Below are 72089 nucleotides of genomic sequence, written 5' to 3' on the forward strand. Positions count from 1 at the left end.
ATATATTGGAGTTCATTCATGCATAAGAAGAAGTGGGATAATGTCTTAGATTTTGATTCAATTGACAGAAGCACAATATTTCCTTAGAGTACTAAAATAATGATTCTTACATGAACACTGTCAAATCCCAAGCACACATGATAGACCTTACAAACCTTCATCATTACTTTTGAGAAGCCCTCTGATGGGAATCTTTTGTATCTACTTCAGAGAGGTTTCCTGCTTTGCTTTGGTGTTTATGATTAACTTCCTGAGATATCAAGCAGTGCCACACTTTCCTTTCTTTATCTGTACCAAGCTGTCCATGCTTTTTATTTTAATTAGAGATGTTTCCAGATCCTCCATTTAATGACAAATCATGGTCTTTTATTTTTCTCTCCCTTGTTGGTTAGTTTCAATTATCTTTTTTTTATTTTTGGTGTGTCATGGGGCTTGAAGTATTTCCTTGGGCGCTGTCCTTGAGCTCCTCAGCTCAAGGCAAGCACTCTACCACTGGAACCACACTACCACGTTTAGTTGTCTAGTGCTTTATTGGAGATAAGTGTCTCACGGACTTTCCTGCCCAGGTTTGCCTTGAACCGTCATCCTCAGATCTCAGCCTCCTGAATAGCTAGGATTACAGGCATGAGCCACCAGTGTCTGTCCTTGTTTCAATTATCTTAAACCATTTTTTATATTTTTCTACCTATAGAAATACTGAAATGTTTCAGTTCCTCAGAATCATTAAACAGCTATTCAAGGGGCTGGGAAGGTGGCTTAGTGGTAGGGCGCTTGCCTTGCATGCTCGAGGCCCTGGGTTCGATTCCTCAGCACCACATAAGCAAAAAGAATAAAGCCGGAAGTGGCGCTGTGCCTCAAGTGGTAAAGCGCTAGCCTTGAGCTGAAGAGCTGAGGGACAGCTCCCAGACCCAGAGTTCAGGCCTCACGACCGGACCCAAAAAAAAAAAAAAAAAAAAAAAAAACAGCTATTCAAAACAGACAAATTTATAGACCAAAAACATCCTGGCCTCATTATTATATCATCAAATAGTTTAATTTACGCTAGTTTGTTCCTATACATACTTATTTTAGGATAGTGCACACTTGGGTTTTCTAAGCAATTGGAGTTGAATCGCTGGTTTTTCCTGCATTTTGGACTGCAATACAAATCTAGGATTAGAGTTGTAAGCCCCTGGCACCAATTGTCTACTTGTTAATGAAGATCTTTGGCAGTAGATATACAAAATGCTCAAAGTTTCCTTAGGGTATAACAAAAACTCTTTGGCATATTTTTAAATAAAATGACTTGGTGTTTATGAATAATGATGATACAAAATCTACATAATATGTGACCTATATGTTGTACCACCTTTTATATACCAGAAACGCTTCAATACACCTTTCCAAAACCTGGCATAATAACTTCCTATTTTATTAAAAACTAACTGACTTTATGTTGTTCTACATAAACCTGTCAATAGATTCTTGAGTTGCAAATTCTTTAATTGAAAGTTATAGTGCAGGAAATTTGCATGTAGTTTATGTTATTGGTGATTAAATAATGCAAAGGCATTCCTAAAGCCATACATTCACAAGGATTTTTGTATAGCTTTTATAGTTTATTGTATAGTATGTAGTAACATTAATATTTTTGTAAGTAAAATATATGGTATATAAATGAAGAAATTCATCTGGGAACTTGTTTTTCTCTTGCTGTTTTCATTTAATATTTGTGACTATTTGCTCTGTGAAATCCAAGAAAACATCATTGTTACTTTAAATTAATTTTAGTCAAAAATGTGAACTAAAAGAAATATGTACAAAGATCCATGTTCTCTACAAGGAAGGATAAGGAACGTTTTTGGCAGAAGGTGATTAATTTCTCTAAGAGTCTTTTTGTGAAACTGTCTCCTAATAAAAATATTGATTTGTAAAAAAACTAAACAAGGAAAGAATAATACATAAAGAATGACTTATTGTGGCTATATAAGCCATAGTAAGTTTACAGATGTGTGGGCAGGACAATTTACACAGAACCAGTAGTTGGTGTGTAGATAAAAATTGTGACATATCCGTTCACATTAGTGCTCTACTGAATACTCACACATTTCTATTATACTGAATTGGAGTACAACAATTCATACCAAAAAGTAATGGGACATTGTCTTCCGGGTTCAAGCCGGAGGTCAGCACTTCCGTTGTCATATGTGGAAGTATGGCTGAATTCTATCAGTTGGTAAAACGGAAGTGAGATTGAGGAACTACATCACAATAGCGTTGGCCCCATGTAGAGAAGTCATTATAGAGAAGTAGCTGTTGCTGTGGAAAACCTACTAGTGGGACATCGTCTGACCTGGGGAGGAGGACATCCTGACTGGTTTGGTGAATCCAGTTAACTGAAGGAGACAGGTAACAGTCCCTAGATTTCTTTTCCGACTTCTATGACATAGACATGTAAATCATCTTTTTGTATGTGACTGAGACATTTCTCACAGACATCCCAAATGTAGCTCTTATAGTTTTCTCCAACTAGGCAGTATTATTTCATTGGTAAAATAATGAAAATTCTTTACTTCCTTAGACTTAAGAAAACACATATTTCCATTTTGGGGTATTTAAAATTTACTTTTTTTACTGTCACTTTTATGTGAGTTAGTCATAGTGTAATGTCTTCTGGCTCTGCTTCATGGCCACTAGACACTGTACTACTAAAATTTACTACCTATTGAATGACAGCACCCATCTCAAACTTTGACTCTTACTAGTCTCAATTATTCCTTTGCTTTGTGATGCATATATTCTCTAAGAATCAGTTACCTGAATAATACTCCATACTGATCTTATAATCTGAATAGGAATCACGGTATATCTATGGAAAGGAAAATCCTCCTTCAGACAAGTGCCTATTTTCAATAGGTATTAGATGGTTGTAAAATGGAGTTTGGAATTTGTTAATTCAGACACCAATAACTTAGAAAAACTTTTCCCCATTCGCTTAAAAGTTGTCATGATGCATTATCCTCTGTTTTTGTATGTTGAAGAAAAATGTATGAAAAATATGAAATTAATTTTGAGTTCAAAGGTTATACATTTCTATAGCTTATTATAAGTGACCATAATTTGTGAAGTAAACAGTTATCAATATACTTCAATACAAGTGTGTCTAGCAAAAAAAAGTATTAGAGATGAATAGGTTCTACCCAGTTGTTTTTCATATCAACGGCAAAATCACAACATTTAAGACATGTGGTTTTGGAGTATTTAGTCTTGTTTTCTCTCAGAGAATTTTTTTTTTTTTTATCCGCAGGAATTGCTTATATATATCTGTCTGTCACAATGGAAAAAGGTAAACATGTTTAAGCATTTGTTTTGGAAAATTATTTTAAATGGTCTAGTTCATGCTATTTTTTTTTCTTGTTTGGAATCACAGAAAGTATATTGACAGGAACTGAGAGAATAGGATAGTAGGATTCGTCATGATATGAATCTGAAACTTTAGACATTTTGATAATTATAACTTTGACTTTTGATGTTCTAGATTGAAAGGTGAAAGAGAATATAAATTACGGGCACATTCTAGATTGAAATGTAAGAAAGTAATTAAATCAAGGGCGCTCAATGGATGTTTGCTTTCAGAAGATAAAACATGCTAAGAGCTCCATTTGACTCAAATTAATATTTTTTCAACTAGAATAAATATTTTTCATAATAAAAATTAAGAACTAACTAATAGGAACTGAGAATACATCAGAAGTTAAATTCCAGAGTAATACTCTTTGTCATATTTTAAATCTATATGCCCCAAATTAGGATTCCTGAGTTAAGGTATAGTTAATAATGGAAGCAACATTGAAGACTTGTATGTTCCCCAATATATTGATTTTCCCGAGGTATTTGTTCTCTTTCAGAGGAATCTGTGGATCCTGAGAGGTTGTTGCAGTGTCCCTATGATAAAAATCACAAAATCAGATCATGCAGGTTCCCATACCATCTTGTGAAATGCAAAGAGGTAATGTTTCACTGGAACATGTTGGTATTACATAATTTCTTTAGTTCATGGATAAATTGGAGTATTGTTTTTATAATAAATTGTAGGAAATATATGTGAAAATGTGAGAGAATGTAGGCATAAATACCATAGTGAGATTTTTGTATTTCTTCTGAAATCTCTGCAGCATGTAATGGAAAGTAAGACAATCCTAATCCAATTTATTTCTAGAGACATATTTCTAGATCTCTATTCAAAGCAGAACAAAGGCAAAATGTTTTGTGTCGGTAATTATGTCTAACTCTGTGTGCCATATTTCTTTTTTTCTGCCTTTTTATTGTGAAAATAACATACAGAGAACTTTACATACCTCACAAATATTAGAGGTGGTTTCGTTTTCCTCCCCATTGCCTAATGTACAAAATGTAAATTAAGTTATTCTTAAATTATTTTCTTAAAACAACCGCCGTATTTTATGGTCTAGAATTCAGTTTGAGTACTTGACTTTTCATGCCATGTTTATAACCATAAAATGGGAGATGCATTTTGTCTATTTTCTATATTGGAGGTATTTATTACAAACTTGCTCTTATTTTCTCCAAAAATTACACAATATTTGAAGGTTCACTGAACTGTGGGTAGAAACTTACTTTTTTCTTCATGTAGCACTGCTACAATAAGTTTCAGAGCTGTAGGAAATTCATAGTTTCTGCTATTTTGTTTGTAAAGAAGACACATGTGATGACCCTCCATTTTGGGTATTTTCAAATATGTTTTCAATCACCCTTACTATGCATTTGTAAATTTTATATAAATAACCCATATTTTAGTAAACATAGGCCAAAATTGAACACTTATGTGCATTTCTAAAGTTCCATATAGAATTTATGGGTGTCTTGGCCCTATTTCCTCATTAAAGAAATAATAACAACCTGAGAGTTTGATATCACTGTATCATTTTTTTAATGCCAGCCCATGCAGGAGAGTCATAAACCTTCTTATCTCCCCTATCAAATGAGAATAGAAGAAGTTCTTTGAAAATTGTAGAAGTCTAGCCCTTTGCAAAGGGATGCACTAGTTTTTTTTTTTTTTACCTTCCTCTTCCCAAATTAGATAAATATATACACAATGCAGTGCACTAGAATCAAATACAGTGAAAACAGGGGTTATACCATGGGGAGGAACACACCAAAGGGAAAAATATCAAATAGTTCATTAAAAATATGTTAAAAACAATAGCAAGAGGGGAAAAAAACCACTTGTATACCTATCTTATTTGATTTATCATCTTTTTTTAAATAAGTTTTTATTGTGAAAATACTTTACAGAGTGGTTACAGTTACAGGAGTAATATAATGAGTATTTTTCTTATCATTGTTGCCTCCTCCGTTGAGTTTCCACTGCCATCCCTTCCCCCATCTCCAGAATTACATTTACCCCCCTCCCACCCTGCTTAAATGATAACGTTCATTTTTGACATAGCATATTTTAAATAAATTTTTATTGTGAAAATACTGTACAGAGGGGTTACAATTAATGAGTGCATTTCTTATCCAAAATTGTTTCCTCCTCCTTTATTTTTCTGCTACTATCCTCTCCCTCCTAACTCTTCAACTACATCCCTTCAGTCCCATCTCCACCTCTGCCGAACTTGTAAAATTTGCATTTCAAAATAATGTCCTGTACATCTGATTGTGGCAATGGGTCAAGTTATATAAACATTTTGTTATTTCTCTAACCCTACTGCAATTAAACCAACATTCAATACAGTGAACACAGGGATTATACCATGGGGGAGGGACATACAAAACAACAAAAAAAAGCACATGGTCTCTTTTAAATAGGTTAGAAATAATACCAAGGAGGAAAATTAAAAACCTTTGTCCCTAACCTTGGGTCCATTTCGCTTAGTCATCTTATCTGATCTTTCCTGCTTATCGCAGATATATACTAATTATTCCAAATTGAGGAAACTATGGGGCCTATGTTTATTTGGGCCTGGCTTACTTCACTTAATATTTTTTCCAAGTCTTTCCATTTCCTAACAAATGGCGCAGTGTACTTCTTTCTGATGGAGGCATCAAACACTTTTGCTTCCTCCTTTAGTTTTCCCCTACCATGCCTTCATTCCAACCTCTCAACTATACTCTACCCTTGCCATAATCCTCTCTTTAATTGCAGAGTTCATTTTTTATAAGCCTCTGTACATCACTTTTGAACATTTCTGCTTATCCTAAATGTACACTAGTTTTTTCCAAATAAGGGAAACAATGGACCTATGTTTCTTTGAGCCTGGCTTACTTCAATTAATGTAATTTTTTCTGAGTCTTTCCATTTCCAACAAATTGAGCAATATCATTCTTTCTGATAGATAGAGGCATAGAATTCCATTTTGCATGTATCTACCACATTTACTTAATCCACTCATCTACTGGGGGGCTTCTGGATTGGTTCCATATCTTAGCTATGACAAATAATGGTGGTATTTTTAGTATGGTCTTGTATTCATTTGGGTAAATGAGCAAAAGAGGGATTGTTTGATCATAGAGAAGCTCAATGTGCAGTCTTTTGATGAACCTCCATACTGTTTGGGATACAGGTTGACCCATTGTAACAATGAAATATACAAGGCAACATGTTGAAAATGAACTTTGCAACTTTAGCTGTGTGGGTGAGGGGTAGAGGAGAGGAGTTGGGGAGATCAGGAGGGAAGAGATCTTAGGGGAAAAAAAGAGGAGGGAGTAACAATGCTCCATAGGAAATGTACTCATTACATTATTCATATAGCTGTAATCCCTCTCTACAGTATCTTTATAATAAAAAATGTTTATTAAAAAAAGAATGTACTAGCACAGTACCTATAGCATGGTGTCAAGCCTATGGTAGATATCCTGAACAAAGTAATCTAAAAAGTGAAAATTTGAAAATGTTTCTTCATATTTGAACTTTTGTTATACAGAATCATCCTGACATTGCTGCCAAATTGGCTACTTGTCCCTTTAATGCTCGTCACCTGGTTCCACGAGATCAACTCACTGAACATATTGCAACTTGTATGGACAAAACTTCCCTTGAAGATGATGTAGGTAAGCTTGATAATTAAAATACAATCCAAATCAGTGTAGGCCCTTTGCACCTGCATCCTATTGTGATGCTAGTTTTCTCTTTGTTTGTAGATAACATCATATGGAATGAGAAACAATCCAAGAGTTTTGAAAGTACATGGCAATGTGTGTCCTCTGAGGAAGACTGGGATAAAGGTAAAACGCTTGTTGAACTTCCTGCATTTTCCATTATTTACTCTCAACTTACTTTGTACTGTTGTATCCTTTCTTCCCTTACTAGTGAAATTAAAATTTCTTTGTTCAATTTTGATTGTCTTGTATGCTAATATCAATAACATATATGAAAATATGCAGTCTTAACTGATTAAAAACCATGTCAAACATTTAAATGATATGTTGTTGCACATGGGTAAGAATTCATACATTTCAATCTTTATTATCCAGCTAAAAGTTTCTTGGGAGTCTCTTAGGGACAACCACCTTGTTGTTCTTCTTCATCAATGTATAATGTTAGAGCCAATCTATTCTAGCACCTCAGTCAAGTATGTAATTCTCCCTTTCGCAGAATCCTTGGAAGATCCTAGCCCAAGTTTTGTTTGGGGCACAATCAAATCATCTGGCAACAACAGGTAAAGAAGATGGTTTTCTTGTGATGTACTATTGTCTTTTAAAATTCAAAGTAAAGAAATAGGATAAATGAATAAAAAACTTGGTCTTCTATAAAACCATATATTTTGCTCACTACAAAGGAAGTTTTGGATTGCTCTCTGAACTGGTGAACCTGTGATAGGTGGCAAAATCAAATACAGTTTCACTAGGACTGATACAAAATGCAATCACCCAAATACTTCAAATCAGATTACCTTATCTGAATATTCTTCTCATTCTCTTATAATAAATTTAAATCAGGGAAGCCATAGATAACAGTATTATGTTGGGCCAATCTTTTTATAACCATTTTCATGTTTTCAGGATTCACTCATCACATCAATTATGATAGTGTAAATGGCAGTATCTTCAATTGGTAATTGATAAAATTACGGACTTATGGGTGGGTTACTATGTCTTCCTTCTAAAATTCATTAATGAACATTATAGGAATGGCTATCTGATTTAAATTTTCTCCATAAATTAGTATAAGATATTTGAGGGATTCTTGAGATGATTTACAATTTTCACTTTACAAAGATACATATTAATAAAATGTATTTAGAGCTATTTTTAACAGCAATACATACATGGATTTCATATTTCACATTGCTGTTTAAAGTATAAATACACATTAGATATGGTATAGATTGGAATTTCAAAATTAGAGGTGTAACTACAAAAGTTATGCTATCTCAGGGAGTATTTATGAGATTGTTTAAAAAATTTTAATTACTAGAATGAACTTGTTCTTCTAGAGTCACAAAATAGGTTATATTCTTGATTTTATGGAATTTGAACACATCAAGTCTCTCTGACATGGTAAGATGGCAAATAGAGGAAAAAGTGAACAGTAATTGGGTTTTCTTGGAATTCTTCATAAGCATTTATTTAATTTGGAATCATGTCATTTGTCTTGCTTGCCAATATGAGACCTCTTCCTTTTTGTGAGACAATATATTCTAGATGTATGGATAATGTTAAGAATTTTCATCTCTGATCAGTCTAGAAAAAAAAAAAAAAACAATGGCTGGGAAGGTGGCTCAGTGGTAGAGAGCTTGCCTTGCATGCATGAGGCCTGGTTTTGATTCCCCAGCACCACATAAGCAAAAGGGAATAAAGCAAGAAGTGGTGCTGTGCCTCAAGTGGTAGAGTGCTAGCCTTAGGCGGAAGAGTTGAGGGACATCGTCCAGGCCCAGAATTCAGGCCCCATGACTGGACCTCCCCCCCAAAAGCTTATTCCACATAAGACCAAGGTGAATTTATGTGAGCCTGTCCTCACAGTCAGGCCTCATATATTCTTCCTGTGAAATGGTAGTAAGAATACTAATTATTTGTATGCAAATATCTGTTGTATGTCAAACATATTACAATATTAGGTGAAGGATGCATTGGCAGTTTATATAGTGAAAAAAGTGCTGAGTAGGAATAATAGTAATAGATAAATTCACCCTTGCATCTGGTGACAATTTGCTAATTCATAAAGATTATAGCAGAGACTAAAAATCCTGTTTACAAACTGAACAGATCAATTAGTATTTGATCAACCCAATACATTTATTCTTGGGGTTAAGGAGTTTCTCATCCTCTGTCACGCAGAGGAAAATGAAAATGTCGTGGAAAACAATTTTTGGGGTAGCAAACCATTCTTGAGGCAGGCCAGGTGATAATGTTAATTCTAGCATCTCACATGTTTGACCCAAAAGGATATAACTATAGATTAATGAAGGATATTTTGCAGATTCATTTCTGGCAATTAATCCCCTCAAAATTGAATACTATAGAATGTATTCTACTTAAGGAAAACTATGGTTACTCGTAGACAAGTAGTGTGCATAAATGTTGGGAACAGACAAGCTCAAAAATCATCAGCACACTCTGGATAACAGAGAAAAACAGCCTGGTACAGGTTGCTTAGGGACCTGTAGGAGGCTGAGATCTAGGATCAGATCTCAGGAATATTTGTGACACTCTCATTACCAATTAACCACCTCAAAACTGGAAGTGTCTCTGTAGCTCAAGTGGTAGAACAGTAGAGCTCTAAGGAGCTCAGGGACCTTGCCAAAGCCTAAAGTTCAAGCCCAATGACTAGCAAGAACAATAACCAAAGATAGGAATGTAATGCAATATTCATCAACAATGCCCCATACTCACTGGTATTTCCAAAAACTCTGAATTTTTTCCTTTGGAGCAAGTTAGATTTTATTCATTCCCTATGAATAATATCATTTATTTACCCTCTGAATTTCAGAGAGTAATGTTTGATGAGACAGTGGTATTTACTTCCTTCATTGGTTAGTAGAACACTTAATATGTTCTAATGGGATTACTCATTCTGTTCCCTTATGCTAATATGTCTTGCTTATGGAATCATAATGTTTCTAGCATGTAAAATGTAGATAATACTAAAGAACCTGTAAATTCTTGAATCTGTGAGTGTAGAACACCATGCTACTTGTTGATGTATCTCTTCAAGATTTATCCAACCATAGCTTTGCAATTATATATATGTGTGTGTGTAGGTGTGTGTGTAGGTGTGTGTGTGTGTGTGTGTGTGTGTGTGTGTGTGTGTGTGTGTGAGCTGTGTTTGTGATCAGATATGTCTGTTACCTGTCCATTTATGGGTGGAAATTTTGTGATGTGTATGTACTAACTGAAATGGTGTACATTTTTTCCTACTCTGTTTCAATACCCATAAGTAGATGCTGCACACATTATTTTGTTTTCTTGGAATTGAAAAGTGAGGGTATTTTTTCTGCCTTCAGTTTTTGATTTTACTTAATTACAGGTTATCATGGATTTTTTCATGTGTCTTTTTTGTCAATGAGTATTGAATCTTTGCTTGGGCCATTGATATTCAAGCTTCTTACCCTGGGCTTGATCCAAGTGATATTTTCCAAATGTTGATATGTTTCTGGCATATAATTCTCATAACCATACATATTTGAGAAAGCAGTGTTAATGTCGGAATGTTACCCTAAGTTAATGGAAATTTTCTATGTTCATTTCAAAGTCCAATATTTCTGAGACTCCAATATTACTGAGAGGTGACATGCATATGTGTCTTAAAGGTTAACTATTTTTCTGAACTGCTGAATATATTTAGCTGATATAACATCACAATGTACTTATGACTTCACAATAGAATTTGTTTTGTACACAAATAGGAATGGATAAGCCGTTTATTTGTTTGAGCTATGGAATATTTCTTGTAATTGTACTGAAGGTATTTGCATGGTATCCCTTCATATTTTACTTGCGTCCATAAAGCATGTATCCATTGGTAGGATATATCTCATAAAACAATCACTCCTTGTGATTTCTTTTTATGCATCTGTTCACAAATATTGAAATGGAGTGTTGGCTTAAGTTCATTGCATTAACATTATATAGTAAATCCACTCTGGATTTTCTTTTCTGTACAACCACGTGAAGTATTTCTTCCTATTTTCCTGGATGCATGATACATCCATGAATATATTGCAAAGGACCTTGTCAGAAACTGTGTCAAGGCCTGGCTGAGCCCGAATGGGTGATAGTAGAGTAAATTTTGAAGAATTGTAAAATAATCGCTGAATTAATAGATTGAGTAGTTTCACACTTCAAATGTTCAATGAAGTTTGAATGTGTTGAGGCAGAGAGGGTCCAAGTGTCATTATTTGTTAGGTTTGTATACAACGATCAAATTTAAATGGGAAGAGAAGTGGAAGTAAGCATGAAATTTATTGGAAATAACTGATGATGTGCTCTCATTAGTTTTTGAATATCTCTCAAACTGCTAGTTTAGTTCTTGTTCATATGCAGAATACAGAAATAAATATTCTAGTGTTTTCCATAGAAATTAAAATAATATTTTGTGTATTTCTTTGCAGGAATAATTCTATGAACAATCCATGAGATCAAATTATTTCTCATTGTTTCATCTACATCTTACATTCATTAATATATTGTTGATGCTCACTCAACCAAGTGAATTCGTTTTAATTTCTACGACCTTTTCAAACCCTATTCACATTTACCTTGAATTCAGAAGCAAAGCCGGGTGTTTATGTCCTCATTGGAAATCACTATGTCACTGTCCACATAGACGTGGCAAGTTTGGAATATAGAAACTTCAATAATCAATTCAAAAATCTACATTTGTTTGCCAGTAGAGAACAAATCATACTTCATTATTTATTCTCCTTCAGTTTGCCTGTGAATATCATCTTCCATTTCATATATTGATATAATTGCAGAGCCCAATAAATACATAACAAAACTGTAATGATATTAGACCTCTTATACAAATCTTACACCAATTATATATTCCCATATAGAAAAGCCATTAAAATTTCACAGGGATTTTTCAACCAAATTCTGAAGTATATTTCTTACTATACAAGCTTCTCATGCATCTCAATGATTTCCATGTATAATCTCATCTAAACAAGATTCTAGGAGTTCTTTCCCAAACATGTGGCAGAAAAAACCAGGTTAATGTATGTATACACAAAATAACATGAAAATCTTATTTTGTTGTGGGGGCAAATTGCAATTTGTGAGGATAGCATGATTGTGTGCTAAAAATGCGATATTTTTAGGGCAAGAGGATTCTAAAATGTTCCAAGAAAGAGTGGACTGTTATCTGTAGAGTATCAAAAGCACTTTTTTGGAACCATCTTCAATGACTATCTTCATATTCAATTTGTGTGTAATTTGCCCCACATATATATGCCCCCACATATTTATAGTTGATTTGGCACTGTAGCCCAAAACATTCCTGATGCAAAAGGGAATAATTTTTGAAGCATATTTTAGGAAGATCCACTTTGTGAAAATGGTTGGTAGGACTCCTATGCTATAAATAGAGTTGAATCTTTTGCATACAGATGAGGAAGTTAAATAGGTGAGAATGTGGCTCATATTTATTGTTGGTGTTGAAATGGGAGACTTTTTGATTATGGGCTTTTTTCTGCACCTAGTGTATAATTGCAAATATTTCTTAGTTTTCTTTCAGAAATTGTGAGCAGGAATGAATTCATCATTAATTTGTGAAGGACAGCTTGGAACTTTTAGACTCAGGGAAACCTGAGCCTTTTCCAGTAGGGATATGAAGAGAACAGATTTATCAACACATGTCTGTGTATAGACTGAAAACAAATCTACATACAAATCCGTGTGTAAACTTATGAATATTAAAATAAATGTATGTATCAATACTCTTCTTTTTCATTAAACTTATGGTCAGTGTTATGTACAGAGTTATTATAAGTATGTATGTGACACAGTGAATAGTTTTCTTGTTACACGTTACCTTATCCCCCATTTTTCTTACACTTTATTCTGCTTCAAAACTCCTGCTGCCCCTGTTGTAAATGCCATTTCCAACATATTGTCTTGTGAGGAATTTTATGGCACTGGTTCACCCATTGTCCTCTATCTCAAATGTTTTTGATTCCTCTTCTTTGCCCGATTCGGATTAAAGTTTACAGTCCACAGGCTATGAAATCAAATATAGTGACAAGAATGGAGAAACACTATGAAAAATAAAGGAAAAATAGCAAGAAAAAAGGAAGAGTTTTTCATAGTTTTTTTTTTTTTTAAAGTAAGTCACCAACTATTATAAACCTCATGTTTCTTGAAGTTGATTTTTCTTACCCTAATCTTTTGTTCATATATACATAGCAATTAAGCTCTTGCAATCCTCTTTGGCTGAAACTGGACATACACCAATTAAGGCAAAAAAATAAAAAAGAACATAGGGTGCATATATTTTAAATGACACTTCTAAAGAAAACATTATGACTCTTCATTAGGTAAGTTTAAATAGAAGCATGGTAAACGCAGTAAAATGGAAAAGCAATATTCAATAAATAGTGTTGTAATATTCGTTAACTTCCTATAGATGCTTAAAGTTAGATTATACATCACTGTGTCAAACCAATTTCCTAATGAATCAGACCTCGAGGTTAAACAAAATACTCAGAATGGAAGAAATAGAGAAATACTAGGTCTCATAGAACATTTTGAAACTTTCTCATTAGAGATGCACAAATACATCAAGTCAAAGAAACGTTGGACCAACTATATTGCTTGAACCTTCACAGGTTCTTTATAGTAAAGTACATAACTAAATAGGTAAATAAACAGCCAAAAGACTGGGAGAAGTTCTTCACTACCCAAAAAAGACAAAAGCGTCTTAGAGCTGAAATATAATCAAAATTCAACAAGTCAAATACCCCCCTAAAAGAAAAACCTGAACAATAACCCCACTCTATGAAAAGAAGTCTAAATATTTAAAGAGAGACTTCACTGAGGGCAAATTGAGAATAGCCAAAGGACATATGAAGAAATGCTCAATGTCTCTGACAATGAAAAGAAGCCGAATAGAGTCAATACTTACATTCTACCACATTACATTAGAATGACAAATTTATGTTCATTCCATAGGGAAAACCAGGAACCACTCCAGATGCCTGAGAGTAGATAAATGGATCAGAAAATGTGCGGTATAAACGCAATCGAATTCTATTTGCCATTAGAAATAATGACATAGAGCCATTGGTAACGAGATTGAAAAAGTTAAATATATAAAATGAATTAAAGGGGGCCAGACCCAAATAAACATAGGCTTCAGGGTTTCCTTTGTTTCTAAAAACTGGTATTTGTCCATTTTAGTCCTAGAAGAGGATCACAATAGCTTAATAGTAATGTACATATGACCATAGAATATTAGGCTAAACAAAATAAACTCTGAAATAAAAAATCATTTGGTTTTCTTTATTTTTAAAAATATACTGTGTGAAGGTATTTCTCTTTACTTGCCTTCTTCTTTTATTTTCCTATGTTTTGTACAATGTTGTCACTGTATTTGATTTTGGTACACACTGTAGTCCATGTAAGTTTATGAGAATTAGGTACGGGAAGGGCAACAACAAAATCTGAGACAAAGGATAATGGGCAAACCATACAAGAACAATCACAACAAAACTACATGTTAGTAATAAACATTACACCTGGTGGGAGAGGATAGAGATTTTAGGTAAAAAAAAAACAAGAAAAAACAATAAAAGTGAACAATGGGTGAAAACATATGACGAGAAAAGTAGTCATTCATTGCTTACGTATGTAATTCAAATTCCTCTGTACATCACCTTGACAATATTCCTTTAGAAAGAAGAGTATTGATACATACACTCTTCTCAATTCTCATAGGTTTACATGTAGATTCTTAAGTCACTGGGTTTGTATTACATATACATACACGTGAAAATTGTTTTGATTTCTTGAGGTTCCTAAAAATGCACAGGTATCCCTGGGTCACCAGGTTTCAAGCCAATATTGACAAATTAATGTTGAAATAATTTTTGGTCAAATATTTATATAGGAATCTAAATAGTCATTTGAAATTGCAAACCAGGAGATCCTGATGCTCAAATATGCTCCAAAGCAGAAACCTCACATTTTCACACCTATCATATATGTAAGCAAGACTGTCCCAAGTAAAATTTCATCTGTAGTCAAATACTTCAATTCTTTTGATTACATAGAAATCTAACCAGTAATAAATATTTTTTGGCAAGGGAGATCGTCCTAAAATATACTTGAAAATTTATTCCTTTTGGCCATAAGAACGTTGTGGATCAACACTGCTGGAGGAATATCAATACCAAATTTCAAACTCTACTATAAAGCCATAGTAATCAAAACAGCTTGGTATTGGCATAAGAACAGACCTCAGGACCAATGGAATAGAATTGAAAACCCAGAAATGAACCTACAGACCTATAGCCATCTAATCTTCCATAAGGGAGCTAAAACAATAGAATGGAAGACAGACAGCCTCTTCAGTAAATGGTGCTGGCAAAACTGGTTAACTACATGTAGAAAACTAAAGCTAGATCCTTATATATCACCCTGCACCAGAATCAACTCCAAATGGATCAAAGACCTTGAACTCAAAGCAGACACTCTGAAATCATTACAGGATGGAATAGGAGAAACCCTGGGTCTCCTTGGCTCAGGCCGAAATTTTCTGAATAGAGACTCGGAAACACAACAAATCAAAGAAAGGCTGGACAAATGGGATTGTATAAGGTTGCAGAGCTTCTGCAGGGCAAATGACATTGCTAGCAAGATCAATAGAAAGCCCACGGACTGGGAGAAGATCTTTACTAGCCATACCACGGACAAGGGTCTCATATCTAAAATATACTTGGAACTCAAAAAATTAAACCACCCAACAACAAATCCTCAAAGAAACAACTGCCCAATAAGTAAGTGGGCGAAAGACTTAAAGAGAAGCTTCTCTGAAGAAGAAAGAAGGATGGCCAATAGACACATGAAGAAATGTTCAACATCCCTAGCCATAAAAGAAATGCAAATCAAAACAACATTGAGATATCACCTCACTCCAGTTAGAACAGCAAAAATCAAGAACTCTAACAACAACAGATGCTGGAGGGGATGTGGACAGAAAGGAACCTTACTTCATTGTTGGTGGGAATGTAAACTTGTTCAACCACTTTGGAAAGCAGTATGGAGGTTCCTCAAAAGACTCCACATAGAGCTCCCCAATGACCCAGCAATCCCACTTTTGGGCATTTACCCAAATGATCACAAACAAGGCCACACTAAAGCTACCAGCACAACTATGTTTATTGCAGCATTATTTACCATAGCTAAGACATGGAACCAACCCAGATGCCCCTCAGTAGATGAATGGATCAAGAAGATGTGGTATATATACACAATGGAATTCTATGCCTCCATCAGAAAGAATGACATTCCCCCATTTGTTAGGAAATGGAAAGGCTTGGAAAAAATTATATTAAGTGAAGTAAGCCAGGCCCAAAGAAACATAGGTCCCATGGTTTCCCTTATTTGCAATATCTAGTATAGGTATGAGTCAAGCGGAAAAAGTCAGATAATGTGATGTTAGGAAAACGAAACCTCAAATATGTATTTTAATGTTTTTGTTTCTTTCATGCATGTGTTTCTAACGCATTTATAAGATTATTTCTTTGTTGCTTTGTATGTCCCTCCCCCACAGTGTAACCCCCGCTTTCACTATATTTGATGTCAGTATAACATGTGGAGGAGATGGGGACAAACAAGTCGTTTAAGGATTCAGGTGGTCCTGTTGCAACAATGAGAAGTACAAAAAGTCATGTCAAAACCAGCTTTACAATGTCGGTGGGGGGGGGGGAGGGGGGGTATGATTGGGTGGGAGGGAGGGGGGAGGCTGGGAAGGGAGGTGAAGGGTAAACAAAGGAGGAGGCTGCAATGCTTGGTAAGAAATGTATGCATTATCCTGCCCATGTAATTGTAACCCCTCTGTACAGTATGTTCTCAAATAAAATAAAAGAAAATTTAAAAAAAAAAAATAAAAAATAAACTTGATAAATTTTGCATGTGCTATTAAGTGAAAAAAAAAAAAAAAAAAAAAAAGAAATGTACTCATTATCTTGCCCATGTTATTGTAACCCTCTGTACAGTATTTCACAAAAAATAAAAATTAAAATTAAAAAAAAAAAATTTTAAATCCACAAAAAAAAAAAAAAAAAAAAAGAATGCCAAATGAACTAAAATATGGTGGGTGTGGGGTCCTTAAATATGACAGGCAATTTATACACAAGTCGAAAACAAATATTCATTAGATATGGCTTCATAAACTGATCTTGAATTACAATCCAAACTTACAGATTAATCTTTCCAGAATATTTTAGTAATAGCTAAAAATATCTCAAACGATGCACAAATTCTTCTCTGATAAATCACAAAATCTCTGTACAAAATATGGTAACTTCAAAGAGTGCACATTGTCCCCCAAAACTAATAAATGTCGATTGTTTATACTCTTGCAAAAAATCTATTTTTCCCTTTCACAGACAATGGGAAGAAGTCACATTTCTTCTGCAGTATAGATGACACATGAAAAATATTGACATTATTTAGAATCTTGTGTCTTGAGAACTACGTTGCAAAATTAGGTGATTTAAAAAATCTGTAAAATTTTCCTACCCATTCTTCTTTTTGGAACACATAAATTAATGGGAAATTTGTATTAGTAACCACATATTATTTTATTTATGTTATAATTATATATTATATTATAATCATAATATATATTATAAATATAATATTTTGATATTATATTTATTTATATATTTTTCTTCTATTTTTAATCATATTCTACATTATTAATTAGTGAAATTGAACGTATTATTCCCAGACAAACGTACCTATTGTGAGTGGTGAACCTACATTTAGAACTTAGGAAACAGTCCTTTCGTCGGATTTCTTTCTTCACCCAATATCCTAGGCATTCTAAGTAATGGACACTTGGTTAAACCCAAGGTGTCCCTGAAAGACTCGCTTTGGGCTTGTATGCACTTCAATCCCACATTTTGTTTGATTGAATATTCTTCAATTATGCACAATTATTCATTGTGTAAAATAGTCTAGACTCTTGAGTCCCCCTAAGATCATAAAAAGCTGATTCTTTTTATATCTCCCTTGACAATTCCCTGTAACTTATGTCTCTGTCATTGCAAGACAAAATAATCCTATAACTTTTGCATTGATTCCAATGCAATTCAATGTTCGTCTCTCAATATTCCCAAAAATTACTTTGTACATTTGTAAATATCTACTGTCAGTAAGACATTCATGGAAGACTATTGATAGTATATAACACATTATTAAGAACCAAGGTATATGTAGGAAAAGGCCATTAATATCACACATTCTCCCTCACATGGAAACCACTTTGTAATGAGATTGGGATGATTTTAATGGAAAATTTTGAATTGATAGATTCGGAGCTTGGTAAAGCTCTCTATACATTTCCTGCAAAAATGTTATATCATCATACGGCAGGGAGCAATTTGAAACACTTCTGTCAAACATTGTGCTTTTTAGTCCTTCAATGTTACACAGAAATATTGCAAATTCTTCTCTTCTGGCTTTATTTTTTTTTGTCTGTCTTGGAGTTTGTACTGTAAGCGTGGGCTTTGTCTCTGCATACTTTAGCTCAAGGCTTGAGCTTTGCCCCTTGAGAAAGTTCGCCACTTTCAATTTTCTGATGGAAATTTGGAGTAAAATATCTCATGGACTTTCCTGCCTGTGCTGTCTTTGAATCTTATCCTCAGATCTCACCTTCCTGAGTACTTACTATTATAGGTTTTAGCCAATGTAGCTCAGCTGTTCTTACTCTTATCTAATAAAATACCAAAGTAGCAACTTAAAAATTATCCACAGGTATTTAAACAACATCGACGAAATTTCACAGCATCTCTGAAGAGAAAATTTGCAGTGAAGTGTTCCAATTCACTTTATTTTGCTTCCTCTAGAGGAAACCCAGATATTAATGGAGAAGGAAAAGAAAATTATCAGACATGTAGATCTAAAATCTCTAACCACATTTACAAATCATTGAAGATATTGTAGGAAAAATAATCTTTCATTTGGACAGAATTCATTTAAGTGAGATTACATTAATAGCCAGTGGTTTTTTTATTTTTAATCATTGTATTATGATCAAAGATATACCTCAAAAAGGGTGCTAATATTTACCTATTTGTTAGAAGATTCGACACAGTTTCTACAATCTATTTACTATCTAAAAGTGAAATATATTTCTTTTCTAATATTCCCTTTTTGAAGACAATTACTTTGTAAACAATTAATTTTATTCAAGGCTGGACAAAACTCGTTAATTCACAACATTCACTGTTCCCCACCTTCCCCATATTTATCCTTCTAATCCGCAGTTAAGAATGAATTAAATGCCTCCATCAGAAGGAATGATATCTCCCCATTTGTTAGGAAATGGAAAGTCTTGGAAAAAATTATATTGTGAAATAAGCCAGCGCAAAGAAACATGGGTCTCATGATTTCCCTCATTTACAGTAAATAGTATAAATCGAGGAGAAGCAGAAAGGTCCAAAAGTTATGTATATATGACTATACAAGAAGAGGATAAATGAAATGAATAGATAGGGACACAAGTTGTTCCTACTTTCTTGCTATTATTTTTAATGATTCTAAACTCTTCTATGAGATTTATTTATTTTTCTTGTATGTTCTTCCCCAAATTATAACCCATATTTTCACTGTATTTGATGACAGTGTCCTGTGTCTTTTTTATACATTTTTCTAATTTGTGGAGGGAAGGGAAATAACAAATGCTGAAATAGGATACTGGTTGACGAGTTGTAACAATAATATGTATGAGACATTATATTGAAAACTACCTTTAAAATTTGGGAGTGTGGGGTAATTGAGGAGGTGGGGTGGCAAGGGATTGTAGGGGAAAATCAAAGGAGAAGGTGATAATGCTCGATAGGAAATGTATTCATTACCTTACTCATGTAATTTTAACCCCTCTGTACACTATTTTTACACTATCTTTTGAAGGAACTGAAGTAGTTCCTGCTGCCTCATAGTCCAGGTAGAAGAACATGGTAAGTATTGGATATATGATATGTTAGTGATTAAACCTTCTTCACATGAGTACATATGTGTTAGAAAGGATAGGAAAGCCAACAAGTGTTCAATTCTACTGAACAACAGCAGAGTTCTCAGAAAGCTTAAAAGGGAAAAAAATAGAGCATGCTGTGCAACCTTTGCTGTTATCATTTTTACCTACGGGGAAGCATTGACTTGCCATAAGGTGGGATGATGTTCAATAAACTGATTTATCATGACAAAGAAATTACGGTTCTATCAATGATAGAATAACTGCAGCCTCATCTTGAAGGCACATGGTAAGCACGTGACCTCTGCTGTTGAGACAGCTACTTGATGTTAGTCCTTATCTATCGAGAGGGTAAGGTTTCCTGCTCTGCTTGGTGGTTTACTTTGACAAACATCAGAAAGATGCAGTTTATCTTCACTCTCCTTGCATGTACAATCATATTTTTAACGACCCTGTCATAAATAAAAACCATACTTTGTTCTTAGTTTCTGTAATGTCAGCGGTTTGGCTTCTCACAGGTTCAGTGTCCTATTCCTTTTCCTATATTTTTCTGTAAGTCCAAGCAACTAAGTACCAAATTAAAATGTTTTCTCCCTGTGGAAGTACATTTGAAATCTCTGAAAGTGAGTCTAAATATTTCCTCACTTTCCTCACAGTTATACATTAAATCTTTCATAAGAACTTGGTAAGTCAGACTTCTTGCTGTTAATCAAGTTACAAGACTGTGCTACAGTTTGGGTAAATGACATGACACTGGTAAAGGGACCTGCTTAAGTCTACTGATGAACAGTGTGTGATTCATAATTTTGTTGAGTAATTTTAAATTATTTAATGCTGTAATCCATAATCTTAAACGAATTTCATCAAAATATAAAATGTTCAATTTCTGTATGAGAAAATTGGTTGCATAGAATCATGTTGACATTTCTGCAAATATGCCTGTGTGTCCTCTCAATGTTCACCATTGAGTTCCATGGAATCAAACCAATAAGTATATACTATGCTCAATGGAAGAAAAGTTTGAAAGGAAAGTATATTTGTTTCATTTCTAGCACAAGTCCTACAATAACGTCGCCCCTTTAGACCATTGCAATGCTTGATGATTATTTCCCTGTTTGTGTAATCAACTCTTGGTAACATGGCAATATCCATTCTCTTAGGATGATTGAGTTTAGTATAAAGAGCTCCTTTAGTTTTCCATATTTTTAACTGAGAAAAACTATAGAGAGGGGTTACTATTACATGAGAAAGTTAATGAGTACATTTCTTATCAAGCATTGTTTCTTTCTCCTTTGTTTCACATTATCAAACCTTCTCATATCCCCTCCTTCCACTTCCCCACCCAAAACAACCACCCCACACCCCGGAGGCCAAAGTTGTAATGTTTGTTTTCTGATATAACATCTTGTAGGACAATCTCATTTTTGCAATGGGCCCACCTGTATCACTATCTAAACAATTTGTTTCATGCATAAATCTCCCTTTAAATAATGATGACACCTTTATCTGTCATGGTCACTCATTGAATATTTTGCTCAATAATTTCATCCTTACTAGTGCAATTCTTTAAATCCTATCATCCTATTACTTGAAGTCTGGCAATTCTAACCAAAGTGAACAAAACATGTCTTAAAGAGGCATTTTTAAATTTTCTTCTTGAAGCTTTACAACTATTTCTAATTATTTTTGAGTCACTGTTTCATGGTACTAGTTTAATTTCTTCAATACACCTGTTTATATCTTGCTCAGCAAAGTGCCTGAACTCAGACATCATCTAGCACCTAAAATGAGTATCTGTATCATACATTACAATTATGTTTGGATATACCTTAGCCCCAAAATTTAGGAACACAATGAAATACTTTCACAACTGGCAACTGAAATGCATTTTTCATCTGGATCTCATGTTCCTGGGTAAGAAGAAAATAAACAAACTATATAAAATGACTAAAAAGTGTACTGTTCTCAATAAAATTCTTTCTTCCTAACAATCAATACTTTTTGGATTGAACACTGATTCTCTAATTAAAGAAAAATAATCTATATGAGGTGATGATCACTATCACCATTTTAAACATTTTAAACTCTTTTAAACGTTTTAAACATTTAAAACTCTTTATACTTTTTAAATTTACTCATCAACTCAATAGGAATATCCAAGTAAACATGGAAATATTTTTCTGGTTTTCTCTGATCAATTCTTTTATCATATTAGAATCAATGAAATATTGTTCATGTATTTTTGAAAAAAAATTACTCTATTTTAAATAAATGTCTATGCTTTGCTATATAAAAGATAAAAGAATTGTATGGAATGAAAAATATTCATATGAACATGATCACCTTACCGAAGTATACTATTTTGAATTTTGTAACGTGAGGAAAATATTCTAAGTGGAACTCTTATCATAGAAACAATTGAAGGAACGTCCTGGTGAGTTGTTTAGGGAGACAATGTCTGAGGATTTCTCTTCATTTTCTCATTGGGAAATTATCAACTTTTCATGGATTAATAAGTTGAACAGAGCACATAATTATTTGAGTATATTTGTCATTGTCATTTTCTAATTTCATGTACCTTTAGATCTCCCCATGAATATTCAGGTTATTTATTTCCAAACTAGAGAAATACATTTGACATTATTTTATTTTAAAAAACTAAATATATAAATAGAACTTAATTGAATTCTTTTGTCAAAATGCCTCGATTTGAACATTTAACCCATGATTTTAACCTGATTTTCATTGACTCAACTGCAATTTAAATAACTATATGGTGAATGGAATCAGAGGATTTTTTTTGTTTTTTTTTTCTTTTCTCTGCTAACTCTATCCAATTTACTATGAATATATATGATTTTATATGTAAGTATATAGATAATTATTCTTAAATAGTTTTGAAGACACAAACACCTGCAGATATTTCTGACTTGGTTTAAATCATGTATTTCAAATTTGCAAGAATATTTTACTATGTTAGGAATTGTTATGAAAATCATGAAAATGTATCCATGATTTGCTATATCGTAAACATTCCATTCATTTTATTAAGTTTTGTCTGTAATGAGGATGCTTCATTTTCTGTATACATCTTATACTATGAAATACCAAATTAGGATATTTTATACCTCATTGGAATTTCACATGTCTATACAGAGAGATGCACAGGGTTGTGGTATGATAATTTTCATACCAAGTTCTTTTGTACAAAGTAATCTAATGTTCAAAATGATGAGAGCAATCAAGTATTTTTTCCAATGGTTGTGTATACACTATCCAGTTAGACAATGAACTACTGTGAAACCCAGCCACAACCTAAATCCAAATTCTTTTTTTGGGGGGAGGGGGCGGTCCGGTCATGGGGCCTGAACTCTGGGTCTGGGTGCTCTCCCTCAGTTCTTCAGTTCAAGGCTAGCGTTCTACCACTTGAGCCACAGTGCCACTTTCGTTTTTTTTCCTTTTTGCTTTAGTGGAGCTGAGGAATCTAACGCAGGGCCTCAGGCATGAACGGCAAGCGCTCTACCACTGAGCCAACTTCCCAGCCCCCTCCAAATTCTTTCAACATGAAAAATTTTAAAAATCCGAATCAGTGTTCATTGGATTGGAAGTACATAAAAATTGTGCTGTTTCCCCGAGGAGGCTACAATGCTTGATAAAAATGTATTCTTTATCACACCCATGTAATTGAAACCCTCTGTACAGTATTTTCACAATAACAAATAAAAATAAGTAAAAATAAATCAAAGAGCACCTGCCTCTGGAAATAGGTAGGGAAAGCTGGTCTGGATTTGACTGTTAGCACCATTTAAAAAAATAAAAAAAATTGTGTTGCATCAAGTAAATGCACAAATCTATTAGGTCTAAATTTTATAATATATTATATGTAATTAAAATGTAACTTGTTTTGTTATTTTTTCAGTTTTCATACATGTTAACTGTTTTTGTATAGTTGAATAAGTTTAATATAAATTATTCAAGGAACAGGAAGATGTGAGGGAATGAATGAAAAACTTTCAAGCTGGAATTCCTTTCTGGAGCAACTTGGTTTGTAAAATGCTGCATATTCTATTCATTTTTTCAGTGTGAATTTTTGGTGGGACAATGTGAGTGTGTGTCTGTGTTTGTGTGTGTGTGTGTGAATGTGCGTGTGTATGGCTAAATTGTTCTAATCGGATACTAGGTTGTGAAACCAAACTAAAATGTGTGAACAGCATAATTGATCAGTTGATATAAAATTATTATATGTTGGACTCAAGAATAATTTTTTTAGGCTGGGAAAGTGGCTTACTATTAGAGTTCTTGACAAGTATGCATGAGTTTCTGGGTTTGAATGTGTAGCACCACAAAACATGAAAATCAGGAAGTGGTGCTGTGGCTCAAGTAGTAGAGAGCTATCCTTGAGTTGAAGTACTGAAAGACAGTGCCGAGGCCCGAGCTCAGGCTCAATGACAGACAAAATAATTAGACTTCTATAAGAAGGAAAAAGCTGACAAATTCAAGCAATAAGTACCATTCTTCTTTAACATCTTCCTCATTACCATTATCTACTCCAACCCATTCATTCTCTATTAGCTTTATGCAATTTACAGGATGTAAACATTTCAACAAATGGTTATATGCAGTATGCCAAAGGGGACTGATCTACCAGTATTTGTTCCATACCTTAGCTATATTAAGTAATTATAATAATATTCATAGTCATGTTATTATGTTTACTGTGTCCTTGTAAGTGATCCTTTTGGTCAATGCAAAGGAATAGGATTGCAGATTGATAGAGGAGCTCTGTTTTCAATATATGAGGAACAGCATTCCCATTTGGTCACATATGTGATAGATTCAGATATGATTTTTTTTTTTAACAGGAGTCAGTAGGAATTTCAGTGTAGTTTTCATTTGCATTTTTTTATTCCTGGAAGTTGTTCAGATTTGCAGTCAAACGATGTTAATGCAAGGAAGTTACTGTGCTTTATATTATCAACTTTGTAGGATAAAAAGGATGCATTTGCTATCTGAGCAAGCTAATATGTAAAAATTTTTATTAGCAACATCGATTCTTTTTTCCTTAGTAGGCATTTGTATATTACTAGCCACATTCAAGGATAACAGACAATATCAAGAGGTAGAATAATAGAGTAAAATCTTAAAAGAGACATCATTAATATAAAACATATTAAATTCTATACAAAGTGCGTCAAAGAGAATAAACAAATTAATGTTTCATTCACAAAAATCAACTGTGAGAATAGAATAATTATCACTCGTTGTACTCAAAACGGTTCCCTTGAATTTTGGGTTTAACAAATATCTTACCAAAATTAAAATAAAATTATCCAAAGAGACTTGAAGATGTGTCACTATAGTAATGTGTCTTACAGCCATAAAACAGACTCATATTTCTTTTCAGATTTCATGTATAGAAATTCATGGTGATTGAAACATGGCAAAGGTCATAGAGCAAGATCAATAGAAATCTCACAGATTGGGAGAAGATCTTTACTAGCCATTCAATGGACAAGAGTTTCATATCTAAAATATACTTTGAACTCAAAAAACTAAATCCTCCAACAAGTCCTTAAAGAAACAACTACATTTCCAAAGTGCTTGAACAAGGTTACATTCCCACTAATAATGCAGTAGAGGGTTCCCTTCTGTCCACATCCCCTTCAGCATCTGTTGTTATTAGAGGTCTTGATTATAGCCATACTAACTGGGGTGAGATGGAATCTCAACCTTTTATTTTTTTTTTTTTTTGCACTTATTTTATGGCTAGAGAAGTTGAGCATTTCTTCATGTGTATATTGGCCTTTCCAATTTCCTATTCAATGAAGTTTCTCTTTAAGTGCATGGCCTACTTATTGACCAGGCAGTTGTTTCTTTTTTGTTTTTATTTATTTTTTATTGTGAAAATACCATACAAAAGGGTAATGAGTATATTTCTTATCAAGCATTGTTGCCTCCTCCTTTGTTTCCCCTTCCCATCCCTTCCCGTCTCCCACCCCTTTCCCCCCTGGCCAAAGCTTTAAAGTTCATTTTTTCCACTTAACAACTTGTACATTTTATTGTTGCAATGGATCCACCTGTATTCCTATTTAAACGTTTGTTTTTGCCCTTTCCTTCACAAATTATACCAATATCAAATACAATAATAGCAGGGGCTATACCATGGGGGAAGGACACACAAAGCATCAAAGAAATCATCTTATAAATATGTTAGAAACTTGAAAGAAAGAAAAAAATTGAATACTTATCTTGTTCGCAAATGTCCAGTACTTTGACAATGTTAAGCAATAGGTTAGCATTCACTATCTGACAAGGAAAGTTCCACAGCATATCCTTAGACCCACATTAGAGGATTCAGAATTTAAAGCATTTTAGAAACAATTGCAAGGAAGAATAACACAAATGAATACCTATTTTTTTAATTTTTTTAATTTTAATTTTTTGTGAACATACTGTACAGAGGGGTTACAATTACTTGGGAAAGATAATGTGTACATTTCTTATCAAGCTTTGCAGCCTCCTCCTTTGTTTACCCTTCACATCCCTTCCCAGCGTCCTCTCCCCACCGCCCTCCCACCCAATCCTCCCGCCCCACCAACGTTGTAAAGTTTCTTTTCGACATGACAACTTGTACTTTTCATAGTTGCATCGGGTCCACCTGTATCCTTAAAAGACTTGTTTTTTCCCATCTCCTCTACAAATTATACCGACATCAAATATAGTGAAAGCAGGGGTTATATTGTTGGGGAGGGACATACAAAGCAACAAAGAAATAAACTTATAAATGTGTTAGAAACAAATGCATGAAAGAAAAAAAAACAGTAAAATACATATCTAAGGGTTTATTTTCCTAACATCACATTATCTGACCTTTTTTGCTTGACTCATACATATACTAGATATTGCAAATAAGGGAAACCATGGGACCTATGTTTCTTTGGGCTTGGCTTATTTCACTTAATATAATTTTTTGCAAGTCTTTCCATTTCCTAACAAATGGGGCAATGTCTGAATACCTATTTCTTTGTTGCTTTGTATGTCCCTTCCCCATGGTATAACCCCTGCTTTCATTGTATTTGATGTTTGTATAATTTGTGGTGGGGAAGGTAAAAAACAAATCATTTAAATAGGGATACAGGTGGGCCCATCGCAAAAATGATATGTACAAGTCGTTATGTTGAAAAACGATCTTTACAATTTTGGCCGGGCTGAGGGGGAGGGGCGCGAAGAGGTGAAAGGATGAGAAGTGGAAACTCTACCTTGCCCATGTAATTGTATCAATTCTGTACTGTATTTTCACAATTTAAAAAAAAAAGAAAGGAAGAAAATAGAAAAAAATAAGGCATTTTGAGACAAACAGTGATATTAGAATCGAAAAGCTTCTTCAGAGTTTTTCTTGGAGTTTATTAGTTTACCCAGGAGAAATATAAATATCCACAAATTTTGGAGCTAAGTAGTAACAGAATTAATATTGGATCCTAGATGTCGTGTTATTCCAAGTCACTACTGTATTATTATTACATCAGAATCCTTCCCTTGAAAATATGTATGAGAAAATGAAAGATAGGCATTAAAGCAAAATGTCTTATCTTTTTAGGTATTTAATCCAACAGATGGGGATAATGTCTCAAGACATTCAATATAAGCTTGATGTTTATAAGAGCACTTCCTACATATAAGAAATGAAGCCAGGTTGATTGTAAGGGTTATTATAGCATAGAGTTATCCCTGCAAGGACTACATTTAAATAAAATATAATGCAATCATATATATTAATGACTAATAAGACATTTCTATTCTAAAACAAAAATCAATTCTGGTAGTATTCAGTAATATCAGTATAGCTGTATGTTCAACCTAATACTTGGTGTTACTTGTCCTACATTTATAATTGATAGGCTGATAAGATATTCAACCATATCTAATGATATTTCATTAAAATCCCAAACTGATGTGAATACATTGGACACTCTTTGGAACTGTAGGATAAATTAGTCTTGTCTCTGCTGCAATTTAATCTATAATCTCTTGGTTAAACAAAGTCTTCAGAAAATTCACAGAATAACTGTAAATAAAGTTCATGACAATTATATTTGTATAATGGCTCTAAGGTCAAGATAAAAGCATTTGTTCCCAACATTTATAATCAACAGGCATGTTGAATGCATGAATCCAGAATTTTATGGCTTCATTTTCACATCTCAAAATTTTATCAATGTAACATATCTCTACTAGTTCGACAAAACACTGTTCTTATTGACCTTGTCTATGTCCTTTTAGTTTTCAAACCCAAATAACAGTTCCTTCACTATCGCTGTAACAGCTTTGATCTTCACTTTCTTCAAATTCTTTCCTTTCTTTCCTTCTCTAAATTTGTTTTTATTTTTTCCAGTTTCCATATATACATCTTTCTGCCAATCATGTCCACACAGGTGCTCATCGTGCTCACCCTGACTTCAGAACTTCGCTTTTCCTTTACCGTTTAATAATGCCCCTATTTAATTATGTTTTCATATTCACGGTCTTGGATATTTTAATGATGTCTGTACACACTAATCTTTGCATCTGTTTAGTATAAACTTTAGAACTATAAGAGAGTTTCCCCCCTAAATCCATGATTTCCACCTGTAATCCTTACCGCCAAGAATCTCACTAACACAGTTGCCTGGCCAGAAATGTAGAAGCACTTTAAATTTCTTCTTACCCGGATATCCTGCTATTTGTGCCCATTAGATAAGATGAATGATCAAGATATTCTCAGTTTCTGTCACAAATAGGATTTGTATGTTGTACTCCTTTCCATTCTACTAACAGCAACCTCTTTTAAGTACTCATCAATGGTCATGTAGTTCAAAAAAACCTTTTACAAATTATGTTTTTTATTTTCCCCTGTAGTGTTTTCATATTGGTCCTATCACCAAATTACTCTGATTTTAAGCACAAAGAGTGAAGAACTCATACACAAATTCTAGTATTATTATTTATTAACTACATTAACCATTGACCTTACATTTCTCATTTATAAATGTATGTAAGGTACCAGAAATATTGAAGAATATATTTGTTGACTTCTAGAGCAAGAAAAAGAAAAGTGAAGAGTCCTTACATTTTCCACCTTAACTCACAAATAAGAGTCAAATTCAGTTTGTTTTATACAATATCACAGATGGTTTCATGCAGAAATAAAAATAAATTTTACTTCTTGGATCTAAGGCTCTTTTCCTTTAAGGCAACTACAGATATTTAAGTGGCATTTTGTAAATTGTATCATGTGTTTACAGTTTATAGAACTTACTCTTAATATATCATTGGAAAATATTGGTTAGTGAATAGTATCTATATGATAGTATTATTTGAATTAATGATATTTAATTGAAAACTAAATCTTTGTCCTTCAAAATTTTTCTTATTGCTCTATATGTTGCCAACTGTTCTTCATAAACTTATACATAGATTTTTTATACATAGGTTTTCTGCATTAGGTTTTATACATTAATTTCTGGATAGAAACTAATACTGACAAGGATTTCTGCCTAATGAATGAAGCATGCATGAGGCATGTGTGGTTACCATCTTGGGATATATAACGAAGGCACTGGCTGTGTGCTTGTTGAAAGCCTTTCTCCTAAGTTCCAAAGCTAGAACAAATAAGATCATTTGACAAGAGAAGCATTCAGCTTATTACATATTATTATATATCTAATATATTATATAAATAATATATATTATTTATGTGGGATAGTCAACATGTGGAAATAAACCATTTTATTTATGAGGAAACAATACCACTAAGAAGAGTATACGTTAGAGAAATTACAGGAATAGCAGTAGAGTTTCCACAATCTCTACCATCTGATGTGAATATATTTCTTGATGTTGAAACTCTAATCTTAATTTTATTTTATGCAATCTGAGTTGTTTAGTCCCATGTATTCAATGTGGGAAATCTAGCTTCAAAGATGTCTAAAAGTTTTTCATTTTCAGTCACAATATTTACATTGTCAAGATAGTCACTGTGGTCATAATCATATTCATCATAATTATTATTAGCGTCATAAGTGCCATTTATTGAAAGTCTAGTATGTGTCCATAATTTTGCTATTATTATATTTTAATTATTAATTTTAATGTTACCACCATGAATGCAGTCATGTTAAAATTTTGAATAAACAAGGAAACAAAAAAACTAAACCATATCAAGTAGCTTGACTGTATGCAAATAACAAATTATTGAACAGATTTTTTGAAGCATTGAAAATTCCTAACCAGTATGAATTAACTTCCTCTCTTTCTGTCACTACACACAGATATTTGAGTTAAACAGTTTTTTTTTCATGTAATATACTATAAATGTTACTACAACATCATGTGTATATCTAAAATTCTCTTGAAAGTAACAAAATCTAATTTCTATTGAACTCTATGAAACTTTTAGAAACATAGATTTTATGTCTGAAATGAAAAAGTTAGCATAAAAGTTTTAGAGGGAGTTTGTCTTCAGAAATACATACATACATATATATATATATATATATATATATATACATATATATAATTTTATGTGTAGAAAAACATACATTTTCAGAGAGAATTTGTCATCAGTAATATGTACACATATCTAGTTTTATGTGTAGAAAGATATACTTTATAGTGAAGCAAAATCTTTAAACATAAATAAAATTTTAAAAAGTACATCAAACCAAGTGCCAATGATTCAGGGACTGTGCCCAGGCCCTTCAACCCAAAACAACAACATCTCAATAACAACAGAATGTATCTCCTTAATTTCACAAAAGTATCTTTTAACTGCTGTAAACAATTCTTAGAAACATGAATATATGTCTCGGGAAAATGTTACAGAAAAACTATAGCTTATTTACGTCTATGTTAAAAACATGACTATGTAGATTGTTTAAGATATTTAGGTAATGATTAGGACCTAAGAATAATGATATGTAGGTAATACATTAGGACTGGTCTTTTATTCTAGTTTATGGTAGTATGAAAATGTTTGTAATGATTATATAATAATTTTATATTGATTGGTATTTGAATTACTATAGATAATAAACATTTTTAAATGATTTCCAAAGGAAATCGCTTTTTTTTATAATTTCAAAACAATTAAGGAAATGATTCCAAGGCTGGTTCACTCTAAGACTGTATTTCTATATTTGTTCTAGTTTTCATATGTTCATAGAAATTAAAGTTCTAAAATATCAGTGGATGTTGGCATGCAGGATCATTTTCATATATATTAGTACTGGAGTCCCTTAAGTGGAATTATTTTTTTTATTTCTTGTTTTCATGAATAAATCAATGTTATTGTGTATTTTTTTTCAATGCTATTGGCTCTTATATTTTTTAAACTTTTATTTAACAAATTTTTTAAATTGTGAGAATACAGTACAGAAGGGTTAAATTTCATGAGAAAAACAATAAGTACATTTCTTATCAAGTATTGTTGCCTCTTCCTTTGTTTTTCCCCTAAGATCCCTACCCTCCCATCTCCACGACTACAATTGCCTCTCCTCTCCCCGCCCCAATTGCTTTTCTCTACTTTGCTTGAAAAACAAGGGGACCTTGCAATAATAAGATGTACAATGCACTTTACAATTTAAGCGGGGCAGCATTTAAGATGCTATTTTTATTTTAAAGTCATGACATTCTTTTCAAAGTCTATTGACCAAAAATCCAAGAATTTATTTTATTTATTTATTATTGTGAAAATACCGTACAGAAGGGTTACAATTATATGGGCATGGTAATGAGTACATTTCTTATCAAGCATGTTGCCTCCCCCTTTGTTTCCCCTTCACATCCCTTCCCATCTCTGCCCCGACCACTACCCCACCCCCCCCCTCCCCTTCCTCACAACCATCCCCCTTACCCCATCCCCAGCCTAAGTTATAAAGATAGTTTTTCAACATAACATCTTGTACATCTCATTGCTGCAATGACTTCGCCTGAATCTCTATTAAACATTTTTTTTTCTCTTCCTCTCCACAAATTATACCAACATTAAATACAGTGAAAACAGGGGTTATACCGTCGAGGAGGGACATACAAAGCAACAAAGAAATCATCTTATAAATATGTTAGAAACAATCGCAAGAAGGAAAAAAAATGAATCCTTTTCTTGGGGCTCATTTTCCTAACGTCATCTTATTGGACCATTTGTGCTTGTCTCACACATATACTAGTAATTGCAAACAAGGGAAATCATGGAATCTGTTTCTTTGCAAGAATTTATTTTTGACAAATCTGTTACATTCTTCTCTTTGTCTGTTCTTATATTAGAGATATGCTGTCTTCACTCCTAAACATGGTAAAAAGATTTGAATCTAGTATGAGTGTTCATGCTACATCATTTCACAAGACTTGTGACAGTCCTGTATTCCTAGAATTTACATATGAGTTTATAGAGCACGTGGACCAATATTTTACAGAGATATCTGGATGTTTGATAGTAACTCATATTTTGCACCTTGTGAAAACACAAGGCCCCAGATATTATATATAGAAAAATGTATTTAGACAATGCTTTAAATAACTAAAATTAATTTAGGAATGGTTAAGATTTAGATAATGCTATAGCATAATAAAGCTGAATGATAACAGATTTGAGCAGTACAACAGAGGAGAGTCAGAGGGGATAGAATAATGGACCACATGGGAGCTATATGTCATCGGTATGTTTTTCAACAAACAGAAGGACTTCAGAGAAGTGAAGCAGGAAAATAATCAAAGTGACCTGAATCGTTTCTTTTTATTCCACCTAATAGTTTGGACTGAGAGTCAGATAAATTATAAAATGAAACCGAAAATGAAGCATTTTTACAGTTCTTTACCTGTTACAGTGTAAAGAAATTGTAATTGGAATATGATAATTTCCAAAGAAATTAGAGGAAGAATAAGTAAAGTCTAAAAAAAAAATGAAGAGAGAAAAAAAGCAAAATAAAACCTTTATCTATAACAAACACAAGAGTAAGGCAGTGAAAATATTCTAAATAACAATAAAAATTGCTAATGTAGATAGAATTTGGACCACATTTTATCATAATTTTGACAAAAAACACACTTGGAATGAAAAAATTTAAAGTCATAATTTAAACACAAATTAGATAATAACTAGACATGATTGCTCAGTGGTAAAGCATTGGCCAAGCATATAGGAAACAATGGTTTGATCTCCAAGTACACACAAAAAAAGACCACATATACACACCCATAAACGACATACACACATTTGGAATACTAATATTATCATATTTAAGCAGAGAAAATTATCACAAATAGTACAAGTACGTTAATATATGAAATCATAATATCGCTTGTACTATTTAAAAGTTTAGTAGCTAGAAAATGTAAGCCACACATCACCATGCTCAACCCAATTTTTTTTATTATATTTTATTTTGAAAATACTGTACAGAGAGGTTACAATTACATGGGCAAGATAATGAGTACATTTCTTTTTTTTTTTTGTCAGTCGTGGGGCTTGAACTCTGGGCCTGGGAGCTGTCCCTCAGCTCTTCAGCTCAAGGCGAGCGCTCTACCACTTGAGCTACAGCGCCAATTCCGGTTTTCTGGTGGTTTATTGGAGATAGGAGTCTCACGGTCTCACCTGCCCAGGCTGGCTTTGAACCGCGATCCTCAGATCTCAGCCTCCTGAGTAGATAGGATTACAGGCGTGAGCCACGAGCGCCCGGCAATGAGTACATTTCTTATCAGGAATTGTAGCCTACTTCTTTGTTTCCTCTTCCCATCCCTTCATCCTCCCTCCGTACCCCCCCAATCCTCCCCAACCTCTACACCAAAGTTGTGAAGTTCATTTTCAACATAACGACTTGTACATCTAATTGTTGCAATAGGTCCACCTGTATCTCTATTTAAACTATTTGATTTTCCCTTTCCCCTCAACAAATTATACCAACATGAAATACAGTGAAAGCAGCGGTTATACTGTGAGGGAGGGACATAGAAAGCAATAAAGCAATCATCTTATAAATGTGTTAGAAACAATCGCATGGAAGAAAAAAAAAACATTTGAATACATATCTTAGGGTTCATTTTCCTAACATCATCTTACCTGACCTTTTTTGCTTGACTCAGACATATAATAGATTAGTGCAAATAAGGGAAACCATGGGACCTGTGTTACTATGGGACTGGCTTACTTCACTTAATATAATTTTTTCCAAGTCTTTCCATTTCCTAACAAATGGGGCAATGTCATTCTTTCTGATGGAGGCATAGAATTCCATTGTGTATTATATACAACATTTTCTTGATCCATTCATCTATGGAGGGGCATCTGGGTTTGTTCCATATCCTAGCTATAGTAAATAATGTTGCAATAAATATAGTCGTGCTGGTAGCTTTAGTGTGGTCTTGTTTGTAATCATTTGGGTAAATGCCCAAAAGTGGGATTGCTGGGTCACAGGAAAGCTCTATGTGGAGTCTTTTGAGGAATCTCCATACTACTCTCCAAAGTGGTTGAACAAGTTTACACTCCCACCAACAATGCAGTAAGTTTCCCTTCTGTCCACATGCCCTCCAGCATCTGTTGTTATTAGAGTTCTTGATTTTAGCCATTCTAACTTGGATGAGGTGATATCTCAATGTTGTTTTGATTTGCATTTCTTTTATGGCTAGGGAGGTTGAGCATTTCTTCATGTGTCTATTGGCCATCCTTCTTTCCCCTTCGGAGAAGTTTCTCTTTTCTTATATATTTTTTTTAATTTTAATTTTAATTTTTTGTGAACATACTATACAGAGGGGTTACAATTACATGGGCAAGATAATGAGTATATTTCTTATCAAGCATTGCAGCCTCCTCCTTTGTTTACCATTCACATCCCTTCCTGGCTCCTTCCGCCCCCTCACCAAACCTACCCCCCCCCCCACACCAAAGTTGTAAAGTTCGTTTTTGACATGACTAGGTGTACTTCTCATAGTTGCATCGGGTCCACCTGTATCCATAAATGACTTGGTTTTCCCCATCTCCTCCACAAATTATACTGACATCAAATTTAGTGAAAGCAGGGGTTATACTGTGGGGGAGGGACATACCAAGCTACAAGGAAATGATCTTGTAAGTGAGTTAAATACAAAAGCATGAAAGAAAGAAAAAAGAATTAAATACTTATCTAAGGGTTCATTTTCCTAACATCAACTTATCTGATCTTTCCTGCTTGACTCATACATATACTAGATATTGCAAGTAAGGGAAACCATGGGATCATTGTTTCTTTGGGCTTGGCTTACTTCACTTAATATAATTTTTTCCAAGTCTTTCCATGTCCTAACAAATGGGGAAATGTCATTCTTTCTGATGGAGGCATAGAATTCCATTGTGTATATATACCACATTTATTTGATCCATTCATCTACTGAGGGGCATCTGGGTAGGTTAGAAATGTGAATTCAGAAGAAGGTCAACATATATGGTGGTTTTGAAACCAGGTTGTATCTGACGATGTGCATATTTAGACAGCAGTAATTTTGGTAATGAATGATGTAAAACATTATGTGCAATCTTTGCAGAAACATTTGAATGTAAATACAATTCTTGTGATTGATTCAACATGAATATTGACTTGATCTCCTGGTGAAGAGAGTCTATGTGTGAATCTCAATATTTTCTATTCATATTGGATTTAGTAGAGACTGTAAAAGTCTCAAGGAATCAATGTAGGAAGGAGCAAAGTGTCACAAGGCATATTATAGTGAAAATTTCTGAAAATAGAGGAGACTATTTCTGCCCTTTCATACAGTAATAAATGTAAATAAGGAAACAAATCCTTGCTTGTAAATTTCTCCATTTTCCAAAAGGGATCATTGCAGGAAAATAGGAGCCTATGTTTCATCAGTAGAGGAACCATCAATGACTATATTTTGTGAGTATGTGCAATACTATTGTCCAGGCACAAAACTTCCTCACAAGAAACTGAATGTCAGTATATTCATTGAGAATCATTTGCATGTCTCCATTTTAGAGGGAACATAATTTCTCTAACATAAATCAGTTCATGGATGTTTTCCTCAGAAAATTGTGATTGTTGAGGATCGAGTTTGGGACAATGTATCACATAGCTCCCTGTAATTCTGAGTCTACTATTGCCACAAAGGAAATGGTTCATTAATTCATTTTCCCTTTTGGTAAGGCTGTGTGCACTTTTGGTCCAAATGTTTTAATTTAAATTGAAAACTTTCATAAATGCTTGAATGTCAATTACTAGAAAACAAATTCAGTGAGTTTTTACTATTTCTTCAGTAGAAATAATATCTAGTTATATACATAGTTATATCATTACAATATATATCTAGTTACATTCATAGAATTTGCCTAATGATAATGACAATTAAAAATGGTACACTATCATTAGGCAAATTCTATCAATAAAACCAGTCAAAGTCTACTCCATCTGTAAAATGTGCTTAATTCTTTCAGACCTTATGTCTAAATTTTTTCTATTACTTGCACTTAAACAAGTTTTCAATAAAAGTATCTTGTGCATTGTAGCCTACTGGAATATATGGAAGGCAGAGAAAACCCTGCTGGCTTAACAGAAAGCATGCCAATGAGCATCAGGGTGGGTGTTGGCCAATACCAGGAAGAATTCTATGTAGAAACCAAATTTACTGAATTTTAATACAATTGAAATATATTGGAGTTCATTCATGCATAAGAAGAAGTGGGATAATGTCTTAGAATTTGATTCAATTGACAGAAGCACAAGATTTCCTTAGAGTACTAAAATAATGATTCTTACATGAACACTGTCAAATCCCAAGCACACATGATAGACCTTACAAACCTTCATCATTACTTTTGAGAAGCCCTCTGATGGGAATCCTTTGTATCTACTTCAGAGAGGTTTCCTGCTTTGCTTTGGTGTTTATGATTAACTTCCTGAGATATCAAGCAGTGCCACACTTTCCTTTCCTTATCTGTCCATGTTTTTTATTTTATTTAGAGATGTTTCCAGATCCTCCATTTAATGACAAATCATGGTCTTTTATTTTTCTCTCCCATGTCGGTTAGTTTCAATTATCTTTTTTTTTTTTTTTTGGTGTGTCATGGGGCTTGAAGTATTTCCTTGGGTGCTGTCCTTGAGCTCCTCAGCTCAAGGCAAGCACTCTACCACTGGAACCACAGTACCACATCTAGTTTTCTAGTGCTTTATTGGAGATAAGTGTCTCATGGACTTTCCTGCCCAGGTTTGCCTTGAACCGTCACCCTCAGATCTCAGCCTCCTGAATAGCTAGGATTAGAGGCATGAGCCACCAGTTTCTGTCCTTGTTTCAATTATCTTAAACCATTTTTTATATTTTTCTACCGATAGAAATACTGAAATGTTTCAGTTCCTCAGAATCATTAAACAGCTATTCAAGGGGCTGGGAAGGTGGCTCAGTGGTAGAGCGCTTGCCTTGCATGCTCGAGGCCCTGGGTTCGATTCCTCAGCACCACATAAGCAAAAAGAATAAAGCCGGAAGTGGTGCTGTGCCTCAAGTGGTAGAGCGCTAGCCTTGAGCTGAAGAACTGAGGGACAACTCCCAGTCCCAGAGTTCAGGCCTCACGACCGGACCCAAAAAAAAAAAATGATAATAACAGCTATTCAAAACAGACAAATTTATAGACCAAAAACATCCTGGCCTCATTATTATATCATCAAATAGTTTAATTTACGCTAGTTTGTTCCTATACATACTTATTTTAGGATAGTGCACTCTTGGGTTTTCTAAGCATTTGGAGTTGAATCACTGGGTTTTCCTGCATTTTGGACTGCAATACAAATCTAGGATTAGAGTTGTAAGCCCCTGGCACCAATTGTTTACTTGTTAATGAAGATCCTTGCCAGTACGATATACAAAATGCTCAAAGTTTCCTTAGGGTATAACAAAAACTCTTTGGCATATTTTTAAATAAAATGACTTGGTGTTTATGAAAAATGATGATACAAAATCTACATAATATGTGACCTATATGTTGTACCACCTTTTATATATCAGAAACGCTTCAACACACCTTTCCAAAACCTGGCATAATAACTTCCTATTTTATTAAAATCTAAATGAATTTATGTTGTTCTACATAAACCTGTCAATAGATTCTTGAGTTGCAAATTCTGTAATTGAAAGTTATAGTGCAGGAAATTTGCATGTAGTTTATGTTATTGGTGATTAAATAATGCAAAGGCATTCCTAAAGCCATACATTCACAAGGATTTTGTATAGCTTTTATAGTTTATTGTATAGTATGTAGTAACATTAATATTTTTGTAAGTGAAATATATGGTATATAAATGAAGAAATTCATCTGGGAACTTATTTTTCTCTTGCTGTTTTCATTTAATGTTTGTGACTATTTGCTTTGTGAAATCCGAGAAAACATCAATGTTACTTTAAATTAATTTTAATCAAAAAGGTGAACTAAAAGAAATATGTACAAAGATCCATGTTATCTACAAGGAAGGCTAAGGAATGTTTTTGGCAGAAGGTGATTAATTTCTCTAAGAGTCTTTTTGTGAAACTGTCTCCTAATAAAAATATTGATTTGTAAAGAAACTAAACAAGGAAAGAATAATACATAAAGAATGACTTATTGTGGCTATATAAGCCATAGTAAGTTTACAGATGTGTGGGCAGGACAATTTACACAGAACCAGTAGTTGGTGTGTAGATAAAAATTGCGACATATCCGTTCACCTTAGTGCTCTACTGAATACTCACACATTTCTATTATACTGAATTGGAGTACAACAATTCATACCAAAAAGAAATGGGACATAGTCTTCCGGGTTCAAGCCGGAAGTCAGCACTTGCGTTGTCATATGCGGAAGTATGGCTGAATTCTATCAGTTGGTAAAACGGAAGTGAGATTGAGGAACTACATCACAATAGCGTTGGCCCCATGTAGAGAAGTCATTATAGAGAAGTAGCTGTTGCTGTGGAAAACCTACTACTGGGACATCGTCTGACCTGGGGAGATAGACATCCTGATTGGTTTGGTGAATCCAGTTAACTGAAGGAGACAGGTAACAGTCCCTAGATTTCTTTTCCGACTTCTATGACATAGACATGTAAATCATCTTTTTGTTTGTGACTGAGACATTTCTCGCTGACATCCCAAATGTAGTTCTTATAGATTTCTCCAACTAGGCAGTATTATTTCATTGGTAAAATAATGAAAATTCTTTACTTCCTTAGACTTAAGAAAACACATGTTTCCATTTTGGGGTATTTAAATTTTACTTTTATTACTGTCACTTTTATGTGTTAGTCATAGTGTAATGTCTTCTGGCTCTGCTTCACGGCTACTATACACTGTACTACTAAAATTTACTACCTATTGAATGACAGCACCCATCTCAAACTTTGACTCTTACTAGTCTCAATTATTCCTTTACTTTGTGATGCATATATTCTCTAAGAATCAGTTACCTGAATAATACTCCATACTGATCTTATAATCTGAATAGGAATCACGATATATCTATGAAAAAGGAAAATCCTCCTTCAGACAAGTGCTTATTTTCAATAGGTATTAGATGGTTGTAAAATGGAATTTGGAATTTGTTAATTCAGACACCAATAACTTAGAAAACCGTTTCCTCATTTGCGTAAAAGTTGTCATGATGCATTATCCTCTGTTTTTGTATGTTGAAGAAAAATGTATGAAAAATATGAAATTAATTTTGACTTCAAAGGTTATACATTTCTATAGCTTATTATAAGTGACCATAATTTGTGAAGTAAACAGTTATCAATATACTTCAATACAAGTGTTTCTAGCAAAAAAAAGTATTAGAGATGAATAGGTTTTACCCAGCTGTTTTTCATATCAACGGCAAAATCACAACATTTAAGACATGTGGTTTTGGAGTATTTAGTCTTGTTTTCTCTCAGAGAATTGTTTTTTTTTATCCGCAGGAGTTGCTTATATATATCTGTCTGTCACAATGGAAAAAGGTAAACATGTTTAAGCATTTGTTTTGAAAATTATTTTAAATGGTCTAGTTCATGCTATTTTTTTTTCTTGTTTGGAATCACAGAAAGTATATTGACAGGAACTGAGAGAATAGGATAGTAGGATTCGTCATGATATGAATCTGAAACTTTAGACATTTTGATAATTATAACTTTGACTTTTGATGTTCTAGATTGAAAGGTGAAAAAGAAAATAAATTATGGGCACATTCTAGATTGAAATTTAAGAAAGTAATTAAATCAAGGGCGCTCAATGGATGTTTGCTTTCAGAAGATAAAACATGCTAAGAGCTCCATTTGACTCAAATTAATATTTTTTCAACTAGAATAAATATTTTTCATAATAAAAATTAAGAACTAACTAATAGGAACTGAGAATACATCAGAAGTTAAATTCCAGAGTAATACTCTTTGTCATATTTTGAATCTATATTCCCCAAATTAGGATTCCTGAGTTAAGGTATAGTTAATAATGGAAGCAACATTGAAGGCTTGTATGTTCCCCAATATATTGATTTTCCCGAGGTATTTGTTCTCTTTCAGAGGAATCTGTGGATCCTGAGAGGTTGTTGCAGTGTCCCTATGATAAAAATCACAAAATCAGATCATGCAGGTTCCCATACCATCTTGTGAAATGCAAAGAGGTAATGTTTCACTGGAACATGTTGGTATTACATAATTTCTTTAGTTCATGGATAAATTGGAGTATTGTTTTTATAATAAATTGTAGGAAATATATGTGAAAATGTGAGAGAATGTAGGCATAAATACCATAGTGAGATTTTTGTATTTCTTCTGAAATCTCTGCAGCATGTAATGGAAAGTAAGACAATCCTAATCCAATTTATTTCTAGAGACATATTTCTAGATCTCTATTCAAAGCAGAACAAAGGCAAAATGTTTTGTGTCGGTAATTATGTCTAACTCTGTGTGCCATATTTCTTTTTTTCTGTCTTTTTGTGAAAATAACATACAGAGAACTTTACATACCTCACAAATATTAGAGGTGGTTTCGTTTTCCTCCCCATTGCCTAATGTACAAAATGTAAATTAAGTTATTCTTAAACTATTTTCTTAAAACAACCACTGTATTTTATGGTCTAGAATTCAGTTTGAGTACTTGACTTTTCATGCCATGTTTATAACCATAAAATGGGAGATGCATTGTGTCTATTTTCTATATTGAAGGTATTTATTACAAACTTGCTCTTATTTTCATCAAAAATAACACAATATTTGAAGGTTCACTGAACTGTGGGTAGAAAATTACTTTTTTTCTTCATGTAGCACTGCTACAATAAGTTTCAGAGTTTAGGAAATTCATAGTTTCTGCTATTTTGTTTGTAAAGAAGACACATGTTATGACCCTCCATTTTGGATATTTTCAAATATGTTTTCAATCACCCTATCTATGCATTTGTAAATTTTTTAATAAATAACCCATATTTGAGTAAACATAGGCCAAAATTGAGCACTTATGTGCATTTCTAAAGTTCCATATAGAATTTATGGGTGTCTTGGCCCTATTTCCTCATTAAAGAAATAATATCAACCTGAGAGTTTGATATCACTGTATCATTTTTTTAATGCCAGTCCATGCAGGAGAGTCATAAACCTTCTTATCTCCCCTATCAAATGAGAATAGAAGAAGTTCTATGAAAATTGTAGAAGTCTAGCCCTTTGCAAACAGATGCACTACTTTTTTTTTTAACCTTCCCCTCCCCAAATTAGATAAATATATACACAATGCAGTGCACTAGAATCAAATACAGTGAAAACAGGGGTTCTACCATGGGGAGGAACACACCAAAGGGAAAAATATCAAAGAGTTCATTAAAAATATGTTAAAAAAAATACCAAGAAGGGAAAAATAACCACTTCTATACCTATCTTATTTGATTTATCATCTTTTTTTAAATAAGTTTTTATTGTGAAAATAATTTACAGAGTCGTCACAGTTACAGGAGTAAGATAATGAGTATTTTTCTTATCAAACATTGTTGCCTCCTTCGATGAGTTTCCACTGCCATCACTTCCCCCATCTCCAGAATTACGTTTACCCCCCTCCCACCCTGCTTAAATGATAAAGTTCATTTTTGACATAGCATATTTTAAATAAATTTTTACTGTGAAAATACTGTACAGAGGGGTTACAATTAATGAGTGCATTTCTTATCTAAAATTGTTTCCTCCTCCTTTATTTTTCTGCTACTATCCTCTCCCTCCCAACTCGTCAACTACATCCCCTCAGTCCCATCTCCACCTCTGCCAAAATTGTAAAGTTTGCATTTCAAAATAACGTCCTGTACATCTGATTGTGGCAATAGGTCAAGTTATATAAACATTTTGTTATTTCTCTAACCCCACTGAAATTAAACCAACATTCAATACAGTGAACACAGGGATTATACCATGGGGGAGGGACATACAAAACAACAAAAAAAAGCACATGGTCTCTTTTAAATAGGCTAGAAACAATACCAAGGAGGAAAATTAAAAACCTTTGTCCCTAACCTTGGGTCCATTTCGCTTAATATCAACTTATCTGATCTTTGCTGCTTATCGCAGATATATACTAATAATTGCATATTGAGGAAACTATGGGGCCTATGTTTATTTGGGCCTGGCTTACTTCACTTAATATTTTTTCCAAGTCTTTCCATTTCCTAACAAATGGCACAACGTACTTCTTTCTGACCTTCATTCCAACCTCTCAACTATATTCTAACCCTGCCTGAACCCTCTCTTTAATTGCAGAGTTCATTTTTTATAAGCCTCTGTACATCACTTTTGAACATTTCTGCTTATCCTAAATGTACACTAGTTTTTTCCAAATAAGGGAAACAATGGACCTATATTTCTTTGAGCCTGGCTTACTTCAATTAATGTAATTTTTTCTGAGTCTTTCCATTTCCAACAAATTGAGCAATATCATTCTATCTGATAGAGGCATAGAATTCCATTTTGCATGTATTTACACATTTACTTAATCCACTCATCTACTGGGGGGCTTCTGGGTTGGTTCCATATCTTAGCTATGACAAATAATGGTGGTATTTTTAGTATGGTCTTGTATTCATTTGGGTAAATGAGCAAAAGAGGGATTGTTTGATCATAGAGAAGCTCAATGTGCAGTCTTTTGATGAACCTCCATACTGTTTGGGATAAGGGTTGACCCATTGTAACAATGAAATTTACAAGGCACCATGTTGAAAATGAACTTTACAACTTTAGCTGTGTGGGTGAGGGGTAGAGGAGAGGAGTTGGAGAGAGGAGGAGGGAAGAGATCTTAGGGGAAAAAAAGAGGAGGGAGTAACAATGCTCCATAGGAATTGTACTCATTACATTATTCATATAGCTGTAATCCCTCTGTACAGTATATTTACAATAAAAAATATGTATTAAAAAAAGAATGTACTAGCACAGTACCTATAGCATGGTGTCAAGCCTATGGTAGATATCCTGAACAAAGTAATCTAAAAAGTGAAAATTTGAAAATGTTTCTTCATATTTGAACTTTTGTTATACAGAATCATCCTGACATTGCTGCCAAATTGGCTACTTGTCCCTTTAATGCTCGTCACCTGGTTCCACGAGATCAACTCACTGAACATATTGCAACTTGTATGGACAAAACTTCCCTTGAAGATGATGTAGGTAAGCTTGATAATTAAAATACAATCCAAATCAGTGTAGGCCCTTTGCACCTGCATCCTATTGTGATGCTAGTTTTCTCTTTGTTTGTAGATAACATCATATGGAATGAGAAACAATCCAAGACTTCTGAAAATACATGGCAATGTGTGTCCTCTGAGGAAGACTGGGATAAAGGTAAAAAGCTTGTTGAACTTCCTGCATTTTCCATTATTTACTCTCAACTTACTTTGTACTGTTGTATCATTTCTTCCTTTAGTAGTGAAATTAAAAATTCTTTGTTCAATTTTGATTGTCTTGTATGCTAATATCAATAACATATATGAAAATATGCAGTCTTAACTGATTAAAAACCATGTCAAACATTTAAATGATATGTTGTTGCACATGGGTAAGAATTCATACATTTCAATCTTTATTATCCAGCTAAAAGTTTCTTGGGAGTCTCTTAGGGACAACAACCTTGTTCTTCTTCTTTATTAATGTATAATGTTAGAGGCAATCTATTCTAGCACCTCAGTCAATTATGTAATTCTCCCTTTCGCAGAATCCTTGGAAGATCCTAGCCCAAGTTTTGTTTGGGGCACAATCAAATCATCTGGCAACAACAGGTAAAGAAAATGGTTTTCTTCTGATGTACTATTGTCTTTTAAAATTCAAAGTAAAGAAATAGGGTAAATGAATAAAAAACTTGCTCTTCTATATAACCACATATTTTGCTCACTACAAAGGAAGTTTTGGATTGCTCTCTGAACTGGTGAACCTGTGATAGGTGGCAAAATCAAATACAATTTCACTAGGACTGATGCAAAATGCAATCACCCAAATACTTCAAATCAGATTACCTTATCTGAATATTCTTCTCATTCTCTTATAATAAATTTAAATCAGGGAAGCCATAGATAACAGTATTATGTTGGGCCAATCTTTTTATAACCAATTTCATGTTTCCAGGATTCACTCATCACATCAATTATGATAGTGTAAATGGCAGTATCTTCAATTGGTAATTGATAAAATTACAGACTTATGGGTGGGTTACTATGTCTTCCTTCTGAAATTCATTAATGAACATTATAAGAATGGCTATCTGATTTAAATTTTCTCCATAAATTAGTATAAGATATTTGAGGGATTCTTGAGATGATTTACAATTTTCACTTTACAAAGATACATATTAATAAAATGTATTTAGAGCTATTTTTAACAGCAATACATACATGGATTTCAAATTTCACATTGCTGTTTAATGTATAAATACACATTAGATATGGTATAGATTGGAAATTCAAAATTAGAGATATAACTACCAAAGTTCTGCTATCTCAGGGAGTATTTATGAGATTGTTTAAAGAATTTTAATTACTAGAATGAACTTGTCCTTCTAGAGTCACAAAATAGGTTATATTCTTGATTTTATGGAATTTGAACACATCAAGTCTCTCTGACATGGTAAGATGGCAAATAGAGGAAAAAGTGAACAGTAATTGGGTTTTCTTGGAATTCTTCATAAGCATTTATTTAATTTGGAATCATGTCATTTGTCTTGCTTGCCAATATGAGACCTCTTCCTTTTTGTGAGACAATATATTCTAGATGTATTGATAATGTTAAGAATTTTCATCTCTGATCAGTCTAGAAAAAAAAAAAAACAACAATGTCTGGGAAGGTGGCTCAGTGGTAGAGAGCTTGCCTTGCATGCATGAGGCCTGGTTTTGATTCCCCAGCACCACATAAGCAAAAGGGAAAAAAGCAAGAAGTGATGCTGTGGCTCAAGTGGTAGAGTGCTAGCTTTAGGCGGAAAAGTTGAGGGACATCGTCCAGGCCCAGAATTCAGGCCCCATGACTGGACCTCCCCCAAAAAGCTTATTCAACATAAGACCAAGGTGAATTTTTGTGAGCCTGACCTCACAGTCAGGCCTCATATATTCTTCCTGTGAAATGGTATTAAGAATACTAATTATTTGTATTCAAATATCTGTTGTATGTCAAACATATTACAATATTAGGTGAAGGATGCATTGGCAGTTTATATAGTGAAAAAAGTGCTGAGTAGGAATAATAGTAATAGATAAATTCACCCTTGCATCTGATGACAATTTGCTAATTCATAAAGATTATAGCAGTGACTAAAAATCCTGTTTACAAACTGAGCAGATCAATGAGTATTTGATCAACCCAATACATTTATTCTTGGGGTTAAGGAGTTTCTCATCCTCTGTCACGCAGAGGAAAATGAAAATGTCGTGGAAAACAATTTTTGGGGTAGCAAACCATTCTTGAGGCAGGCCAGGTGATAATGTTAATTCTAGCATCACACATGTTTGACCCATAAGGATCTAATAATAGATTAATGAAGGATATTTTGCAGATTCATTTCTGGGAATTAATCCCCTCAAAATAGAATACTATAGAATGTATTCTACTTAAGGAAAACTATGGTTACTCGTAGACAAGTAGTGTGCATAAATGTTGGGAACAGACAAGCTCAAAAATCATCAGCACACTCTGGATAACAGAGAAAAACAGCCTGGTACAGGTTGCTTAGGGACCTGTAGGAGGCTGAGATCTGAGGATCAGTTCTCAGGAATATTTGTCACACTCTCATCACCAATTAACCACCTCAAAACTGGAAGCGTCTCTGTAGCTCAAGTGGTAAAACAGTAGAGCTCTAAGGAGCTCAGGAACCTTGCCCAAGCCTAAAGTTCAAGCCCAATGACTAGCAAGAACAATAACCAAACATAGGAATGTAATGCAATATTCATCAACAATGCCCCATACTCACTGGTATTTCCAAAAACTCTGAATTTTTTCCTTTGGAGCTAGTTAGATTTTATTCATTCCCTATGTATAATATCATTTATTAATCCTCTGAATTTCAGAGAGTAATGTTTGATGAGACAGTGGTATTTACTTACTTCATTGGTTCGTAGAACACTTAATATGTTCTAGTGGGATTACTAATTCTGTTCCCTTATGCTAATATGTCTTGCTTATGGAATCATAATTTTTCCAGCATCTAAAATGTAGATAATACTAAAGAACCTGTAAATTCTTGAATCTGTGAGTGTAGAACACCATGCTACTTGTTGATGTAGCTCTTCAAGATTTATCCAACCGCAGCTTTGCTATTATATATCTGTGTGTGTGTAGGTGTGTGTGTAGGTGTGTGTGTGTGTGTGTGTGTGTGTGTGTGAGCTGTGTTTGTGATCAGATATGTCTGTTACCTGTCCATTTATGGGTGGAAATTTTGTGATGTTTGTGAAATGGTGTGCATTTTTTCCTACTCTGTTTCAATACCCATAAGTAGATGCTGCACACATTATTATGATTTCTTGGAATTGTAAAGTGAGGGTATTTTTTCTGCCTTCACTTTTTGATTTTACTTAAATACAGGTTATAATGGATTTTTTCATGTGTCTTTTTTGTCAATGAGTATTGAATCTTTGCTTGGTCCATTGATATTCAAGCTTCTTACTTGGATCAAGCTGGGCTTGATCCAAGTGATTTTTTCAAAATGTTGGTATGTCTCTGGCATATAATTCTCATAACCATACATATTTGAGAAAGCAGTGTTAATGTAGGAATGTTACCCTAAGTTAATGGAAATTTTCTATGTTCATTTCAAAGTCCAATATTTCTGAGAGTCCAATATTACTGAGAGGTGACATGCATATGTGTCTTAAAGGTTAACTATTTTTCTGAACTGCTGAATATATTTAGCTGATACAACATCACAATGTACTTATGACTTCACAATAGAATTTGTTTTGTACACAAATAAGAATGGAAAAGCCGTTTATTAGTTTGAGCCATGGAATATTTCTTGTAATTGTACCTGAAAGTATTTGCATGGTATCCCTTCATATTTTACTTGCCCCCATAAAGCATGTATCCATTGGTAGGATATATCTCATAAAACAATCACTCCTTGTGATTTCTTTTTATGCATCCGTTCACAAATATTGAAATGGAGTGTTGGCTTAAGTTTATTGCAATAACATTATATAGTAAAACCACTCTGGATTTTCTTTTCTGTACAACCACGCCAAGTATTTCTTCCTATTTTCCTGGATGCATGATACATCCATGAATATATTGCAAAGGACCTAGTCAGAAACTGTGTCAAGGCCTGGCTGAGCCTGAATGGGTGATATTAGAGTAAATTTTGAAGAAATGTAAAATAATCGTTGAATTAATAGATTGAGTAGGTTCACACTTCAAATGTTCAATGAAGTTTGAATGTGTTGAGGCAGAGAGTGTCCAAGTGTCATTATTTGTTAGATTTGTATACAACGATCAAATTTAAATGGGAAGAGAACTGGAAGTAAACATGAAATTTTTTGGAAATAACTGATGATGTGCTCTCATTAGTTTTTGAATATCTCTCAAACTGCTAGTTTAGTTCTTGTTCATATGCAGAATACAGAAATAAATATTCTAGTGTTTTCCATAGAAAGTAAAATAATATTTTTTGTATTTCTTTGCAGGAAACATTCTATGAACAAGCCATGAGATCAAATTATTTCTCATTGTTTCATCTACATCTTACATTCATTAATATATTGTTGATGCTCACTCAAACAAGTGAATTCGTTTTAATTTCTACTTCCTTTTCAAACCCTATTCACATTTACCTTGAATTCAGAAGAAAATCCGGGTGTTTATGTCCTCATTGGAAATCACCATTTCACTATCCACATAGACGTGGCTAAGTTGGAATATAGAAACTTCAATAATCAATTCAAAAATCTACATTTGTTTCCCAATAGAGAACAAATCATACTTCATTATTTATTCTCCTTCAGTGTGCCTGTGAATATCATCTTCCATTTCATATATTGATATAATTGCAGAGCCCAATAAATACATAACAAAACTGTAATGATATTAGACCTCTTATACAAATCTTACACCAATTATATATTCCCATATAGAAAAGCCATTAAAATTTCACAGGGATTTTTCAACCAAATTCTGAAGTATATTTCTTACTATACAAGCTTCTCATGCATCTCAATGATTTCCATGTATAATCTCATCTAAACAAGATTCTAGGAGTTCTTTCCCAAACATGTGGCGGAAAAAACCAGGTTAATGTATGTATACACAAAATAACATGAAAATCTTATTCTGTTGAGGGGGCAAATTGCAATTTGTGAGGATAGCATGATTGTGTGCTAAAAATGCAATATTTTTAGGGCAAGAGGATTCTAAAATGTTCCAAGAAAGAGTGGACTGTTATCTGTAGAGTATCAAAAGCACTTTTTTGGAACCATCTTCAATGACTATTTTCATATTCAATTTGTGTGTAATTTCCCCACATATATATGCCCCCACATATTTATAGTTGATTTGGCACTGTAGCCCAAAACATTCCTGATGCAAAAGGGAATAATTTTTGAAGCATATTTTAGGAAGATCCACTTTGTGAAAATGGTTGGTAGGACTCCTATGCTATAAATAGAGTTGAATCTTTTGCATACAGATGAGGAAGTTAAATAGGTGAGAATGTGGCTCATATTTATTGTTGGTGTTGAAATGGGAGACTTTTTGATTATGGGCTTTTTTCTGCACCTAGTGTATAATTGCAAATATTTCTTAGTTTTCTTTCAGAAATTGTGAGCAGGAAGGAATTCATCATTAATTTGTGAAGGACAGCTTGGAACTTTTAGACTCAGGGAAACCTGAGCCTTTTCCAGTAGGGATATGAAGGGAACAGATTTATCAACACATGTCTGTGTACAGACTGAAAACCAATCTACATACAAATCCGTGTGTAAACTTATGAAAATTAAAATAAATGTATGTATCAATACTCTTCTTTTTCATTAAACTAACGGTCAGTGTTATGTACAGAGTTATTATAAGTATGTATGTGACACAGTGAATAGTTTTCTTGTTACATGTTACATTATCCCCCATTTTTCTTACACTTTATTCTGCTTCAAAACTCCTGCTGCCCCTGTTGTAAATGCCATTTCCAACATATTGTCTTGTGAGGAATTTTATGGCACTGGTTCACCCATTGTCCTCTATCTCAAATGTTTTTGATTCCTCTTCTTTGCCTGATTCAGATTAAAGTTTACAGTCCACAGGCTATGAAATCAAATATAGTGACAAGAATGGAGAAACACTATGAAAAATAAAGGAAAAATAGCAAGGAAAAAGGAAGAGTTTTTCATAGTTTTTTTTTTTTAAAGTTTGTCACCAACCATTATAGACCTCATGTTTTTTGAAGTTGAATTTTCTTACCCTAAACTTTTGTTCATATATATATAGCAATTAAGCTCTTGCAATCCTCTTTGGCTGAAACTGGACATATACCAATTAAGACAAAAAAATAAAAAAGAACATAGGGCATCTATATGTTAAATGCCCCTTCTAAAGAAAAGCTTATGACTCTTCATTAGGTAAGTTTAAGTAGAAGCATGGTAAACGCAGTAAAATGGAAAAGCAATATTCAATAAATTGTGTTGTAATACTCATTAACTTCCTATAGATGCTTAAAGTTAGATTATACATCACCATGTCAAACCAATTTCCTAATGAATCAGACCTCGAGGTTAAACACAATACTCAGAATGGAAGAAATAGAGAAATACTAGGTCTCATAGACATTTTGAAACTTTCTCATTAGAGATGCACAAATACATCAAGTCAAAGAAACGTTGGACCAGCTCTATTGCTTGAACCTTCACAGGTTCTTTATAGCAAAGGACATAACTAAATAGGTAAATAAACAGCCAAAAACTGGGAGAAGTTCTTCACTAGCCAAGAAAGACAATAGAGTCTTAGAGCTGAAATATAAGCAAAATTCAGCAAGTCAAATTCCCCCTAAAAGACAAACCTGAACAATAACCCCACTCTATGAAAAGAAGTCTAAATATTTAAAGAGAGACTTCACTGAGGGCAAATTGAGAATAGCCAAAGGACATATGAAGAAATGCTCAATGTCTCTGACAATGAAATGAGGCCGAATAAAGTCAATACTTACATTCCACCACATTCCATTAGAATGTCAAATTTATGTTCATTCCATAGGGAAAACCAGGGACCACTCCAGATGCCTGAGAGTAGATTAATGGATCACAAAATGTGCGGTATCAACACAATGGAATTCTATTTGCCATTAGAAATAATGACATAGAGCCATTGGTAATGAGATTGAAAAAGTTAAATATATAACATGAATAAATGGGCCCAGACCCAAATAAACATAGGCTTCATGGTTTCCTTTATTTCTAAAAACTGGTATTTGTCCATTTTAGTCCTAGAAGAGGATCACAATAGCTTAATAGTAATGTACATATGACCATAGAATATTAGGCTAAACAAAATAAGCTCTGAAATAAAAAATCATTTGGTTTTCTTGATTTTTAATAGTATACTGTGTGAAGGTATTTCTCTTTACTTGCCTTCTTCTTTTATTTTCCTATGTTTTGTACAATGTTGTCACTGTATTTGATTTTGGTACACACTGTATTCCATGTAAGTTAATGAGAATTAGGTACGGGAAGGGCAACAACAAAATCAGACAAAGGATAATGGGCAAACCATACAAGAACAATCACAACAAAACTACATGTTAGTAATAAACATTACACCTGGTGGGAGAGGATAGAGATTTTAGGTAAAAAAAAAAAAAAAAAAAAAAACAATAAAAGTGAACAATGGGTAAAAACATATGACGAGAAAAGTAGTCATTCATTGCTTACGTATGTAATTCAAATTCCTCTGTACATCACCTTGACAATATTCCTTTAGAAAGAAGAGTATTGTTACATACACTCTTCTCAATTCTCATAGGTTTACATATAGATTCTTAAGTCAATGTGTTTGTATTACATATACATACACATGAAAATTGTTCTGATTTCTTGAGGTTCCTAAGAATGCACAGGTTTCCCTGGGTCACCAAGTTTCAAGCCAATATTGACAAATTAATGTTGAAATAATTTTTGGTCAAATATTTATATAGGAATCTAAATAGTCATTTGAAATTGCAAACCAGGGGATCCTGATGCTCAAATATGCTCCAAAGCAGAAACCTTACATTTTCACACCTATCATATATGTAAGCAAGACTGTCCCAAGTAAAATTTCATCTGTAGTCAAATACTTCAATTCTTTTGATTACATAGAAATCTAACCAGTAATAAATATTTTTTGGCAAGGGAGATCTTCCTAAAATATACTTGAAAATTTATTCCTTTTGGCCATAAGAACGTTGTGGATCAAGAATGCCAAATGAACTAAAATATGGTGGATGTGGGGTCCTTAAATATGACAGCAATTTATACACAAGTAGAAAACAAATATTCATTAGATTTGGCTTCATAAACTGATCTTGAATTACAATCCAAACTTACAGATTAATCTTTCCAGAATATTTTAGTAATGTAGCTAAAAATTTCTCAAACGATGCACAAATTCTTCTCTGATACATCACAAATTCTCTGTACAAAATATGGTACCTTCAAAGAGTGCACATTGTCCCCCAAAACTAATAAATGTCGATTATTTATACTCTTGCAAAAATCTATTTTTCCCTTTCACAGACTATGGGAAGAAGTCACATTTCTTCTGCAGAATAGATGACACATGAAAAATATTGTCATGATTTAGAGTCTTGTGTCTTGAGAAATACGTTGCAAAATTAGGTGATTTAAAAAATCTGTAAAATTTTCCTACCCATTCTTCTTTTTGGAACACATAAATTAATGGGAAATTTGTATTAGTAACCACATATTATTTTATTTATATTATAATTATATATTATAATCATAATATACATTATAAATATAATATGATATTATATTTATTAATATATTTTTCTTCTATTTTTAATCATATTCTACATTATTAATTAGTGAAATGGAACATATTATTCCCAGACAAACGTTCCTATTGTGAGAGGTGAACCTACATTTAGAACTTAGGAAACAGTCCTTTCGTCGGATTTCTTTCTTCACCCAATATCCTAGGCATTCTAAGTAATGGACACTTGGTTAAATCCAAGGTGTCCCTGAAAGACTCGCTTTGGGCTTGTATGCACTTCAATCCCACATTTTGTTTGATTGAATATTCTTCAATTATGCACAATTATTCATTGTGTAAAATAGTCAAGATTCTTGAGGCCCTCTAAGATCAAAAAAAGCTGATTCTTTTTATATCTCCCTTGACAATTCCCAGTAACTCATGTCCCTGTCATTGCAACACAAAATAATCCTATAACTTTTGCATTGATTCCAATGCAATTCAATGTTCGCCTCTCAATATTCCCAAAAATTACTTTGAACATTTGTAAATATCTACTGTCAGTAAGACATTCATGGAAGACTCTTGATAGTATATAACACATTATTAAGAACCAAGGTATATGTAGGAAAAGGCCATTAATATCACACATTCTCCCTCACATGCAAACCACTTTGTAATGAGATTGAGTTGATTTTAATGGAAAATTTTGAATTGATAGATTCGGAACTTGGCAAAGCTCTCTATACATTTCCTGCAAAAATGTCATATCATCATACGGCAGGGAGCAATTTGAAACACTTCTGTCAAACATTGTGCTTTTTAGTCCTTCAATGTTACACAGAAATATTGCAAATTCTTCTCTTCTGGCTTTATTTTTATTTGTCTGTCTTGGAGTTTGTACTGTAAGCGTGGGCTTTGTCTCTGCATACTTTAGCTCAAGGCTTGAGCTTTGCCCCTTGAGAAAGTTCGCCACTTTCAATTTTCTGATGGTAATTTGGAGTAAAATATCTCATGGACTTTCCTGTCTGTGCTGTCTTTGAACCTTATCCTCATATCTCACCTTCCTGAGTACTTACTATTATAGGTTTTTGCCAATGTCGCTCAGCTGTTCTTACTCTTATCTAATAAAATATCAAAGTAGCAACTTAAAAATTATCCACAGGTATTTAAACAGCATCGACAAAATTTCACAGCATTTCTGAAGAGAAAATTTGCAATGAAGTGTTCCAATTCACTTTATTTTGCTTCCTCTAGAGGAAACCCAGATATTAATGGAGAAGGAAAAGAAAATTATCAGACATGTAGATCTAAAATCACTAACCACATTTACAAATCACTGAAGATATTGTAGGAAAAATAATCTTTCATTTGGACAGAATTCATTTAAGTGAGAAAGGGGTGAAGAGGTGGAGGAAGAGGTGAAGGAGTAGGTCAGGTAGAAGAAGCCTTGGAGGAGATGGAGGAGGGGGGGGGTAAAGAGGTTGAAAGGGTTGAAGAAGAGGAGGAGGAGAAGTAGGGAAAGAAGAGAGGAGGAAGAGGAAGAGATGACTGCATCATCATTTTTGGTATTTGTCACTGTTTGGGCCCCATCCCCTCTGTTTGGTTTCTTTTCTGGGTTGCAGAGGATGGAGTAGATTGCGGAGCCCTTGTCCACTCTCCCGTCTTGACCACCAGAGAGCAGAATTCATACTTTGGGACTATGTTACAGGAAAACTCCACTTGCTGGTGCCACTGATGGACTGAAACTTGCAATGGTTTTGGGATTTTGCTTCTGTTTCTTTTTGTTTTTGCTGCCAATGTCTTTATACCATCCCTTCAAGCATGGCAGTATATCTAAAGGAGAAAACATTTTCCTGCAGAAAAAACTTACCTAAAAGTAAAGCTACATATAAAAGTGAAAGCAGGTTGGATCGAGGCAAGCACTTCTACCACTGAGCCACATTCCCAGTCCATACACTGTTCTTTAAAATTAATTTTCTATGGTCATTTTCAAAGAAATTCATTAATTTGTATTAACTCAATAATTTATACATAGTTGTGTATTTATTCATTCATTTATTTAATCTATGTTGAGACAATTCTAGGAGCCCGATTAAGTGAAATCAACATGATGTTTTACTTTTCAGCGAGGAATACTTCTGTCTCATTGAGGATGTTATGGAATCTCCTGCTCTTAATACTTGAATCTCACTTGGGAAAAGGGTAAAAGCCATTTAAAAGAAAGATGGGGCTAGGAAGATGGCTCAGTGGTAGAGTGCTTGCCTTGCATGCCGGAGGCCGTGGGTTCCATTCCTGACCACCACATAAGCAAAAAGACAAAAGCCGGATGTAGCGCTGTGGCTCAAGTGGTAGAGTGCTAGTCTTGAGCTGAAGAGCTGAAAGACAGGGCCCAGGCTCCGAGTTCAGGCCCCACGACTGGACCAAAAAAAAAAAATAAATAAAAGAAAGATGACTATGGGATGGTGCTAGAGCTTACTTCCTCTCATGTCCAAAAATGGAAACAGAGAGCTCATACTCCAGAATTCCAAGTTAGTGCTTAGAACTGTACTGAGTGGTGCCACTCAGTATAGGACCACTGAAGTATTAATGTGGCTCCTGTTATATGTATGCATGTGTATTTTCATGGTGAGACTGTTCTAGGAACCCAATTGAGCTAGATGTACATGTGTATGTGTTTGTTACACAAAATGCATTCTTCTTTTAAAAATAGGATTAAAAATCACTTGTTTGTTAATTTGTGGACCCCAGCTTGCAAAGACACACTGCATATTAAAAGATTCCTAATCCAACATTATTGTCTTATGACTCTAATCCTAACTGTTCAGGACCCTGATTTATGAGAGTGAAGGTTGGAGGCTGGCCTGAGCAGGTATGTCTGTGAAACTCTTGTCTCCAATTAATCACCAAAAAACCAGAAGTGAAGATGTGGCTCATGTGGTAGGGCAAAAGCCCTGAGATCAAAGCTCATGGACATACTCAGGCACAGAGTTTGTACAACAACATCAGTACAAAATGAAAGAGAGATAGAGGGAGAGAGAAAGAGAGACAGACAGAGAGAGAAAGAGAGACCGACAGACAGATAGATAGACAGACAGAAAGAAAGATTCAGAGACAGAGACAAAGACAGTGAGACAGACACAGACCCAGAGACAGAGAGACAGACACAGACCAAGAGACAGACCCAGAGCCAGAGCCAGAGACAGAGAGACAGTGTGATAGTAGGGAATCATTCTGCTCTACACAGGGCAGCACTAGAAAAAAGATTTTCCAGAAGCCAAGCTGTTGGTCAGAAGTTGCAATGTACAAAATTCCACTAGGTAGAGCCAGAGATTCACTGAAAGCAGCGAGTTTTGTGCTCATTGTTCATTTAATCCTTGTTTTATTTTGTATTGTTCTGTGGATCATTATGCTTAAAGCTTTCTTGTTTTTCTATTTTGGCAATTCTGAGGCTTGAACTCAGGAGCAGGACCCTGTACCTGAGCTGTATTGTTCAAGGCTAGTGTTCTGCCACTTGAGCCACAGCGTCCGCCACTTCTAGCTTTTTCTGTGGTACTGAAGAATCCAACACAGGGCTTCACTCATGCCAGGCAAGCATCTGTGGATCATTGTGAGAGATTCTCACTACACTCAGAATTCAAGTTTACAATTCATTATCCTTCTCCCTCAACCTCCCCTGCTATGCAATTGAACACATGTGCCACCTAGGTTAGTGACCTTATTCTTTAAAACAAATTAATACATTAACATTGTCTGTGACATTATGTTATTTCTATTATTAAGAATTTGTATTATTTCATTTGTTTCTTACTGAGGACATGTCTAGGAACCTAGTTCAACAGTATACATGACTGTCAACTTTCTGTAGAACACTGAAGCATTGTTGATGAGAATTTTCAGTCTTCTCTTCTTAATAGGTGGATTTGACTGTCTACAGGGAAGGGGAAGTTAACAGAAGCCTGAATGTGTGAGCGCATTAAGGAGTTCTTAATCTCCTGTACACAGGGTGTCCATAGACAGCTCATTTCCCAGAATGCCAAACTGTTGCCAAGTTGTCTTAAGTCCTCAAACTTTACATGGGGACACGAGATGCACAAAAAATACATCAAGCAACCTAAATATTAGAGTTGGAAATTAAAAGCAGAAAGTTGTTTTCAAAAGAAATCTGCCCAGATTGGTACCTATAGTTCTAGGATTGGGAGACCATGGCAGATGAAACCTGGCAAAAGCTAAACAAAATGTGAGAAGGCTTCACATTGTTCTTCCCTTCCCAGCCATAGGATGACACCACAAAGCTCATTTCCCCCAGTAACAAGCTGAGGCCTGGAGCTATACCCACACATCTCAACTGGGTAGTGCCAAAGAATAATGGAAAACAATAATGTTTTTCCTTTCTTTTTGTTGTTGTGTTTCGTTGTTTTAGGGATCATTTGGGGGAAAAAAAAAGATCTCACTGTACTTACTAGGCTATACTAGAACTGTTTATCCTCTTCTGTGTTGCACCCATTGCAATCCACTTTGACTACACTGTATTACAATAAAATTTCCATTTACATTTATTTTCCAACAATAACTTTTGTTTTTAATAACCTATTTAACTATATACTTATAGATTAGTTCATTATTTTCCATCCTGAGACAATTCAGGAAACCCACTTAGTCTAAGTCAACATGAAAGTGTGCTCTATTTTTTTTTTTGACCAGTCCTGGGGCTTAACTCAGGGTGTGGGCACTGTCCCTGTGCTTGTTTTACTCAAAGCTAGAGTTCTACCACTTGAGGTACAGTGCCACTTCTGGCTTTTTCTGTGTATGTGGTACTGAGGAATCAAACCCAGGGCTTTATGCATGCTAGACAAGAACCCAATCACTTTAGAATCTCTCCTACCCTCAATACTTAAATCCCAGTTGGCAAGGGGAAAAACAAGTGCATTTGTGGTTAACTGTGGAAAAGGCACTCTGCCTCTCCTGTCTACAAGGTGGAAACAGAGAGCTAATTTACCAGAGAGCAGAACTCATACTTTGGGCCTATGTTACAGGGAAACTCTACTTTAAGGTGCCACAGATGGACTGCAACACATAATGGTTTTGGGGGTTTTGCTTCTGTTTCTTTTTGTTTTTTGCCGCCTATGTTTTTATAGCATTGATTTTTATTGTTTTCTTTTGAGATTATCTTGAATTGGATTTCCCCAACCTAACACAGGTGATGCCTTATTCTACATGCTAAATTTCCTCCTTGGGTACATGCAATCCTGTTGTCCATGTACCTGCTGGTGGGGATTGGCCTCCTCATGAAACAGCTGGTAATACTGCTCATGCACCTAGCTGTGCTAGAATATCCTCTTAGCCACATAGTGCATGTGGGCTTTCTGCTATGTGAGTGAGAGGACTGCTGGTGAGAGCAGGTATACTATTGAGCGTCGATGTCTTGGTGCACATATCAGTGTGTTGTTGTGTATGGGTATGGTGGTGGGTTGTGCTTCCCTGGGACCAGTACATTTGAATCTGAGTTTTTAAAATTTCTCTGTGTGTGTGTGTGTGTGTGTGTGTGTTGGTATTGGGGGCAGTCCAGTTTAATTTTTCTGCTGCAGTTTGAAGAACTTGTATGTGTACTCACCTATGCTGTTCCACATGTATCAGTAGGGTGATTCTGTCTGCAGCACTGGCCAGAGGTTCCTGCCCATTCCATAACCCAAGATGTGCTTTGCGTACAGTATGTTAAACTCACAACTTGTGCTTTGAACTCAGGCCGGGACTTTGAACTCAGGGCTTGGAATTTGAATTCCACCCTGAGCCTTGAACTCAGGACCTGGCCCTTGACCTTTGGGCCTGAGATTTGATCTGAGGACCTGTACCTGGAACTCAGAGTCTGGGATTTGAAGTCTCAGACTGAGCTTTGAACTCGGGGTCTAGGCTTTGAATTATTGGCCTGAGATTTGAATTTATAGCCTGGGATTTGAACTTTTAATGTGGGACTTGAATTCAAGGCCTGGGACTTTAACTCAGGGAATAGGACTTAAAGTTCCAGCCTAAGCCTTGAACTCAGGGTGTGGGACTTGAACTCAGGGCCTCAGTCTTGAACTCACAACCAGGGCACTGAATTGATTGCCTGGGGCCTTTAACTGGGGGTCTTGGGACTTGAATTCAGGATCTTGGACTTCAACTCTGCCTTGAACTCTTGGCCTGCGACTTGAAACATAGACTAGACCTTGATCTCAAGGCCTGGGGCTTGAACTGGGGCCCTGGATGTTTATCTTGGTTCCTGGGACTTGAACTCATGCCCTGGGACTTGAACTCACAACATGGGCATTGAACTGGGGACATGGATCTTGAACTGGGACCTGGGATTTGAACTTATAGCCTGACCCTGAAATTCTGGGTATGGGCATTAAAGTCACAGCGTGAGCCTTGAACTCACAGCTGGGCCTTGAACTCTCAGCCTGGTACTTGAACTAGGGCCTTGGAACTTGAACTCAGTAGGGAAGGGGGTCTGGGACTTCAATATAAAGCCTGGGCCTCGAATTCATACCTTGGGCCTTAAATCTAAGGCCTTTCTTTGGTTTTGTTGTTTGGGCCTTGAACTCTAAGCCTGGGATTTGAACTCTTGGCCTGGACCTTGATCTCATTGAACTCAAGATCTTGGACTTGAGCACATTGTCTGCACCTAAACCTTGGAGGCTAGGCCTCCCTCCTCAGCCAAGGTCATGAACTCATGGCATGGTACTTGAACTGAGGCCCTGGACATTGATCTCAGAGAGTGGGACTTGAGCTCATGGTCTGGGCTTTGAACTCTCAACCTGGGCCTTGAACTGGGGGCCTGGGACTTAAAATCAAAGCTGGGCTGAAACTCTGAGCCTGGGCCTTGAACTCACAGCCTGGGCCTTAACTCACAGTATTGGCTTTGAACTCATGGACTGTTATTTAAATTGGGACCCTGGACCTTGAATTAAGGGACCTGGAACTTGAATTTCAGCCCCAATATTGAACTCAGGGCCTGGGCTTTAAATTTACACCTGGAACTTGAACTCACTACCAGCAAGGTGCATTGGGTCTTAACCTTTAAACTCAGGTACTGGGCCTTGAATTCATAGTCAGGGTCTTAAAATCATGTCCTGGGATTAAACTGGGACTCTGGAATTTGAACAAGGGACATGGGATTTGAACAAGGAGCTGGGGCCTTGAATTCACAGGCCAGGTCTAGAACTCGGGCCTGGGCATGAACACAGGGCCTAGTACTTGAATTCAAAGCCTCGGTTTGGGACGTGAACTCTTGGCTAGGAATTTGAATTTAAGGCCTGTGACTTGAACTCATATTTAGCACAGAGCAAGGACATTGAACTGGGGACCTTGACTTGAACTTGGACCTAGGACTGAATTTGGGACTACAACTCAAAGACTGGGCCTTATACTTGAAGGCTAGGATTGGAACAGGGACACTAGACCTTGACTTCATGGCCTGAACCTTGAACTTTGGGTCTGGGACTTGAAATTGGGGCTTGGAAGTTGAATTCACAACATGAACCTTAAACTTGGAGTTTGGGCCTTTTACTATCTCTATGGGACTTTAACACACATACTATGTATGGGCCTTGAACTCGGGACCAGGGACTTAAACATGGGGCTTAGGAGTTAAATTGGGACTAGACTCATAGATTGAGCCTGAAAAATGCAGCCTTGTAATTGAAGTTGGTCTCTTGACCTTGAATTCAGAGCCTGTGACTTGAACTAGGGATCTGGGATTTGAACTCATGGCTGGGCCTGAAAATCTGGGTGTGGGTCTTGAACTCACAGCTTGGGCCTTGACCTCATGGCCTGATACTTGAACTGGGGCCTGGACCTTGAACTCAGGGCGTGTGAACTGAAATCAAGGCCTTGGTCTCGAACTCAGGGCCAGAGACTTCAACGTGAGACCAGTGAATTTTACTCATGACCTGAGACTGTTACTGTGGACATGGCATTTGAACTCATGGCCTGGGATTTGGTCTCAGAACTGGACTTGGACTTAAACTCAAACACTGAGCCTTGAATTCTCAGCTTGGGAGTTGAACTGTTTCCCAGAACCTTGAACTCAGGGCCTGGGACTAGATGTTGGGACCTGGGCTTTTTACTCATGGCCTAGGCCTTGAACACTGGGACTGAGACTTGAACTTGAAGACTTGACCTAGAACTTATAGCCTGGGTTTTGAATCAAAGCCTGGGACTTGAATTCAAAATGTGGGTCTTAAACTATGAGGCTTAGCCTTGAACTGGGGACCTGGGACTTGAACTAATAGGTCAGGCCTGAAATTCTGGGTCTGGGATTAGAACTCAGAGCCTGGGCCTTGACCTGACAGTCTGGTATTTGATCTGGGGACCGGGAACTTGAAATCAGGGTGAAATCATAGTCTTACACTCACAAGCCTGCCCCTTGAACTCATTAAGCAATACTTGAACTGAGGTCCTGGATCTTGAACTTGGGTCCTGTAATTTGAACACATGGCAAGAGCTTTGCACTTAAACCTTGTTCCTTGAACTGGGTACCTAGGCCTTGAACTGGGGGCCTGGGACTTGAATTTATAGATCAACCTTAAAATCTGGGCCTGGATCGTGAACTCACAGACTGGGCCTTGAACTCAGCCTGTGAATTGGAATTAGGGCCTAGGCCTTGAAAATTTGGCCTTCAATTTGATTTTGGGAACTGGGATTTTTTACTCACAGCTTGGGGCCTTGAACTCAGGCGTGGTACTTGAATTGGGAACCTGAATCTTGAACTTGGGGCCTGGGAATTGAAATCAGAGGATGTTCCTTGAACTCTGGACCTAAGACATGAACTTGAGACTGTGAGGAGTGTTCATGGACTGGAACTTGAACTCTTGGCCTGGGATTTAAATGCAAGGCCTGGACCTTGAACTCATAGCATAGGACTTATACTCAAGGACCAGGACTTTAAATCAGAATTATAGTCTTGAACAGGTAGACTTCACTTTTAATTTTGCCTAAGACTTGAACTCATAGCTGTGGCCTGAAATGCTGAGCCTGGGCATTGAATTCACAGTCTGGGTCTTGAACTTGTATCTGGACCTTGAACTCATGACTTGGTATTAGATCTGGGGTCCTGGACCTTGAGCACAGGGGTGAACTTGGGACCTGGGCGTCAACTTGGAACCTGGGGCTTAAACTCACAACCTAGGCCTTGAACATGGAAACTGAACTTGAATTCAGGACCTAGGAATTGAATTCATTGCCTGAGCCTTGAACTAGGGCCCTGGCCTTTTACTTTAGTTTGTTATTGAAATGGAGGCCTGGAACTTGAATTGGGAATCTGTGCTTTGAACTCTGGGCCTGGGAATTGAACTATTGTCCTGAGACTTGAATTCATGGTTGGGGACCCTGCACTTTAACAAGGGGCCTGGGCGTTGAACATGAGTACTGGGATTTGAACATGGAAGCTGGGCTTAAGTACACAGTTTGGGCCTTGAATGAATAGCTCTGGACTTGAACTCGGCCCTGGGCCTTGAATTCACACCTCTGGTCTTGAACTTGGGCCTAGGCCTTGAACTCAGAACCTAGGACTTCAATTCACATATGAGCCTTGGATTCAGTGCTTGGACCCTGAACTATCTCCCTGAATGTGAATATGCAACCTGGAACTTGAACTCTTATCCTAAGCATTTAACTCAGAACCTGGAAGTTGAACTTAGGGCCTGGGATTTTTACTCATGGTTTGCTACTTGATCTCTGGGTATGGGATTTAAAATCATGGCCTGGACCTTGAACTCATAGTTTGGACTTTAATTCTAAGTGTGGGACTTGAACTCAGAGACTAAACTTTCAGCAATAGGCCTGGGACTTGAACTGGTGCCCTGGACCTTGAATTTTGGGTCTGGCAATTGAAATCAGGGCTTGGGGCTTGAATCCATGTAATGTTGAATTCAGGGTTTGACAATTTTATTCATTGCCTGGAACTTGAATTCTAGTCCTGGGATTAGAACCTGTGGCCTGGATCTTGAACTCATAGCCTAGACCTTTAACTCAAAACCTGGAACTTGAACACATAGAATGTGCATTGAACCCTAAGCACAGTACTTGAATTGATGCTGTGGACCTTGAACTCAGTGCTAGAACTAAAACTCAGTGACTGGGACTTGAATTTGGATCCTGAGACTTGAATTCGCTGTGTGGTACAAGAACAGGCTGTGAACCTTGAACTTGGGACCTGGGACTTCAACTTGGGGCCCGGGCCTTTAACAACCTGTGCCTTGTACTGAAGACCTGACCCTTGAACTCATAGTTTGGGCCTTGAACTCACAGCCTTGGACTTGAACTGCGACCCTGGACCTAGAATTTGTGGCCTGTGACTTGAACTCGGGGCCTGGACTTGGAACTCACAACTTGGGCCTTGAATGTGTTCCTGGGGCTTGAACTGGGGGACTGGAACTTGAACTCATAGCTAGGCATGAAACTCTATGTGCAGCCTTGAATTCACAGACAAGGAGTTGATATCACAGCCTGAGACTTGAATTTGGAACCTGATATTTGTACTCACAGCCTGGGCCTTTAACTCATGGCCTGGTTATTGAACTGGGTCCCTGGACCTTCATCTTAGGGCCAAGGAATTGAAATCAGGGCCTAGGCCTTGAACTCAGGGCCTGAAACTTGAATTCAAGACTGGAGATGTTTACACATGGCCAGTGGATTGAAGTCTGGGTCTGGGATTTGAACTCACTGCCTGGACCTTAAACCCATAGCCCGGTACTTAAACTCCTAGTCTAGGAGTGAATGTCATTTGAATTTTGAGCCTGAGCCTTGAAATCCTGGTCTGGGCTTTGAACTGGGGTCCTGGCATCTGTACTCATAGCCTAGGCCTGAATCTATGGACATAGGCATTGTACTCACACACTATTTCTTGAAGTCATGGCCTGGTATTTAACCTAGGGCCCTGACCTTGAACTTGAGGCTTGGGACTTGAATGGGGGACCTAGGATTTTCATTCACAACTCAGGCCTTGAATTCGGTGCTTGGACCTTGAACTGGGCCCTGTGACTTGAACTCATAGCTAGGCCTGAAACTCTGGTCCAAGGCCTTGTACTCACAGATTGAACCTTGACAAAAACAGCCTATGCTGAAATATGGGCTGGAGCCTTGAACTCATGGCCTTCAACTTGATTTCAGGAACTGGGATTTTTACACACAACCTGGGCCTTGAACCCATGTCTTGGTAATGGAGCCCTGGAGCTTGAACTTGTGACATGGGAATTGAAATCAGGGCCTGGTCCTTGAACTTGGGGCCTGAGACTTAAAATCAGGATCTAAGTTGCTTACTCATGGCCTGGGACTTGAACTTTAGGCTTGGGATTTGATCTTGAGGCCTGGATCTTGAACTGATGGCCTGGGCCTTGAAGTGTGCCTGGGACTTAATGTCATAGTCTGGGCCTTACTCATGGCCTGATATTTGATGTGGGGTTCTAGACTTTGAACTCATGGAGGAAGAGAGAACCTGGGACTTCAACTTGGGGAATAAGCCTTATACTCCAAACCTAGGAATTTGAACTCAGGGGCTTGGAATTGAAATTGGAGCCTTGAGTCTGGAGGCTTGAACTCAGGTTCTGGTTATTGTCCTGAGATATGTATTCAGGGCTTGGACTTGAACATTCAGCATAGGAATTGAACTCAGGGCCTGGGCCTTGAGTTTAGTGCCTGGCACTTGAATTCTCTACCTGAACCTTGAACACTTGGACTGGGCCTGGAACCATTGGCCTGGGACTTGAATTTGGGGCTTAGGATTGGAAATTACATACTGGCATTTAACTTGGGACCTGGACCTTGAACTTGGTACCTGCGGCTTCAACCATAAATTCATATTGCAGAACTTGAACTAGGGCCTGGAACTTGAAGTCAGTCCTGGGCCCTGAATTCGTGGCATGAGTCTTGAACTCAGGGCTTGGGATTTGAACTCATATCCTGGATATTTAATTCAGGACCTGGTCCTTCTACTCAGGACCTGGGATTTCAAATGGGTCACTGGACCTTGAACTAAAACCCTGGACCTTCAACAAAGGACCTGTGACTTGGATTCACAGCCAGAGCCTTGAACTCAGGTCTTGGGCCTTCTATTGTCAACCTGTAATTTGAATTTTGGGCCTGGGATTTGAACTCACATCCTAAGGATTTAACTCAGGGCCTTGAACTTGGGATCTGGGGTTTGGACATAGGGCTTGGGATTTACAGGGGCCTGGGACTAAAACTCATAGACTGGGCCTTAAACATTCAGCCTAGGACTTGAACTAGGGCCATGGACCTTGAACTTAGAGCCTGGGGATTGAAATCAGAGACTGGACCTGGAATTTGAGGCCGGAGAGTTGAAATGAGGCCTAGGCCTTTTCTTCAGAGCCTTGGACTTGAACTCATACCGAGCCTTAAGCAAGTGCCTTGGACTTGAAGTGGGACTCTGGAAATTGAACTCAGGATCTAGGACTTAATCATGAGGCCTGGGGTTTGAACTTAGGGTCCGGGCCTTGAACTCATGTCTTGGGACTTCAACTGTGACCCAGGAACTTGAATAAGGAGCCTGGGACTTGAAAGTGAAGCCTGGGCCTTGAACTCACAGGGCTAGGCTTGAACTCAGGGTCTGTGCCTTGAATGAAGGAACAGGACTATGAGTTTGCAGCATGATTCTTGAACTCAGGGAACTCAGGGTTGGGCATTAACTCACAGCTTGGGCCTTGAAGTCATAGACAGGTACTTGAACTGGGACCCTGGACCTTGAACTGGGGGCCTGTGATTTGAACTAGTTGCCTTTGCCTTGATATCACAACCCAGGCTTTGAAATGGGGACCTGGGACATACTCTTGTACTTTATATCTTGGGTATTGAACTCATAGCCCAGGCCTTGAATTGTGACCTGGGAGTAGAATGTGGGACTGGGCCTTCATCTCAAGGCCTGGGATTTTTACTCATGGCCTGGGATTTAAATTCATGTCTGGGTCTTGAACTCATCACCTGGGCCTTTACCTCGAAACCTGGGACTTGAACTCATACACTGAGCCTTGACCTCTTGGCTAGGGACTTGAACTGGGGCCCTGGACCTTGATTTTGGTGAAGGGGCATTGAACTTGGGCCCTGGGCGTCACACTCACAATCTGGGCCTTGAACTAGGTGCCTGGGCATTGACCTCGAGTCTGGGAATTTAATTCATAGCCTGGTCTTGAACTCACTGCCTGTTACTTGAACTGGTTCTTAGATGTAGATGTTGGGGAGATAGCATGGGCCTGGGATTTCAAAATGGGGCCTGGGCTTCCAATTCATAGCCTAAGGCTTAAACTTAAAGCCTTAGACTTAGTTGCATGGTCTGGGCCTTGAACTCAGTGTCGAATTTGAACTTTATTCCTGGGCCTTGAACTCAGCAATAGACATTCTAGGAATTCAATGAACATTCCTCAATATAATAAAGCCTGTGTATAATTAACCAACAGCGAGGATTATACTTAATAGTAAAGAGATAGTTATTTCCTGTGCACTCAGAAATGAGACAAGGATGTCCACCCTCTCCACTTCACTAGTTACAAGGCATAGAAAGATGCAAATATAAAGGGGTTCTATATAGGGAAAAAGAGGTAAATCTCTCCTTCTTTGCAGATGACCTGAGCTTGTATTTAAAGAATCCTATAGTATCTATTCCCAAATTACTTGAGCTGATCAGAAATTTTGGCAAAGTAATAGGATACAAAATTAACCCTCAAAATAAATGGCTTTTCTACATGCCAATAATGGGAAAAGTCCGGCTGAAATCAGGGGGGGAAAAAAACACTCCTTTTGAAATAGTCCCATAAAAATAAAGTACTTAGGAGTTGAGCTAAATGAAGAAGTGAAGAATATCTACCATGAAAAGGTTAAAAAACCTGAAAAGGAAATTAAAGCATAAGTAAGGAGGTGAAATGACAATACTCTCAAAGGCTAACTACAAGTTAAATGCAATCCTGCTCAATGTTCCAACTTCATTTCATTCTTCAATGAAATAGAAGAAGCAACCCAGGAATTTATATGGAATAATAAAAGACCCTGAATAGCAAAAACACTCCTTAGAAGAAACACCAATGCTGGAGGAATACCAATATCAAATTTCAAACTTTACAACAATGCCACAGCAATGAAAACAGTTTAGTACTGGCACAAGAACAAACATGATGACCAATACATAGACCTGGGACCCAGAAATGAACTCACAGACCTAGAGCCAACTAAATTTCCCTGACGGAGAAAAAATATAAAATGGAAGAAAGACAATTTCTTCTTCAAATAGTGCAGACAAAGTTGATTAAACACCTGTAGAAAACTAAAGCTAGATGCCCATATAGCACTCTGCAATATAAGCAACTGCAAATAGTCAAAGACCATGAAGTCAAAGCAAACACTCGAAAATATTACAGGATGGAATAGGAGAAGCCTAGGTCTCCTTGGCACAGGCTGAAATTTTCTTAATAGAGACACAGAAAAACAACAAATCAAAGAAATTTTGGACAAATGGGATTGCATGAAATTGCAGAGCTTATGCAGGGCAAAGGACATAGCTAGCAAGATCAATAGAAAGCCCACGAATTAGGAGAAGATCTTCACTAGCCTTATATGGACAAGGGTCTCATATCTAAAATATACTGGGAACTCAAAAAATTAAATTCCCCAACAACAAATCTTCAAAGAAATGACTGCTCCATAAATAAGTAGGCTAAAGACTTAAAGAGAAACTCCTCTGAAGAAGAAAGAAGGATGGCCAATAGACAGATGAAGAAATGCTCAACCTCCCCAGCCATAAAAGAAATTCAAATCAAAACCAAATGGAGATACCAACTCACCCCAGTTAGAATGGCAAAGAAAGCTAAGAACAAAAGACAGTGGAGGGGATATGGACAAAAGGGATCCTTACTGCATTGTTGGTGGGAGTGTAAACTTTTTAAACCACTTTGGAAAGCAGTATGGAGTTTCCTTAAAAGACTCCATATATAGCTCCTCTATGACCCAGCAATCCTGCTTTTGAGCATTTACCCAAATGTTCACAAACAAGACCACACTAAAACTACCAACATGAGTAAGGTTTACTGCAACAATATTTACCATAGCTAAGACATGGAACCAACCCAGATGCCCGTCAGTAGATCAATGGATCAAGAAAATGTGGGATATATTCACAGTCCAATTCCATACCTCCACCAGAAAGAATGGCATTGCCCCATTTGTCAGGAAATGGATACACTTGGAAAAAATTATGTTAAGTGAAGTAAGCCGGGCCCAAAGAAACATAGGTCCCATGTTTCCCTTATTTGCAATATCTAGTATATGTCTGAGTCAAGTAGAAAAGGTCAGATAAGGTGATGTTAGGGAAAGAAACCCTAAGATATGTATTCAATTTTTTTTCTTTCATGTGATTGTTTCTAACACATTTATAAGATTATTTCTTTGTTGCTTTGCATGTCCCTCCCCACATATAACCCCTGCTTTCACTGTATTTGATGTCGGTATAATTTGTGGAAGGGAAGGGGAAAAAAAGTCGTTTACATAGGGATACAGGTGGACCCATTGCAACAATGAGAAGTATAAGCCGTTATGTCGAAAATGAACTTTACAACTTTTGTGGGTTGGGGGTGGGGAGTATGGGTGGAGGGAAGGGAGGAAGATGTGGAAGCTATGGCAAGGGGAAACAAAGGAGGAGTCTACAATTCTTGATAAGAAATGTATTCATTATCTTGCCCATGGAATTGTAACACCTCTGTACAGTATTTTCACAATAAAAAATTAACATTAAAAAAAAAGAATATTGTAATTTTCCCTCACATAAACATTATAATTTAAGCAGCAAACCATATTCAGTATGAGGTTTAAAGCATGAGTTATCATAGAGTAATGGAATGGTGTAGCCTAAGTTTATAACTTGAAGAATATTGCAATATTACCTCAGGATATTACAAGATTAAAACTACTAAATTTATTGGAAGTCATATTTTAGCTATGAAGAATTCACAGTATTTCTTCAATATATATTTGATCTTAAAATTGTGTAGTGTTACCAGAAATAATCCAATGCTATTGTATATATGAAGGATAAGCAAACAAATTCACAGAAATATTAAGATGGCATTTACAAGCAAATTTTGTATAAAATTTATTTCTATATGTGTATTTTGTTTATTGAATTTCATTGTGGATCACAGTTCAAAATAATGCCTGAAAATTCTCTGGAAGGAATTGAAAATATATTTTTTATGGGAAAGTTCATTGGACCGGATAATGTCATTTTTCCAAAGTATACTTGAATACTTTCCTGCCTTCTATTAAGCACGGCTAGGAAATAGTGCTAAGAGCATCCTAGAAAAGACTACAGTGTAAATTTTGTGAGTTGATAGAATATTCAGACAGAATTTAGTGATTAGTGCTATCATTCCATGATACATAAAATGCTTCAGAGAATAGTGTCCTGGCATTTCAATTGAACCTGGAAAACTCGATATGACAATAAACTTGAAGGAAGACAACAGCTGATATTCAGAAAAGCTCTGAATATGAGTAATGCTTAGATCTATAATAAAACCATTGACATAAACGGGAAGAGTGAAAGAATTGTGTGCACATTAAAGTATCTGCTAAAGATAAGTAGACCCCCCAAAGACAATAGGAAGCCCTTCCATCGAATAGACATATCATTTGCAGTGGTCACTTCCATTGTCTCCTCTGTTTGGTTCCATACTTAATGTAACAATGACATAATCATTTCACGTTAAGGATTTCAGTTAGTTTATCATCATGCGAGCTGTCTCAATTGAAATGCTTCCTTCTGACCCAAAGACAGAAAGGAAGATTGCATTAATGAGTGCTAGGATTTTCATGAAAGAATTCACTGCAATTGTGCTAGGCTTTGATAGCAGTAAAATGCTGGTGTCTTCTTAGCATCTAATCACCAGAACTATGATCTTAATTTTTATAATTATATATGAGTTACTTTATATGACACTTGTTTCAATGGTCTGTTTGATCTAAGGAAATATATATATCTCTGTGCTCAAAATATTCCCAGCAAAAAATAACAACTGCCTTACATTTCAGCCACTGAAATAGGGCTAATGGAGGGCAGTGTATTTTTCTCCTCAATGAAGTTTATCCAGCAAGAAATGAAATAACTGCTTACAAATATAAATATCTTAAAGTTCGTTTTACCTATGAAATATTTTACACTCTGTAATGTATTAAACAAGCAGTGAATCCTGTGTCTTAGAGTGTGACATGAGGGAAAACATCCAAGACCTGTGGTCTGGGATTTTCTCACAGGTACTACTGAATAAGCATATTTAAAAACAGTAGGAAAGAAGAAAGCACTCAATATAGGTTTTTATTAAATAGTAAGTCAAACAAAAATAGATATGAAGTGGCCATTACTTTTTATATATTTCTAGGCCTAGAATGTGTTACCCATAGTTTTAGTGATTGTCTTGATAACATATGACATGAAGGATCAATTCACAATTTTAGTTCAAATTTTTAGAAACCTTTTGTGAAATATTCACATATGTTTAATATCTGTTAGCAGTTAATAATAATAATCTTTTATTATTCTCTTCTTTGCAACTAGTTCTTTTGATGAATACCAGAAAGTCTTTTGGATAGGTTATTTTACTTGAATTCAGGCCCCTCCCTATATCTCTAAGGTCTTTTTGTTCAAAGCAGGAGCTCTCCTAGTTTGAACCATTATGATGCTTCTGGTATTCAAAAATGCTCGAGTTCCACTTGAGTGGGTCTGATAGACTAAGCAAAAGTCTCAGCCACCTCAGTTTGGAGGTATGAACCACCAACATTTAGGGATGAAATTCTGCACAAGAATACCATAATAAAAATTGTTAAAGAAACAAAAAAGAAACTTTGGGGAAATTAACCCTTAAAACTGTACTTAGAACTCAGTTTTAATTGGAAGCAAAACTCCTAATAAACATGTGTAGTGATTCTGAACCACAAAAGAGAAGACATATAAATATTTCTTGTGTTCAAGACCATAACATGAATATCAGTAACTTTTGCATTTATGCTTGCTTGATACTATAGTATTCTAAACTGGTAGGAAGAGAAGCATTCTGATGCTGTTGCACATACCACGAATTTTTGAGAAAATACGACGATAATAGACATGGGAAAGTGGAGATAGAATGGTACAATATGTTCATTATTGCATAACCTAGAAACATCCAAGAGAAAACCTACAGAAAGTGTTAGGAAGGTGGGCAAAATCGGTATATCTTGTGTATCTTCTAAAGTAAATCGGAGTCATTAATACAGCTGGATACCTTACATAAGAAGGAAGAAAACAACCCCACTAGTTGGGTTTTTAACCAACAATTGTCACCTTTTAGAGTGCCTCCCTTGATATAGGTCTCTGTTAATGTGATAGGGCAAAGATTGCTCAATTTCAATTCCTGATGCCAGAACTCTCAGATCAATTTGTGCTTGTGTGAACTGAAACAGATAATAAGGGCACAAACTACCCAGCAGGTTTAACACCCTTTTACTATTCTTTTATATAAGAAATTTCCTGAAAATTATCTTAGGAATAGAAGATATGCACCTTGGTGTAATTTTCTGTATGCTTCAAAATTCTCCAAATGGATATTATATCTTTCTTCTCACTTGTTTGTTTAAGTATCTATAACACTGTTTTACTTTCTTCTATTTTGTGTGTAGTAATAAAATCAGTGTAAGTGTACAGTACTATAGTAGTATTTCTCAGAGCAAGAAAAACAAAACAAGTTTTAACATAGTTTATGGTCCAAAGGAATGAATGGTGATAAACATTCAATAGAGATTCCTTTTATGAGAATTGTCAAATTACGGTATTAAAACATAATAGGGCCTAAAGTTTTATTTACTCTGGATCCTACGAGAAGTCATGAAATTTTTGAGTTCAAATCGGTTTGGTTCAGGATCCCAATTCAAGTACCACACCTGAGTTCAAGGCCCCAAGCTGTGAGTAAAAAATCCCAGTTCCCAAAATCAAATTGAAGGTCAAAATTTCAAGCCCTAGGCCCTAATTCCAATTCCCAGACTGAGTTCAAGTCCCAGTCTGTGAGTTCAAGATCCAGGCCCAGATTTTAAGGTTGATCTATAAGTTCAAGTCCCAGGACCCCAGTTCAAAGCCTACGTACCAAGTTCAAAGAACAAGTGTTAAGTGCAAAGCCCTTGCCATGTGTTCAAATTACAGGACCCAAGTTCAAGATCCAGGACCTCAGTTCAAGTATTGCTTAATGAGTTCAAGGGGCAGGCTTGTGAGTGTAAGACTATGATTTCACCCTGATTTCAAGTTCCAGGTCCCCAGATCAAATACCAGACTGTCAGGTCAAGGCCCAGGCTCTGAGTTCTAATCCCAGACCCAGAATTTCAGGCCTGACCTATTAGTTCAAGTCCCAGGTCCCGAGTTCAAGGCTAAGCCTCATAGTTTAAGACCCACATTTTGAATTCAAGTCCCAGGCTTTGATTCAAAACCCAGGCTATAAGTTCTAGGTCAAGTCTTCAAGTTCAAGTCTTAGTCCCA

At 35.6% G+C, this 72089-nt stretch overlaps 2 protein-coding genes across 2 annotated transcripts; both read left to right on the plus strand.

Moving 5' to 3' along the window:
* The first annotated feature begins 3315 nt into the window (after window positions 1-3315).
* Window positions 3316-36801, plus strand: LOC122127997 (gametocyte-specific factor 1-like). The gene is made up of 6 exons (XM_042702301.1): window positions 3316-3325; window positions 3888-3988; window positions 6927-7053; window positions 7598-7633; window positions 8005-8056; window positions 36672-36801. The coding sequence occupies exons 1-6, from the start codon at window positions 3316-3318 to the stop codon at window positions 36799-36801; spliced, it is 456 nt and encodes a 151-aa protein (XP_042558235.1).
* Window positions 36802-40110: 3309 nt separating this feature from the next.
* Window positions 40111-54739, plus strand: LOC122127998 (gametocyte-specific factor 1-like). Its single transcript, XM_042702302.1, has 6 exons — window positions 40111-40120; window positions 40682-40782; window positions 43669-43795; window positions 44340-44375; window positions 44747-44798; window positions 54682-54739. Exons 1-6 carry the CDS (start codon window positions 40111-40113, stop codon window positions 54737-54739), a joined length of 384 nt encoding a protein of 127 aa, XP_042558236.1.
* The last annotated feature ends 17350 nt before the right edge of the window (window positions 54740-72089 follow it).

This window comes from Dipodomys spectabilis, unplaced genomic scaffold, assembly GCF_019054845.1.
Source record: "Dipodomys spectabilis isolate Male_0828 unplaced genomic scaffold, ASM1905484v1 ptg000319l, whole genome shotgun sequence".
NCBI classification, from domain to species: Eukaryota; Metazoa; Chordata; class Mammalia; order Rodentia; family Heteromyidae; genus Dipodomys; species Dipodomys spectabilis.

What these genes read in the sequence shown, in the direction of transcription:
- LOC122127997 (XM_042702301.1), top strand. An exon ending in ATCTTGTGAAATGCAAAGAG is followed by an intron (nt 3,989 to 6,926) that starts GTAATGTTTCAC and finishes TTTGTTATACAG; the next exon opens with AATCATCCTGACATTGCTGC. An exon ending in AATGGCAGTATCTTCAATTG is followed by an intron (nt 8,057 to 36,671) that starts GTAATTGATAAA and finishes TGTGCATTGTAG; the next exon opens with CCTACTGGAATATATGGAAG.
- LOC122127998 (XM_042702302.1), top strand. An exon ending in TTCCCTTGAAGATGATGTAG is followed by an intron (nt 43,796 to 44,339) that starts GTAAGCTTGATA and finishes TCCCTTTCGCAG; the next exon opens with AATCCTTGGAAGATCCTAGC. An exon ending in AATGGCAGTATCTTCAATTG is followed by an intron (nt 44,799 to 54,681) that starts GTAATTGATAAA and finishes TTTACTTTTCAG; the next exon opens with CGAGGAATACTTCTGTCTCA.